The following is a 67,848-nucleotide window of genomic DNA, read 5'->3' as shown; positions in this document are numbered from 1 at the left end:
AGAGAGAGAGAGAGAGAGGAGAGAGAGAGGGAAAAAGAGGGCAGAGAAAAAGAAGGAGTGTATAAACACAGATGACACCCCGACAGAACGGACGAGCGCTGGCTTAGGAACGCGCGAGTGAGTGAGGCCTCGCTCTGTTCACTTTGACCTTCGCCTAACAAAACTTAAACGCACCTCAGTTTGCTAATCGTGTACATTTCCTCTATAGAACGAATGTGGAGTTCAGATCGTCTGTAAGTGTGCGTGGCGGCGAATGGAAGGATATGTGAGGTGGAACGGCGTGGGTGTGTGTGTGTGTGTGTGTGTGTGTGTGTGTGTGTGTGTGTGTGTGTGTGTGTGTGTGTGTGTGTGTGTGTGTGTGTGTGTGATAAAAGGGGGAGGAGGGGGGGCGTTTCACATTTTAATGGAAGGACAAGAACAGACTTTTGTGCAACAACATAGAAATGATGAGGCGGTTAAAATGTGGGTTCCATGACAACGACTGGAGAAGGTGCTTCGCTTGATGAGTCACTGTGGTCGTGGTGGAGGAGAACAAAAAGAAAAAAAAAGAAGAAAAAACTAGTCAGAAAACACAGATTATAGTATGCAAGAGGAGAGTGACGTGAGGATGACATGGCATGAGGCAAGAATCAGCTGAGAGCCGGATGGGAGGGGAGCCATGGTGAAGCTAGATTGTAGGCCAGTGCATGTGTGTTTGTCATGTATGTGTGTTTGTGCATGTGTGTGTGCGTGTGTGTCAAGGTGTGCTTAATAAATGAGCACCCCACACACACAAAAAAACAAAACACCTTGCATACACAGAAAAGGAAACAAGACTTTGAGACAGACACTAAACACTAAATAGACCTACCTATGGTTAGAATTAAGAATCGCCCAAAAAAGATGCATAGGATGGAAGGAGGAAAAAAGAGAAGGGGGGAAAATAGGAAAAGGTACAAAAGTGAAAAAGGCATAAATAGAAAATACAAGCAAGCCAATTAAAATGACTCTATTAGAGCTTCTTTAAACGTAAAGGTAATTAAAACACAGGTGGATTCAAAAAGTAGCCAAAGTACGGGTGGACAGTGAGTGGAGCGGTAGGGAGGAGGAGGCGGAGGAGGAGGAGGAGGAGGAGGGAGGCGGTGAAGGGAGGAGGAGGGAGCGTGGCTGCAACAGGGATAGAAAGGGCTGAAGTGATAGCGATGGGGGAGAGGGAAGAAAGAAGATGAAGGGAGGGAGGGGGGGTAAAATAAAGAGGATAGAAAGGGGCAAAAAAAAAAAAAAATCCCCCTCCTCTTTCTATTTCTCTTTTTCTCTGTCTCTCTGCCTCTCTCTCCCCTCCTTGTCTGGCTCATAAATAGAAGAAATTGTTGACCAGGTAAATGGCGAAATAGATGAGAAGACAGAGGACCGAGGAGAGCAAGCAAATGAAAAGGTAAAGCACCTCCCAGCAGCGCAATGAGGAAAAAAAAGAACAAAAAACGAAAGATAAAAGCAAATACTCCAGTGGCCTCCGTTGTCTCCAGTCTATATGTGGAAGGGGGGATTGGCTTTTGCCAGTAGTTCCCCTTCCCCGGCTGCCTTCTGCTTTCTTCTTCCTCTCCTCCCAAAAAAGACTTCCCATCCAGATGACAAAAAGCAGGCACAGATGTCCTTCCCTCTCTCTCTCTCTCTCTCAACTCTGGTCTGATATCTCGTGCAACTCACACAGGTTAGACATTGTTGCAGCAGCAACACACAGTATCACCAATATTGCTCAGTGGGAGAAAAAAAAGGCATTGGGGCTGCTGCTAGTCAAGCACTGCCTGCCTCATGAGGAAGGATACTGAGCTGGAATTGCTCTGTCTCCCCTCTCCCGCCCATCCCTGCGAAAAATATGGGGAGGATGGGAGGTGGGCCCCACTCACAGCATTAGTATTCATTGAAAGAGTGTGTGTGTGTGTGTGTGTGTGTGTGTGTGTGTGTTGTGTGTGTGTGTGTGTGTGTGTGTGAGAGAGAGAGAGAGTGAGAGAGAGTGAGAGAGAGAGAGAGAGAGAGAGAGAGAGAGAGAGAGAGAGGAGAGATGAGAGAGAGAGAGAGAGAGAGAGAGAGAGAGAGAGAGAGGGAGAGAGATACAGAGAGAGAGAGGGAGAGAGAGAGAGATGAGGAGGAGGAGGAAGAGAGGGGTGCCAACAAATGTCTAGGAACCAAACCGGTGTGTGAAACTGATAAGAGAGTGGCTCCCCCTAGAGTCAATCATCAATACACAAGCTCAAAATGACTGGAAATACTGGGAATACAGTGTCAGAGCATCCAGTCTGATGATCTGTGACCTGCCTTCAGGGCCTCCAGACCTGATGTTTGAACCCTCTGAGGACAAACTCGCTACTTCAACATGTCATTCCATCTGCGCGATATTAGTCAAAGCCACTAGAGGATAATTCATTTAAATTTGACAGGTTAAACATAAACGCCTGAGCTTTGCTTTTCACTGAAAACAGTGTTTATCACCTCAGTGCGATAAGGCGCTGTTGTGTCTTATAATACAAACTCCCCATTTGGCGAATGTATCAGACAAAGCTTTCTTCTGCATTTCGCCCCAAGCCAAACTCAGTGTTGCTATGGCGACAGATGACCGCTTTCAAGTGTCCCATTCAAAGCTACTAAAATAGCTAAAAAAGAGTGCGAGGTAAACCACAGCGTTTTGTTTTATTCTCCTATTAGTTGTAAGTCGATTACTCATTTATTTCAACAGCCAAGACTGTTGTGTATGAATGTATTTTTGTTCTACTGTGTCTGTAGTTAAGCTGTTATTTATAGTAAAGGAAGGGAGAGATAGAGGCAGACAGAGAGATGCTGACACATCCTGGGAGGAAATATGATTACAAATCTCCACAGTCTCTTCTGTCTCCTCTGCTGACCCGTCTATCAGACAGTAATTATTTAACTCCACGTCAAACTCAAACCCTCTTTTATTAACGACGACAGGTTTGTGGGACTGTAAAGAGCCAACATTTTATGGAAGTTTTGCTCTTTTTTAGAAAAATACATAAGCTTGTTGAGAAATTACCTTAGAATGAAGCTGAGGGTGTAAACCATGTGAATGAGGTTCCAAATGTTGCAGAGGACAAACTGTTACTGCAGCTTTCCTCTCAGGCTATACAGGCAGCAGCTGAATGGTTCCTTGAAGCGTCCAACAATCTCTGCTTGACCTTTCGCTCTGTTTCAGTCGTCTGTCATCTTGATCAAATCAATGGAGAAAAATCAATTACTGGACAATTAATACAATAAATGTCACAGTTAACATAGTTTTTCTTCTATCCTGAATCTATCAGGGATAAATCTGTACATGTTCTTAAGTATTTCCATTTTAATGCAACTTCTGCTCCTCTACATTTATTTGACAATTGGTTACAGAATGGTGAAGGAGATGTTAATGAAGCACAGTTTGTACATGTTTGTACAGCCCTGAGAAGAGATCTGATTAGACAGCATAAGTGAAAAAACCTGTGTGGGTGGAGTATGGGTGTGCAACAGAATGATAATATATCAAACAGTATAATAAACATTCAGAGTTTGCTCCAACACACACAGGGTCGCTCTGCATGATTACTTTTGATACTTAAAGTCAGTGATGGAAAGTAAGTACATTTACTCCATTTACTGTACTTAAGTACAATGTTGAGGTACTTGTACTTTACTTGAGTATTTCCATTTGGTGTTACTTTATACTTCCACTCCAGCTTTTCAGAGAGAAATATTGTACTTTCTACTCCACTATTTATTTGACAGCTAAAGTTACTTTTCAGATGGAATGCATAATTTAACAAGCTTTTACAATACATCACATTGTTAAAGATGAAACCAGTGTCATTTCAGATATCTATGAGTTGTTAAAAGCTCCACCAAATGGTGATTTTTTTTCCCTCAAAACTTCTTACATGGTTTCAAATAAATAACTGAAAGAGACAATACTGCAACATTTCTCAAAAACACAAAGATGTTTTGAACAAATTATCAGAACAGTGTTCCTCTTTCTTACCCAATCTATGATCTCAACAAACCTCAGATATATCTGGTAACACTTATAAAGTACTTCAAACTAGCTCCACCTCTAGCAGTCACAGCAATAACATGCTGCTTTAATTTATATATCTGTCACAATCCAGTTTTCTGCAAAATGAATCATTTTATTTGAGTACTTACAGTGTATTTAGCTTTTGTAATTTTACTTTAGTATTTTTCATGCAGGACTTTTAATTGTAATGGAGTATGTTTGCATTGAGTACTTTTTAGTAAGTAAAGGATCTGAATACCTTTCCACGAGTATATTTCTGTGATTTTGGTATGAACTTTTACTAAAATGATCATTTCAAGGCAAGATTTTTACCTATAGTACCAGGAGCTGTATGCTACTTCAGTCAGGCATCTGTGTATATCTTCCACCAGGGGCCACAAACCAGAGCTCTGCTGCAGGAGGTTGATGAGGCAGGTGAATTAATGGTAACACTGGATGACACAGGAGCTGAACATACGGTAAGCACTTCATTATTTCTGCGTACATTTTTACATTAAATCCTTACACCACTGCTGGGAAAAAGTAAGTTGGAGAAGAAGCTACACGTGTCATGCACTTACTAGCGTGACATAGCGCCGCCCTGTGGTGGATGTAATGAGCTCGACTGTGCCGTGTTGGGTTGAGTAGGTCTGTCTTCATGATCGTGTGGAGCAGCACCATCACAACACGGTGCAGAGATGGCAGGGCTGTCATCACCTCTACGAGTATGTCGAGGAATACTCAAAGAATTACGAGCCGTCCAGGGACCAAGTTACAAACGGTCACTGGCCTACAACTACGTTATGGATCAGTTCCGTAAAAATCAGGCGAGTTTTCTTCACTTACTGCGTGTCCGCTGGCGGTTGCTAAGTTAGCCGAGTATTAGCTAGTCTGACAGCTGCTTAATGATACCGTTTTACTACTAAGGTGAAAGTTATTTCTGCGCTTCTGCCGTTCACGAAACGTGGGAATAGAACGAATACCCAGCATGACACTGGACTGTTGTGTTTGCCAAACTTTGTAACATGTACGAGCCACAGTTCAACGCAAGGTGAAGCAGAAGGACATGCTAACACGAGCCAGCGGCTAACAAACTTAGCTCCGTAATGAGACACAGGTGGTAAAAACAACTCTACCTGAAAACGAATAAATGAGCATTGAGACAGTTCAGCCTGCTATCTGCATTTGTCATTAATTATGTTAAAATCTTCTTGTATATAAATATTGACCTAACTTTAATTGAACACTGACTAATTGAACACAAACTTATTGTTTGGTAAATGGCTGTGGAGGAATCGTCAAAAGATTGTAAATAGTCAAGATATATGTCTACATCCGCGAGGGAAAATAGATACCTTTAACTATCTTTAAAATGAGTTTATCTGTAATTGGCACAAGATTGATTCATTCTATTGCATGACTATATTAATCTTCATAGAAGCAATACAGCAGAAACTATTCTTTGTTATTGTGAGTTTGTTTTTAATCAGCTTGGCAGCAACTAAATTCTACTACATACAGTACCAGTCATAAGTAAGTGGGAAGATATGTCCAAATGTTTTACTGGTGCTGTATTTACTTTAATTAATATGTATATCTACTTTCATTAAACAGTCTGTCTATAACGTGTCCATTTTCTCTCTCGGTTTACCCAAAACACAGTACAACTGCCTGTTGAAATAAAGCGTTCAGATTTTTAAGCACATAGGCTCAAAGCTTTTGTTATTTATGCTTGGAAGAACATGGCTCACCAGGGTGATTGAACGCATGTGCGGTCACTGGAGCAAAACAGCTCGGAGGAACTCTTGCTTGTCAGTGTGTATTTGTCCTAGATCACAAAAGACCCAAAGGCATTATAATGTATAGTGTATTTGAAATTCTATAGGGACTTGACCAAATGCTTACTGTCCATATAGCTGTTATGGCTGATGAAGGGATAACAACATTGAAGCAGAAAAGCCTGTGATCCGTGCACATTTGTTTATGTTGGAGTCTGAGTTAGTGGAGTCTTCGCTTACTCCATGTTGTCCACCAACTAGACCTCGAGGCCTTTTCTTAATCATCTTGATTTCCTTATCATTTTATGACATTTGTCACATTTACTGGGCAAAGACAAACATTTTTATGAGCCAAATATTTAAAGAAACTTGACATTCTCTCTTGACTCATGTTTTCTTTTCTTTCCTCTCTCACAGGTGACAGGAGAAAGGTACTGCCGCGCCCAGCAGGAGGCACTCCATGCCTCACATACATACCTGTGTTTGCTGACTTCTACCAGGAACCACCTGGCCCTGCACAACATTTACCATGGCAAGGGAGAGCGCAGCCCGGAAGAAGCGGCTGGCCTAGTGGGACTCAGGATGCCCACACAGCCAGGAGGCAAAGGCTGGGAGAAGTGAGGACATGGCAGAGGGAAGGGGGGCGGGCAACATTAGAAGAAAATCTTCAAAGTCTTCAGAAATGACTTGCCTGTCTACTTAAGGCTTCATACAATTCGCTTCATGTAAAATAAACTCCAATGGGAATTTTATCTGACTGGAGTGTGGCAGGTTGGAGATTGCGCCATCATGGACTGCGTTGAGGGAACTCAGCTTTTTCCTGTTGTTTTCTTCTACCTTTCTCAAAGGGAGAAAATGGGATCATCTTATCAGTGTGTGTTTGAAGCAACTGTGAAAAAAACATAATCTATGGAGAAAAAAGCTGTTGTTATGCTGTAATTATACTGTACTGTACAGCTTATCTGCACCTGCTTTGTTTGTTTTCCTGAATGTTCAAAAGCAATAGCAACTTTTAAAAAAGGACTAAGTACATTTTCATTTAGATTCATTTGTCCTATTAAAATATGAATAACTGTTGAACTTATGTGATTTTTTTATTAACACAAATCAAATCAAACATCCTACTCCTGCATGAATTTAACAGGTAATTAAATCTATTAAGGTGTCTGCAAGCCAGGTAAAAGTAAACATGTCTCACACTGGATGAACAGGAAGCATCAATAATACTTAACATATATATATATAGCATCTGTAAAGTGTGTCCCATTAGACTAACTACCCTGTTTCCTGCTGTCTTCTCATGCTTTTACATGAGTTTACGTCAGGATGCACATCAAACATGAACACGTGTACAGTCTAATACAGAACAATACAGAAGCCCTGCAGGTAGTACCAGCTTCATGAAACTAACAGTGGACAACCTTTGCTGAGACTTTAATTCGCTTGAGTGGATGTTACTGAAGCAGCAGTTTGTAGTGTAGTTAAACAAATATCCCATTGAGAGTCTTTCAGTCTTTGTTGCTGAGTCTCAGAGTATATTACGACTTGTGCAGCTGCCTGTATAAAAGACTTGGCTCTTTAAAAGCTACATCCTTTTTATGTTTTGTTTGCTTTTAAATCACTATTACGGGGACAGCTACAAAACAAGCGATTAAGTTAGGCAGCTTTAATAGAGCTCTGGCAGTCATTCTTTATCTCAGTGAGGTTTCTTGGCAACATAAGGCTGTTTACGGAGGTACAAAAGAGGCAAGATTGTTGCTGTCCAAATGTCACGGGCATCAATAGTGGACAGTGCAACATTATGTAATGGGACGAGAGGAAACGTCGGAAAAGTCATCACTGTCCTTGATAAATAGGAAGATAGCAGTGGACGATTCAATTGTTTGTTTAACTGCAGTCTCAAGTTTGAACAACTGGGGGAGCTCTGTGACAGTCTCAACAAAAAATGCATTAAAATTCAATCAGGTATTGTATTGTTTTATATTATATATTTGTATATTTATATTTATATCTTTGTTATTCTGTCCACCCCTGGATATTATGATGTACGTCAAATATGTTGCATCCTCTCTCTCTCCTCTCTCTTTCTCTGCTGCCGTTTCCCTCTGTCGACAGCTCCCTCAAACAACACCTCAGAGTTTCTGGCTCACTGTTATCCCTTCCAAGGGTAGATTTTCATTAAATCTACCCTTCCTGTTTCCCCCCCTGCTCTGCACCAATGACTAACATGCCTTCAGTGTGAATTTAAATAGACTCACCCTAAAGCTAAGCAACGCACAGTGACACAAGGCACCCATGCACTGCCCCAAACTAACACACGCACACAGCCCTGGAAAGTCCAATGCATACTGACAAACCAACGGCTTGTGTCAAAATTTATATTGCACAAAATAGCAGGATGTAAATGTACTTCATCACACCCCGCTGTTTTATGTTTCCAAGAACAGACAGCCATGACAAACAGAATGAGATAGAAGCACTAACAAAAGCTGAGTGGCACTCAGGGGTTACTCCGCTGCTGTGTATTTCAGGAGGTGATTAGGAGGTGGTGGTGGTGGGGGGGGGGGGGGGGGGGGGGGGGGGGGGTGACCTCTTTCAGACCAAGATGCTGCATCTCATACCAAGATAAATTATGCAAGTCAATTTGTTTTTAATGTCAGCAAACTCATCTGGGGGTAATAAGCCGTTGAAAATTTGCCATATGTTGTCAACTTGATGCCCCACTTGAAAGTGGCATTAAACGTTTATGGGTGAAAGATGATGATATAAGTGAGCGTCAGGCTGGTGAGAGGAAAAACTTGGAGCGGAGGAGGAGGAGGAGGAGGAGGAGGAGGGCGGAGACACTCCAGCAGTCAGAGTGGAGGTTGATTTCTTCAGTCGTTGGTTCGGCAAAGGGAGTGAGAAGTCAGCATATCTTAACTTCTGTCTCCCTAAGGAAGGAGGAGAGAAAACATCTGCTGGGGAGACATCTGTGTGGGGGGGGGGGAAGAAAAAAAACGCACGCTCTTCTCAGTAGGAGAATTTGCGCTTTGGAACATCTGGATACTGCTGTAAGTTACATCTTGTTTCTAAAGGTTTTTCCAGGAGTCGGACGAAAGGGGGTACAAACAAATAAAACAAAGGAGCTGGAGCGAGGAGAGGTGACCTGGCTGAAGCGACATGTTTGGCATGCTCAAGAATTCGCTCTTCGGAAACACCGAGGAGACGGAATATAAACTGCTCAGTAGTGAGACGAAGGTAAGCAGTGTGGGAACACCTCAGAAAAAACTCGCTCCGATATCTTTACAGCTTCTGTAAATTCGTTATATGCGCGATTGCGAGCAATCCTATTGTACTGTAAAGGTGTAAGGATTCCATTCTGCTTGCTTAAATATTTTTCCCAGCACTTAACTCTAAGTAGATTATGTTATGGCAGTTATGATCATAATGGCCGTGTGGAGTTGGAAGTGTTTTTCTTGCTGCGGTCACAACATCTGTAACCTTGACTGACAGCCCGATAGTTAATTGCCTGTGACCTATACAGATGCCTGCTGAGCATCCTCACAACCCAGCCAGAGGTCCTTTCTGTCAATCAACAGGGCAGAGATGATTAGGCATGGTGATGTTGCTTTTTGTGTAACGTTAAAACAGAAACACACTAGACTAAAGTAAGAACGCTTTCAAGGTTTCCCATTTACTGTTGCGCGCAAGAGGGTGTTCTACTGCTTTCTTTTTTTTTTGGGTGGGGGGGCTTTGGCATAAGCTGCTTTCCTATGTCAGACTTAAGACCAGTTGAGTTGTTGACAAAAAACATTTCTCCAATTGGTAAAACACTGGTTCTCTGGTCCTTGGTTATGGTTGTGGTTATAGTTAGGGTTAGGGTAAGTCTCCTGGAAATGAATGTAAGCCTATGTAATGTCCCCAAAAGTGACCTAGGAGAACAATGTGTGTGTATGTGTTGTATGACTGAAGTCAATTTTAGGGACGAACACCAGACTTAAGACCAGTTGATTGGAGAAGTTAGGGTTAGATTTAGGCAAGTAATAATGATGGTAAGGGTTAGATTCAGTCCCACGGAAATGAATGTAAATCCATTTAAATTTAAAAACCCCAAAAGTTACTTCAGTAAATATGTGTGTCATTGGGACATTTTCCAGTATAAACACTGACCTCATCAGGACCAGTAGGCCTCATGGGGACCAAAGTCTGGTCCTAATGAGGCAAAGCATCATTTCTGATGTCCTGGTTAGAGGGTTTGGGGTAAGATGTTCACAATGAATGGAGGTCAGTGCAATGCCCTAACAAGGATAGCTATGCAAACGTGTGTGTGTGTGTGTGTGTGTGTGTGTGTGTGTGTGTGTGTGTGTGTGTGTGTGTGTGTGTGTGTGTGTGTGTGCTTGTGTCCGTGCATCTGTGCATGTGTGTGAAACCACAGGGTACAAGCTAACTGACCCTGACCTGGTAGAGGATACAGATCAGTTTGCAGTTAACCCAGGAGCTCAGATATGGTTTGGGTGTGTATACTGATACACTGACCATCGCTGATTAGCACAGTGACGTGCAAAACTGATGTCACAGAGGAGGAAGGGCATGCCCTTTCCATGTCAACAACCCACCCCACCTAGCCCTTGTTATGTTTGTTTCTATATTGTGTTTTCCTATATATATATATATATATATATATATATGTATATGTATGCACACACATTGGAAAGATTCCAGTAAACCCAGTGATGCGTGTCCTTAGCTGAACCAATGCTCAACAGCCATTTTTTCTCTTGTCCTGTTGACCCACAGTGCACTACTGTAAATGTGCATGTAACCATGTAATGTCACAGTGGCTTTGTGTGTTTCTCTGTTGAATAACAGCTAACTTTTTACAGAGAGACAAAGGCAGGCAGACTGAGACAAAGAGGATTTCCAGCCTGAATGACCAGACAGGCGGCTAATCAAATGACCCAAACTGACACATTTACCCACACGAACACAGGAAGGCAGATCTGTTCTGACACTGCACACTAACATCTATTGTCAGGAGCTGCAATTCAAAAACAAACTGTTGAATGACTGTTTTAATAATTTGTTGTCGATCACGTTTGAATTGAAACCGAATGGATTTCACTGCCTAGAAGTCTAAGAAAAAGTAACATTTCACTGAGACTTGTTGAAAAGTCTAGAAAGAGCGACTTATATGGGTGGGAGAGCAGGAGCCTCACAGCAAGAAGCAGTCTTGCTCACAGTGATGTTTGCTGGCTTCGTTCAAATGTCCGAGGTCACCGCGGTGTCATCGCTTCCTCTCAGTGTTCGTTAAAGAACCATGAAAAGTCAGAGCTGGAGGTTAATCAAATCTGTGGACTTGACTGATGTTTAAACAGCAGGTATTGAAATCAGAGCTTGTCACCTGATCTCTGGAGGAGAACCCGCCTGACTCTGACACGCAACACTCTTAATTAAAACCGACACAGAATCCAGAGGAGCAGTCTGCAGGGCGTACGCGCATTCTCAGCACAGCGGCGGCAGCATACTGTATAGGGGACATTTTATCAGAAGTTTGCTAATGAATTTAAAAATGTATTTGACAGAAAATGCAACAGCAAGGCAGTTACTAGTGACAGTGTTGATAATACCTTTTGCGAGCACTTGTTCATGCGCAGAGTAATTAAAGCATAAAGCATAAGACAGCAGCTAAACACACACACACACACACATAACAACCAAAGACACATGACAGACAAATTAATTGCACCACTTCACTGAAGTCAGGCTCTGCTTTCTTGCTATGTCACCCGTACACAATGTTAATGGTGGTCCCACTGACAGGCCATACAGAGCAGAAGCCATGTAATTACTATGCAGGAGCCTGGGTACCTGTCACAAGTTAGACCTTCATGATAATACAGTGTTATCTATTTCAGGGACAAGATGGTAAGCATTATAAGGAGAACAGATTACACTGAAATGTACTTCCAATGATTGAACCCATTATAAAAACAAAAACAGAGCCATAGGTTAGAAAATGCAGCTCTGTTAGTGGAATGAGGAGCTGTATTTTAAAACCTGCATCACAGTCTTTGCGCTGACCAGATTCCTTCCAAACCTATTAATGTTATTGCTCAGCAGCACAGTTGAGTGACTGTACTCCACATTAACCCTACTTAATCATATTTAATGCAAAACTGTTGCATCATATTAATGCTGCGTGTCTGAGAGTGTGTGTGTGTGTGTGTGTGTGTGTGTGTGTGTGGGGGGGGGGGGTTGCGTGTGTGTGTGTGTTTGCCTGCACCCTGTTACGTAAGACCGTGCATCTCCGGCCCATTATTCTCTGTAGGCTGACTGAGCCCCGCAGAGCAGAAAAAGAAATTAAATCGCATCAGTGTAAAATATGTTTCATCTGCATCTTATTATCAAGCAGCCCACGCTGGTTTCACACACCCACATGTGTGCATAACAAACGTACACAAACACACACACACACAGAACGCTCCGAGTGTCGGCTCCGAGAGTTGAAGGCTTTTTGTCCTTATAGGAGCAGATCTCAACGTTAGTGTGTCAGAGGTGAATCATATCTGGGTTTAATGTCTCTCCTGCACAGACAATATCTGTGTTTGTGTGTATCTGTGTGTGTGTGCGTGTGTGTGTGTGTGTGTGTGTGTATTCGGGGGGTCATTTGCTGCACTTGTGCATTTGTGCATGCCACAATGCGCAGCTGTGGCTGGCCTCCTGATGCCTAAACCAACCCTGATTTCCCTTTCTTCCCCAGGATGGGATAAGCTTTGAGGTGCGGCGGTATGAAGGTGCCAAATACGCTGTTGTCTCCTCTGAGGGACGGAGCTTTGACCAAGTGACAGGAGAGCTGGTGAGGAAGCTGCTCATGTACATCGGTGGGAGCAATGAGCAAGGTAAGCAGATCAGAAAACAACAAACTTCCAATTGGATCAGTGTGCTGAGATATGTTCACTTACATTATAAGACCTGTCTGTCATGTTCCTCTCCCAAATGAATAGTCTCCATAGAATCATTCCTAAAAATCTAGCACATCAGAGAAATATGAGCCAAGAGTACTTCAAATGATATCAAATCATAATTGTAATAAAACGAGTTTTATAATCTGATGAAGACCACAGGAGGTAAGTCATTAAAATTCAGTTTGTTTTTACTAATCTCAGACTCATCTCTTTCTCTTGATTAATCATGACTCATTCAATCCCCAGGATAAAAAATATTGCAATCTCCTATCAGTTTTTCTAATTCTGTTCATGCAGTTATATTATCTACATAATTTAGGATTATTTCTTTCTTTGTCATGTGTTTCCATTTGAGGTTTTGAGTATGCTTATTTTGTTTCTTCCTTAATATTCCCATTCATTTTAATAAATACAGTGGCCAGTCTTATGATGCTCCAAAGCTGAGTGAATGAACATAAAGATGGGACCAACATATGTCAGATTTTGGACAAAACCAGACCTCATTATGAAAATTGTTACAGTTTTACATTGATCAACTAAGATTTATTGGGAGATACATTTAAATACTGCAATGCTCAGACACTATTGTGCTTTGAGTTCATTTTTCAGCCCTGAAGGTGCAATCTGAAACGAGGTCTCAATACATCATCATGTCATTCATTTTTTTATTTATAGAGCTGCGATTTATAAGGTTTGTGTTGGTTGCGTGTGTCTACTTTCTATGTCACACTTCTAAGGTGAGGCCATGGGTACGGCAGCGCCCATCATCTTCACAGTGTTCCCACGGAACGACGGTGTCCTGTCTCGCCGTTTGATAGTCGCCATCCGCATCCCCACCGTCTACCAGCAAAGCCCCCCGACTCCCACCGACAGTGCCATCAAGGTTGAGGAGCGGCCCGGCATGACTGTCTACTCTCTGTAGGTGTCATGTAAAGAGATTCATTTGAAACTGTTGTTTTTAATGCAGAAATGTATATACATAAAGGAAACAGTATCTCCCATATGAGAGAGAGTATTATGATATAAAATGCTGTGTGTTGGCATTATTCATTTTGTGATTTGAAAAAAAATTACACATGCATACATAGAGTTACCCCAGCCGAACCAAAAGCACAAGTAGCTATTTTATTTTTGGAAACCTAAGCTGATATGTGTTCAGTCCCCTGCAGGGCCATAGTGTTAGAGTTGGCCTCGGTTGACCTGTCTTGTGCATGATGTTTTAAATATCAGTGTGCATGTTTGCCTTTTGGCTTCTTTCTGCCTGTTTGTGCTCCGGCGAGACAGCACATTCACAGAATACGAGACAGCGCATTCACAGACAAAATCCACATAATTCAACTAATGAAACTAAGATGAATTATCCAGCTCATTTTCATTTTCATCCTTTTTTCCCCTTTGTGTGGTGTGTGTGTGTGTGTGCGTTCACAGGCAGTTCGGAGGCTTTGCGGGGGAGACTGAGTACCGAGCAGAGGCCTTGCGTTTGACGCGCACCCTGGGTGAAACGGCGCCCTTCCAGCGCAAGCAGTACTTCTGCTGCAGCTACGACCCACCGCTCAAGCCTTACGGACGACGCAACGAGGTGTGGTTTCTACAAGAGGAGCCGTAAGACCCGTTCAGAGTCAGATCAGAGTCCAATCGCAAGCTGAATTCTTTTTTCAACCTTATTTACCCTTTCACTACTGACAGTCCTGTAGCTCTAACAGTATTTGATCAGTAAGAGCAATTTGGTGGCTTGATTAGAGCTTTGAACCCAGATGGACAGATAGAGATAACCCATGTTGCCTTTACCCATCTGATCTCATGCTTGTCACACACACAGCAGCCACACTGAAGTAAAGTGTTCAAGCAACAGGACAATAACATAGAAAGGTCATTTGATTTGGCGTTTAGGATTGGAGCTCTTTATAGAGCAACTCAATGAATAATCTAATATTAATCTGTCATCGATTTTCATTCATTTTAGAATCACGTGTTTATCTTTACAGGTAGATAAAGTCCATGTAGAGCTGTCCTCTCCGCGAGAAACACAATGTAAGGCTTTGCACATCTTTAATCTAGTTTACGGTATAGTACTGCTACAGAATCATGTATAGTTAGCCTACATGTTAGAAAAAAAGCACACTTCCTCTTCCTGAGTAAGGAACTGGAGAGAAATGGGAGTCGAGCCATAAAGTAGAACTAGTCTTTATGAATTATTGGGTGGGCAGCCGAGTGGTCGTTAGCTAGCTAGCTAGTGGTGTTGTAATAAACATTGTCATATTATAAACTATGTGATTCTGTGTTGAAACCGACAGCTTTTGTGCGTGTGTGGTGAATCTTTTGTGTTTTTGTGCATGACGACGCTATCTTTATTTATTTAGACTCCTGAAACTGCTTTATGTGATACATCTGTACAGTGTGATTTACTGTGATAAGAGTGGATATGGTGTGATAGTGTTTCATAAAATAATAAAAATGTTATTTAGTTAGTCTGGATAATTCTGATTGTCTTATTTCTTTGGTGAAACACTGTCAGGAGATAGTAAAAAGTAAAAAGTCAAAACTACTACAGAAGACGTGAATCTGTCTGTTTCCATTGTGTTCATTTCTGCGTTTGACAAGCAAGTAAAAATGGACCTGTGTAGACCTGACACACACTCTATGTGGTTTTACAAGTCGAAAAAGGATAACCTTACATACCTGAATTAGTCAACTTGAAGCTTTTACCTTTATTACCAGTACTGGTAGAGAGCAATAAGCAGTAAATTCAGCAAGGTAATAAATGATAAACAGATCAGTGACAAATAAGAGTTGGCAAGATGAACAATTCAAAAATATCTTTAAAAATTGTCTTAAAAGCAGCATCAGGTTTGTTAAAATACAACGTTTTTATACTTACATCACTTAGAGATTTTTGCTATAATTCTCTAATATATTCTCTCAAAATGAATTTTAAGCAGAAATGTTATGCTGGGTCCTCAAAAAAAGAATGTGTGTAAGGTATTCATAAGTTTATTTTAAACCACATGGACACAAAAAAACACTATTGACCCAAACATCGGCATAATTGCCCAAATGCAAGCCAGAGATCATAAATCAATTAATCGACAACAAAATGTGAAATTCAATAAATGACAAATTTATTAGATTTTAATTGACAGACAAAATTCAGCAAAAGGAATAAGAACTGCAAAAGAGATATTATTTTACAGACATTTGATTAATTAGAGCAAACTAAAACCCCCAAAACCCCCGAAAAAAATCCTTTGTCCACTTCAACTGTGTGCAAAATAGTCCTTCAAACAGGTGTTAACTGATGCACATTGAGTGGAGGATGCAATTACACGGCCTGTTGGCCGCTCGCCACAGTTTAATCAGGAATAAATGGTTCGCATTCAGAAAGTTCAAAACAGCAGGCAAAAACACTGATGGGCCCTTAATATAATGGTGTGGCCCTGTAACCCTATACTGGTGTAATAACACAAAGAGTAGAGTTCTGGTTGCAGCTTGGCTTTGCATACATGAATACAATAGAAGCTAGGACTAGAGCACAGGATCACTTAGGTAACCCCAGCTTGTCACTTGTAACCTTGTTATGTGAAGGTAAAATATTGCACATACGAAGACTTGTTATGTAAGAAACCTTTCTGATCCACTTTCTGAAATAATACACTACTTCTGTTTATAACTAAAACCTTGAATACAAACATTAAAATATGATGGAGACTGTGAGATCTGGGTTCTACAATGAATGGAGTTACTTTGCGGACTGTCATGTAACTGACGTACAGTAGTACAAGATCATCTTGGTCATAGATAAAGGAAACATTTACTCTTTTTTTTTACTGTTTTACTAGCCATACTATGAGAATCAGTGAGTGAGTGTACAGGAAATTACATTATAATATTGTACTAAACTCTACTCAACCCAGTTCTGCTACTTTCACTGTATGTGGACAACAAATACTCAAAAACTGTATAGGAAACACATACCATTCTTTCACCGATACTGCAAAAGTACTTCATAGTTTTTAATATGGTTTGCTATTGTTAATAACTACAGGAACTGCAATCAATAAATTCCTACAAAGTGTTTTGGTAATAAATCTGTCTTAAAAAATACATTCCCCATACTGCCTCCTCCTTTCGGCTCTTAGTAGGGACAGCTCAGGTGCCCCTTCACCTAGGTGCTAGAAAATTAGACCGAAATATAATAAATCCCATCACTGAGAATTTTAATAATGATTAGTCTCAGAAAAGTGTGAGTTAGAAGTTATCGATCATTTAAATTAACCAAAGTAAAAGAGGATAATGTTATTCAAAAGATGTGATTGCATCAAAAGATATTCCAGTATCCAAAATATCATTAATTTATTGGTGATTTATCACTGACATCTTTGAGCCCTCTATTACTTGCGTTTTCTTTTCTGTTTCCTTCTATCTCAAGTAGGTATCCGTCAACATTTCTCCTTGCTTTAGAATGTATTTTAGCTAAAGAGGAAGACAGAAGAGCGTCACTGTGGCTCAGATGTTTTTCTTGTCAGGAGAGTTTGGGAAAGGTGCATACGGTGGAGGTCGCTCCTGCGTGGAGAGACAGGTAGGACAAAATATTGTACAAGTGCTAGAAAAAGGAGAACTCACATGTCACTTTCATACGAATGTTTCTGGGGAGATAAGAAAAGCAGCTTACCATGGGCATGTAGACATTGTGTGGATTGCTGGGATTGTAATATGCGCTGCCTGCTGCTTCAGCCGCCTTGGAGTTACCTGCTCATAAAATTGAGACAAAGCAATTCAGAGGTAAACACAGACAGTAATGAACTGCTGAACTTATTTAGGAACAGATGCTACAGCTCCCCACGCTGTGGAGAACTGATGCGAGGAGCGCAGTATTAGTCATATGAGGCACAACTGACAACTCTAGGACTCCTCAAGACAAAATCTACTGACACACCCAGAAGATGCACAGAGGCAAAAGTCCTGCTCGGGCTCTTCCTAGAATAGAGATATGGCAAACATGACATTTCAGCACAGTGTACCAACTTCACCCCATGTGCTGATTGAGACTGTTTTCACCAAAATCCACAAGGATAGAAAATAGTTTGAAGAAGAAGAGGGAAGACTGTTTATCCCTTTTGTAATTTTGATGTGTAGCCGATGAGACATCAGCACCCCTTTTTTTTGTGGCGTGCATTGAAGTGATTCACTTTGAGGGAGACAAATCAGATCTGACGGGTGCAGTGACACAGACATACAGAGAGAGAGAGAGAGAGAGAGAGAGAGAGAGAGAGAGAGAGAGAGAGAGGAGAGAGAGAGAGAGAGAAACAGACCTTGGGGTGGTGGTGCTGCTGTCCAGTTCTGGGGGGTTGCAGTCCAATTCGGGGGTGGCCCAGGGTATGGAGGAGGTGGGGCCATGTAGTCCAAGCCAGATGGGTACATACCTTAAACACGGGAAAGGGAGAGATGAAAGAGAGATGGAGTTTCGAGGTCAAATGAGGTTATTGTCTGTGAGGGCAATGAGTTACACAGCAAAGACAAAAAAAGACAAACAAAAGAAGAAAAAAAACTAAATGCGGACAGAGAGACGGAGTTAGAGATACCACAGCATTATGTGTGCCTCAAGGGTAGACATTTTTACTACTGTGAAATGAGGACAAAAAGGTGTATATAAAAATATGTGTGCACTGCATACACACAAATACATGTGCAGAGAAACATAACCTAAAGGCTAAATACTATGAAACTGACTTTTTTTTCTCTATCATATGTATTGAGCATGAAAGTCAAAGAGAAAAAAAGTAAGTGGGCCTCGAGTTAAGATTATTTTAATAGAATTACACTTCGTGCTACACTAGTAATTTCTTTACCTGCAGCAGCTGTTGGATAAGGGTAGCCCATGTTACCAGCAGCAGGAGTAGGGGCCTGGTAGAATCCATTCTGCTGGGGAGGGGGTGCATAGGGATAGCCATGTTGGTTGGGTGGAGCTGGGCCATAGCCATTCATCATTCCAGGTGAAGGATAGCCATAAGAGGCAGCGCCATTCTGGGCAGGAGCAGCACGAGAAGCTGAAACACAGAGAAAGAGAAATAAACAAACTGGACTCTCTGAACATTATAGATCAGAGTTTTCTTCAACTGCATATGTCATACTTAAACCAGTGGTGCTGTTCCTTAAAAGGCTTTTTTTTGGGACAGACAAACCTTCAGTACAGGTCTTATACTTTTTACAACTTATGGAGGATTTAAATACCACTGCATAAAAGAAATAGTCTATCGATATTATGCATTGTCAAGAGTGAAATACATTAATAAAGCATATATACCATTTGTTGCCAGTTTGAAGAGATGCTGTCCCACTTCTATGGCTCCACCACTGGGGAATGACATCTTGAAATGGGCCTGGCCCTCCCAGCCACCTGATGAGAGAACCAACCACATTTAGAGCAATTACACAAAGCTACACTTGTGGGTTTTGTGCATAAACTAACATCATGCACCTAATAGCTATTGCATTTAGCTACATGAATGTGAAACCAACATTTCAGCTATTATTAAAAGACACAAAATCAAACCTTAAGGGTTAAAAGTAAAAGTAGTCCACCTACCACCAGGCTCGGCTGACACTGTCCCTTTAATGTAGTTGGCTGCAAAGACTGGCTGCTCAATGCTGCATCCCTTCATAAGATAGAAGGGGAACATGGCTGAACCCAGGCAATCCTTGGTATTACTGGACACAAACAGCAACTAAGCCCACGAAAGAGAGAAAAGACAGAGAGTTAAGGGGGGAGAGTTACAACAGGATATATTACAATATAAACATGATCAACTTTCCAATCAAGAGGACAGCAGCAGTAATGGCTTGTTAAATATGTTGTGTACAATATGGGCTGTACCCTGTATGGTGTGAGGTAAACAGTGCCCTTCTTGGTTCCCCTCAGCAGGTCTGTCTTGCTGGAGACATCGCTGAAGGACAGCTCCACATTCTTGCATTCCCTTAAAATACTGCCAGAGAAGAAAACAACCTGTTATAGCTGTAAAACACGTATTGATACTATAATATACTATAGAATGATAATAGACACGTGAGCATTGTTAGCAGCTATTGTATTCTCAAAGTGCAGCTAACCCACTTTACACATAATTACATAAGATGACATTTTTTGTTTTGTCAACATCCAATCCAACTGCCGATACTTCCTGTTTAGACAGTGGGCTAACGGTATAAGCTAGCTTTGTCAAGATACACGCCCGCTGTAAAGTAATGACTTAACGATATTACTTTAGTTCTATAGGATATAAACCATTTTCATTCCCATGAGATGAACAATGAGCTAAACGGTGGCACGAATGCGTTAACTATGCTAAAAGCAGGCCACTAGCGGGAGGCTAGCAGCTAGGTAGCTTCTGACTGCGCACTGGAAAGAAGGAGGTAAACAAGCCGAGGGGAGAGGCGACAGTTGGCAGGAGAATAACATGAACCACACTTACACGGTGCAATACACATACCTTTCTCCGTTGTTGATCAAAACGCCGCCGTTTTGTGAATGATTTCGATTCAAAGCCATGATTAGCAGAAGTCTTGTTTTCCCTGCTGCCTGATGTAAAGTCTGACCGTCAGTCCGACGGGGAAGCCCAGGAGACGTCACGGGTGTTACGTCAGCACGCCATCTGACAACCCGTGACCCGCCGTGAGACTGTCAACATCATCATCATCATTATCATCAACAACATCACCATCATCACCAGCACACAGACTGCTGTGTCCTACTTAAACCTGCAGCTGCTGGAAATGTGATTAGGTGTGAATAGCTGTTGTTAAGTTTCTATAAACTTAAGGGAGGCAACAAAATGTCACTGTGTGCTGCTGGAATGTTTTTAGGACAACTGGCATACTTTTATTTAAGCCATTTGAAATATCCAATCCAAATAAAGTGATATAATTTATCAAGGTGAAAGCCTGTTTAAGTGGGTTTACTTATACTCAGCTGACAACCAGATACAGTAGTTCCAATAAGCCTCACCTTTTGAAGGATTAATGAACTTTTCATAGTAATCAGAGATGTATCAGGGCAGCATGAGGTGGAACTCATTTTAAACCCCAACAGCTAGGATCCGGCAGTAATTGAAGGTTTAAGATTGCTTATGTAATAATTAGATGGGGTACAAGCATTGCCATTGGGCTATGGTGAGGTTGGCAAGGCATTCGAGTTACGCAATTGTATCATTTAATGGCTCCCCGAGGATACGTTGGACCATGCATGCACTCAGCATGATATGTTTTATTTAAACGTTGACCTTTTTATTAATTATCTGAATATTCTGTCCTACTTTTCATATCAGCATAAGCCGGGAAGTTCAGTGCGCACCGGTGGATACTGCTGCGTAAATCTGGGACTTTATTTTAAGTCTTAATTACAAGGGTGACAATTAGCACACGAGTGAAGCTCCAGTCATGCTGTGACGATTGGCGCAGCAAGCTTCAAACTCATTAACGCTAATTAACGGGTGTCACGTGACCCTCTTCCGAGCGTCAAAGAAAGGATCGGATATTTCTGGGGTCAAAACCACAATAGCCAAAAAAAAAAAAACTATAAGGACATGAATTATCATACTGCAAAACTTTGTTTGATTTCTTTAATTTTTGCCTTCGATTTCTGTTTCTCAACTGCCACGAAGGATACAAAAACACCTGAGCAGAGTTCACATCTCGCCCTGCCGAGAGTCACCTGCTCTCCTCGGAGGATAAAAGCTGCTTTTGGTCCACAGGTCAAAAGTAATATACGTGTAAAAGGTAAGATTATTTGATGCTGTATTTCCAAAATCCTGAGAAGAATGATCAAAATAGTTGGAGATGTTTTCAAAGAACTAACCTGTTTTAAAATAGGTTATCCACATTTGCACCGAATTCATCAGTATTGCATGTGCTGTGTTGTTTTCTCAGACCTAACGGGGGCTACGATCACAGTGGCTGAATCTGAGGGGTCCTGTGGTGTGATACTGGACAGAGAGAAGGACCAGACCATCTCCTTCATCAGCAGATATGACAGCTGCTATACTCAGGTTGAGGTAAATTAAAAGAAGGGGGGAAAAAGAAAATCTTATACAATAAAAGGGTGAACATTTGAGTTAAAATGTAAAGTTCTGGAACCACTAGAATGCTAAAATGTATGGATTTGATTACAGTAAGCACTTAAAGATGTATGATTTGAGTTGTAATTTTTATTTCTTACTATGAATCACTAAAATGGGTGTGTAAGAATCAAAAGAGTACTTAAAAGCAACTACTGTTCATATATTTGACACAAAGAGGCTTACATTGGCACATGAGGATATAAATTGTATTATTGTTATTTATACAGTATGAAATGAAGTCTTAATGGAGCTGTAAATATAAATGTGTCAAACTATGGTACCAGACAGTTTGCTGCCCCAAACTCAATATGAAAAATTCACAAGTTAATTGATGGGTGTGCTTATGTATGAAAGGGTGTGTGTGTGTGTGTCCTCTCAACATCCGTGCTGTGATGACCTTTAATCCTCAGGGCAGCAAAGTGGTCATCCCTCTGCAGGTCCAGGTGACAGGAGAGGATCGATGGTTCAGGGTAAATATCAGCTGCCCTCTGATAAAGAGATCCAGAGAGAGGACTCATCTTATCCCAACACGTGAGTGGAGAAAAGCCGATTGAGCGTCACAAGATCATTGTTGCTGCTTTGTGCTCTGTATCTGAGGTGTTCCTCTTTCATCAGTTCCCTGTCTGTACTCTTAATTTCCTTTTTTAATTGGTACATTTTCTTTGTTTTTTCCAGCATCACCTGGAAATTGTAACACCGAAAAAGCCCTAAGAGTGGATTGTGGCCACCGAAGGATTTCCAGTGACGCGTGCCACAAACTTGGGTGTTGCTATGATTCTCGTGATTTAACGTGCTACTACAGACTTAATGGTAAAATGAGCTTTTGTCTTTTACATGGAAGTCATTTGTGCTGAGGTCATATAAACACCAAACATCCTCTCTGGCCTTTCCTTTTTAAACAATACGTGGTTAACTGTAAAACTGTGTCGGTCCCTCCCTCCAGCCTGCTCTCTGGATGGACACTTTGTGTTCTCAGTGAAGACCACAGAGACCGACCCGCCTATTGATCCGGGCAGTCTCATAGTCAAGGATCAGCCACACTGTGTCCCTGTGGTCACCACCCAAGACACGGCTGTCTTCAAGATTGGAGTCATGGACTGTGGTGCAAAAAAGAAGGTGAAGAATGGATTCCAAAACATGACATCTACTTTTTAGATAAATAACACTTCATGACATATTGAAATATTTTACCAAATTCAACCAGAGTCACTACTTGCAAAATATACTGTGTAGCACTTCAGCTGTTTCACTGTAATGATGTTTGTTCCACCTTAGCTTTTCCTTGCATATGGCTTGAATATCATTTAATAGTTGACATACTTTATCTTAAATCTGAATCCTGTCTTCACTGTCTGACTTTTAGGTAGACAGAGATGTGATGATCTATGAGGTAGAGGTGGAGGAGCTGCATGCTAAAAATATGAACCAACATTCTACATTTAGGTATGTTTATACATCTCCTGCACATCACTGTACAGTTGTAGGACAGAGTGATCACAGATGAGAGGTATACATTAGTGACAAATATAGTGAGTTGTTTTTGTTTTGTATTTAGTCCACCAGTCCTCCAGGTCCAGTGTGAATATGAACCATCAGATCTAAAGCGTGCAGCAGACTTGCGGTCCTTATACGCAGTGACCAATCCACCACCTGTGGTTGCACTGGGAACCATCAAAGTGCAGATGAGAATAGCCACAGGTATGAAAATGGAGAGAAGTGCAGCTGTTTTTAAAAATCATTTTGCTTGGTGACTACATCCTTTATTATTTGTTCCTCCTAGATGCCTCTTTCAACTCTTTCTTTCCTGAGGACCAGCTTCCACTCACCTTGCCCCTGCGTAAATCTGCATATATGGAGGTCTCCATCGCCCAGCCATCCCCAGACCCTTCGCTTTCCCTGCGTGTACGGGACTGCTTTGCCTACCCGGCATCTAGACACTCTGTGTGGACGCTTCTTTATGATGGGTAAGGTTGGCAACGATTATAGTGGCAACCAGGAGAGTGCGTAACTGCTGACAATCTATTCTCCTCCTGGATAGATGTCCCAACCCTGTGGATAACATGAAAAGCTCTTTCCCTGTGGACGACAAGGGGAAAACCAACTCCCACTCCCAAGTCAGGAGGTTTGACGTCAAGACCTTCGCCTTTTTGGACCCTCATACAGGCCATCCTAGTGTGGAGGAAGTAAGGTTACCACATCCAGAAATTCATACTAAAGTAACACACCTTCTTTGACAACTTCTCAACTATAACATCTCACTTAGATGTACTTCTACTGTTGGGTGGAAATCTGCACAGAGGATGTTGACTGTGCACAGCATTGCGCCATCATATGTGAGTATTATCTTTCATATTGCACGCTGTGTGTACTGTGTGTGTATGTGTTCACTGTCTGCCTCTCCTTTCGCAGCATCTGAGGGCGAGAGACAGAAAAGAGAGACCATGTTCGAGTCTGACGAGGTCCAGCTGGTCACTTTAGGGCCTCTGCTGCTGGGACAGAATAACACTGAGCTGGAGGTCAATCCATGTTTTGAAAAGAGCAAAAGTAAGTACTGAGCAGCCAAAAACTAGTCACCATGTGATGAACCTAATCTAATGTCTCTCTTCCTAAGTGTTTCAGGTGACGGTGTATATTCTGGCTGCTGTTGGTGCTGCCCTGCTGTTGATCGTGATGTTTACTGTATGGTCAAGCATCAAGAAGTGTCAGAAACCAGAGGCACAACAAGCTTGTGATGCACAAGTCGACAGTGAACAGCCTAAATAAAACATTTTCTGTAAATATGCACTCCATTTTTTGTCTTTGTACTTCCATTTCATTCATCTTTTCTGAGGTGCTGGTGATTTAAGAAAGATGAAAATTAGTATTGGTAAATCAGAATAGTTTATTAACAGAAAAATGCTCAGGTTTGTAATGTAGCTAAAACACACAAAAGCAGTGAAATTATCAAAGAAAAATGCAGGTGGATAAAAGGTATATGATTCAGTAAGGTCTGAACTTTCGCTGTGCTCTCAGCAGAGATATTTTCTGTTTGTCCTCTTCAAACTTTTTCCTTAGCTCAGCAATATCTGAAACAAAAACAAGATAATTACGATCTCAAAGTATCAATCAAAGGGTAAATTCTAGCTTCCAGATGGAGAAAATAAATGCACAATAATCCTAATTGTTTCCATCGGCTCTGTAATTCTGAAATATTAGCAACTTACGTTCTTTCTGTGTGTTTCTGTGCTGCCAGGTGTAGAAGTTCATGAGTTCCTTCCTCTGCTTCTTCCTCATCTCTCTCTGTATAGCCTTCTGGTTGGCTGCCTCGCTGTGAGGGCGGGCCTTGGTGCTCTTGTTTCCCTTAGTGACTTTCACCCAGCCCTCTTCATCCTCCTGTTGCTGCTCAGCCTCCTGCTTCTGCCGCTCCGACTCCTGCGACGAAGAAAACAAATACAAGTTAACATCACGTGGACTTGATGGGGTGAGCGATGTCGGAGGAAGAGCTGCAGAATCCTCACCTCTTCTTTACGTTTGTCGTAGTCTTCCATGAACGAGTCGACTATTTTTTGCAGTTTGTCTGATTCGGTGAAAGACTGTGTGTACTGCTGAATCCATTCTGGTATGGAGAAAATAAATCATGCATCCATCATAAAACTTATTTGTTGCATGTCTGAAAGTGCTTGACAAGGACCCCGAAATCACTGAAATTCTTGATTAATATTTAAAAGAGTAAATACAAAGTAATACAGCAAAAGTAAATGTCTCTCTGTATTCTGATTCGCTCACTGTGTACTCCTGTCTTCACTGGATGCTCCCCTGTGCTGACGATCAAAGGCACATTATTGGGATGTGATTTAGCTTCTGTCACACCGGAAGAGTTTTGGAACACGACGTAGCCAACTTTGAAACCCTGGAAGAGACGGAGAGGAAAGAAAAATAATGACCTGACACAATAAAAATAATTATATTAACTTTATTTATATAGCACGTTTCAAAACAGGGTTAAAAGGCTTTACAAATAATATAAAATAAAGAAACACAAACAACTTAAAGTGAATCCAAAGAAGCTAGTTCATAAAATAAAAGGATTTTAAAGGTGCAGTGTGTAGAATTTAGTGACATCTAGAGGAACAAAAGTGGCAGAAATATAATATAATATAAGTATGTCTTGATTACTGTACACAGGTCCTTTAAAAAAAGTGGGCGAGGCTACAAAATGAATCTTAACAGGAAAAGCACAGTTTCCTTTAGTTTTAAAGACCTGTAAGATCTGAGGTGGCGTTCAGGTAAAAAAGCGGAACAAAAGCTCACAAATGTATATTGGAGCTCAACCGTGTAGTGCATTATAAGTAAAAGCTAACCTGCTTTTCTGCTGGTCTGAAGACCCTGGACAGTCTGGGTCCAGACTGTTGAAATGAACCCGGGTGGTCTCCCAGCTCCACTGACTGAACGGAGCCAAACTGTGAGAACAACTCTTTGATGACATCCTGAAACATAGACAGCAGAGCAGGAGTGAGCTACAGGCTGGACTGTATTCATATGATGACATGACTGATGAGTATAACTGCTTAGATGATGAACACATCCACCACATTTGACAGTTAACTACTCATTGAGACATAAATGGTACCTGTGAGCAGTACGGAGGGATGTTAAGGACAAATAAAGTCCTATCCAGAGGTCTGTGTGAACTCCTCTCTGCTCGTACTTTGTGCTCTTTCACATACAGCTTGTGTTGAGCCTCGCTGTCGGAGTTAAACTGTAAGGAAAGCACTGTAGGGAGACAAGAAAAACAAGCGTAAAGCCACAGAGCATATCACTCACGTTTACCTCCTGCTTCATAGGAACAGGAGGAGCAACGAGGTGAAGCTAACCACCACCACCGTGTTAAATGACGATACAAACACTTCAGTCCGAGGATAAATGTGTATTCTAGCGAAATGCTGAAGATAACATTGAAAAATGTGTCTCCGTTAATACCTGTAAAGCCTCCAGGAATAACACAAGCCTCTGTGGTTTTGGCATGTTTCTTCTTGGACGGCGCCATTTTGTCGTGACCTATAACACCGGATGTACAACTGTGAAGCGGAAGTATCTGTTTTTATTTATTTATTATTTTAAATATACGAATAGAAACAAGCCAGATAAAATTAAAACATAATACATACAAGTCTTTATTTATTTTTTTTATTTTTTTAGCAATGGTATGTTTTAATATTACCCCCCCGCCCCCATTATATTACTATATTTCCATTTTCTCAGCACTAACTTAAATAGAGTGTACCAAAAAAAAGAAGTAGGGGTGCTATATTCCTCATTACATGGGCCGTTTATTAAAGATTCAACTATTTAGTTTTTTACTTTTTGCATGTTTGTTATAAAGTTACCCTGCTTCAAAGTTTTCATATTACTTTTGTTAGGTTTGGCCGTTAAATACATAATATTCTGCGTTACCATGCCCAAAAGATAAAAAAATAATGGTTAAGGTCAATTCATAGAGGCAGGCTTCTGAAAATAAGGCAAACTGTGATAGTACTAGTAGTAGAAAGATATGAGGACTTAGTGAATACTTTTTCACAGGCGCCACAAAGACATGATGACTGTGTGGATTTTTTATACAGCCAATTTGTTTTGCCAGTATTAAAAGAAACAATACAAATGTTTTATGGATACCTGTTACTAAATGCTTTATATCTAAACACATTTTGGGGTGCAGCTATCTTTTTTTTGTTACTTATTTTTAACAATATGACATTCAGGAAATAGAAATGAATGAATGAAATTGTTCTGGTCATCTTATTAACCCACTTGTCCATCCCAGATAAGTAGTCTTCTGGATTTAACACGGCAGGTAAAATAGTGTATTTTGGTTTTGGTTTTCAGTTTCTGTAACCATGACAACAGAACTACACCATGCAGCTAAAATTGGAAATGAACTGTATCTTGTGGCTCAGAGGAAAAACAAGTCTCAGACAAGCTCTACAAAGCTAAATATTTAATGGTGACATTTTACAGACAGATCTGACCTCTCCAGTCTCTTATTGAATGACATACCAAGAAAGCAAAGTCATTTACAGTTTTTGAACATAAATGGTTTGTAATCTATAATAGAAAGAATCAATCGTTTTGCTGCTTCCAAACAGGACAACCGAGTAAACCCAGTCACAAACATAGCACAAAAGAATCTGGATGCAACACGAATGGTAAAACCAAACTAAACATCAGCGTAATCTGACTGCTTGAGAACTGCGTTACTGTAATTCAAGTTATGGTTTCTGCCAATTTGTGATACACTCACACAGGTAAGTTATATTGATTAGTAAGATTTCATCACCCTGCCTAATCAGTTATATTGACTGTGAACTCTTGTTTCTTCTTTTTTTGTATTGTGTATATTCCGTTTTATTTGACAGTATTAGGGATTGGAATTGAGAATCGGTTCCAAATTATCCAATTTATCGCAATTATACAAATCCGAATTTATCAATTCCTTTTATTAATGCGGCCATGTTTTTCCTGATAGTTACACACTGAAAAACACTGATGTCAAACTCCTGCATCAACACTGCTGGAAACTTGCAATATGAAAGAGTCTGGGTGATAAGAACGCTGCAGCAAATGAACACCCAGAATAATCTTGAAGACCTGGTATTGTGACCAGGCTGGGCTGCAGGGAGAGCCACTGTTCTGTGGAGTTAAGGGTGCTAACTAACAGACAGTGGACCATCAGCTGTTACCAACCGGAGCTAATGGGCTAGCTGACGGCCCATTGGCTCAACACGCTGCAGGGCTGTACAGTAATACTGAGGGAAATTGGTGATGATCTCCAAACATTCTTTCCTCTGAGTAGAATCACTTGCTCCAGCCTTTTTTACCTTTTCTACTTTTTTCACAGAAAATAGATCAGGAATCAATAAAGGAATTGATAGAGAACTGGACCTACAGCAGAATTGATAACAGTATTGGGATTTTAAAAATCATATCAATTCCCATCCCTAGTTTGACAACAGCAGAATAATCTTTAATGAGTTATAGACAATATAACAACACAGCTGTGCGAGTGTACAGAACATCTATTGGTGAAGAAAACGTTGCTAACGGTTTGTCAATCTTTTCTGTTCAGTTTTCTCCTTTTTTGGGGACATGTAAAGTTAACCTGGAATATAAAAAAAACCCAAAACTCATCACATCCAAATAGATTTGCACTGAATTGACACAAAAAAGGGGGAAAAAAACAAACAAAAAAAACCCTACACATCCAGCGTGATTTGGCATCCCCCACCACATTGGATTAAAACAATGAATCACATCACACTTCTTTCAGTTGGTCCATCAGGAACAAACAGGCGACATTTGAATACCACGAAATCAAAACAAAGATGTTGTGTATCCATGTACTTCACGTTCAGAGTAGTCGTTTATATCAAATGTGTAAAAATCAGCTTCATATGAGAGAGTGTGCAGGCTGCCTGCTGGGCGAGATGAAAACCATAGTTTGTATGTGAACATTGAGAACGCAGTAATATGTTTATGAACTGACAGTGTATTCATACTAGACAGGAACTATATCTTGATGCGAAAGGCGGTGGCCTGTGAGCTGGGAGGCTCAGTGGTGGAGGTGGACTGTGTGGTGGACTTGAACAGAGCTTTGAGGATGGTTTGGGGGTCCACCTCTGGAGTGGGCTGAGAGGAGGCTCGCTGACCGGCGGGGCGAGACAGGGAGGGGGGCAGGCCGTCTTTCTTTGTACCGCTGCCGGTGCCTGGAGTGTCACTGAGCCTCCTGTAAGAAGCAAGAGATAGAAAGATGTTACATTTCTTCAAGAATACAGATGGATACACACAGTCCCACCAAATCCATGACTGCTGCATATTTAAAAAACATGGATAGTTGTCATTGAAACAATCCAGTAAAAAGCTTTAGATTTGTTAGACTCCAGCTGATAGTTAACACATTTAAATATCAAGCTAAACTTGATTAAATCAATTTTGATCAAAACCTATTGTGATTGTGATTACCCAATCACAAAATCTGTTATCTGAGTAACTTAATCAAAAGGCAACTCAATGTGCCACTAAATAGCTTGTTACAATAATGAACTCTGTCTTGTTAGTCACTGTTCTGGTGTTTACGGGTCATTACTTGCTCATTTAAAAAGAGACAACGTCATTGCTCTTTGTACTAAAAGGTTGACATGCGTTGACATACAGTAACTACGTTTTGGAACAAATTACAGCTCAATGCAAATATGCAAAATTAAGTATGTGCACATAATCAAAGTCAACTCTTCATTAATTAGAAATGAAGGAATGAAGCCCGGTGGGCTCACTTACAATAGAATGGGCTGATCAGAAGTGATGACATTTCCCTGAATATGAAGGTTACACTTCATTGGTTGACCTGAGGGTGGATGAGGAGAAGAGAAAAAAATAAAAAGGAAAAGATTATGTTAAACAGGAACACACTGATCATTCAGTCGATCTAACTGGGATATCCTTTATTTCAGCAAAAACACACTCAGAAAACTGGTCCTCAGCACTTTGAAATGCAGATTAAAAAAAACCCAGAGAACCATCTGATGTGTGCGTCCTTGCTACTAGCACTCACCGTCCAGGCAGCGGTTGTTGTACTTCCTGTATGCGCTCACGGCGTCCTCCTTGCGGACAAACACCACTTCAGCAACGCCCACCTTCACCAGCCGCGCTCGCTTCAAGGCACCGCACACACAGAACAGCTCCTGTGGACGAATGGATGCAGAGTACAAACCCACACTGAATGAGTCATCGCAGGCACAACAGCCCAAAGAGCATCGTCTAAACACAAAATATCACAAAAATGTTACTGGCAAAATGTGTGTTTTACTCACAACTATGTCTTCCTCAGTGACCCGGGGATGCAGGTTGTTCACGGTTATTTTCGTCCCCTCCAAAGGACTGAACGCAGGCTAGAAAGAAATATGACAACACCACAAAATCAAGAATATGCGATGCAAATGGCTGACGTAACATTGCTCTATTACAATGCAGTGGTCACAACACACACCCAGTTTGGGCTTTAGATGCACCGAGTGCAATGCAATTTTATTGGTTTTTCTTTAATGGAAGTTCACTGAAATCAACTCAAACTCAAATACTGATAAAATATTTGTCAGTGGTGCAGTTAAATTTGTCATTTGTCATCTATAATATTTGGTAAACCTCTATCACAAAATGTATTTTCAATAAAACATTAATGGGAGACCTTTCCTTAGTTTTTTTAAATTTAGAAATTGGAAATGAATGTATAAACAAGCTTTAAAAAAGTGCAGCAGACCAGACGTGCCTTAATATTACCAGTCGATGGTGAGTATCTGCTTCATTTCATATCATTTAGTTAGTGAGTGTGTGTGTGTCAGTGACGCTACTGTCCGTGTTGCTGAATGCTCGACGTGAACCACTGTGGCAAGTGTGTGAATTATGAGTAAATATATGAGACTGATCAGGGCCCAGTTATTTTTTTTAAATAATGAAACACCTCAATAACCATTTAAAAGCTAAAATAAACTTCAAATTTTCCCTTGAACACAGACAAAGAGTTAATCTGTATTAAATCTTAAATGTAGTTATTATGGTAAACACCAAATAGCAACAGGACATAAGCAACTAGATCAGCTATTAGAAAGCATAATGGAAATATAAGTAGTAGAGTAAGGAACAAGGTGAAGATGAAAACATACTTAAAATAGAAGCTCATCTACAAAATGTTTGAAACAGCAATTTCTATTGCTCATAAGATTTATAAATCTTAGTACTACCACTCAACAATTTGTAAGGACAAACAACGTAAATAAACATCACACTGAATAATAATATAAGGTGTTTACCTGAGGGGGAGCAGGAGGTGGTTTGCTGGTTTCTGCTGTGCTTTGCTGAAGGGTCCTGGAGACTGGCTGCAAGGCTGCAGCTGAGGACCGGCTGGCGGTCATGCTGGGGTTGGGCCGAGTAGGAGCCACGGGGACAGGAGGACGTGGAGCTGTGTAAGCATCGTTTTTAAACACCTTGGTAATCGGGGCTGACATGGAGAAAGGGGTACCCACTGTACCCGGCTGTAGGAGATAAAGTGATGGAAGGAAGAGTTTAATTTCATACAGGAAACATACTGGACATGTAACTACCTAAAGTGTGTATGTGAGTCTCTGTTGATTTAGTCAGTATGTTAGGTCCGGTTAGCTGTCATGAAGTGGCTCTTACCCGTGATTGTAGCACACTGTTATCAGTATTTATCTTTATTTGTTTACTGGGCGTGCCATCGTGATCATTGGAGACAGGCTGTAGGAGACAACGTCATCTGTTTAGTCACATATGTTTCGCTCTAAAAAATAACAAGAATTTCATTTATCCATCATGTTTAAACCTACCTGTGAAGCTGCACGTATTCCACCGGACATTCCCATTGGATGTTGCTGTAAAAAGAAGCACCGTACATCAGAGTGCAGAAGGTGTGATTATTTTATTGTTTAGTCTGGAAGTTGTCGGAGAGTATTGACAACATTTTAATTTCCCACAGCACAAGGAGATGTATTAAAGTGTCTTGTTTTGTCCGACCGCCAGTCCCAAACCCAAAGACATTCAGTTCGCTGTCATGTATAACACATAAAAGTGACAGAACGTCAAATCTGGGAAGCTGGGACTGGATTATTTTTTAAACATACATACATACAGGCTGTGTAACTGATCTTTCAAAAAGGACAAAACTACTTATTTTAACCTCACCTGGATGGTCTTGGTTATTTTAAATGGATTTAAACCGGCTGCCTGTGTCTGTATCCCTCCGATGCTCCTCTTGAGGCTCAGTCTGTCGCGAGCGTCCATCATTCTCTTGTTGTTATTGCTCAGCTGTGGTGTCGTGCTACCCCTCACATTCAGTCCTTGTACATTGGGGGTAAACTGCCTCATATTCACGCCGGCGAAATTATTGACGGCGTGTATCTGTATCTGTGGCACAAGTGTCTGGCTCTGTACTTGGTGCGTTACTGCTGTCTTTAGCGTGGTCTGTGCAGGGACGGTGAACTGACTCTGCCCCTGTTTGCGTGAGTTGATCATCTGACGAGCATCCTGCACTCCTCCTCCTCCTGCTGCTGCTCCTCCCCTGCCGCGGATTTTGAAGCGAGCATCCTTCTGACCCAGCTTTTCTCTGGCATCCTTAACTTGAAACCCTGAGCGGAGACAGGAGGAAGATTGAGGGTGAACTGCATATTAATATCATAACATACATACACATAACACTCTATAGCCAAGCTGATTTTCACAGCATATAAGGCATAAGTAAGTAGAAGATTTTTTAATGCTGGGTTCATAGCCAGTTCAGTGGTCTCTCCGCTAAACCTGATCACCAACATGGATTACTGGTTTCTACCATTGGAGGTGTTGAAGCTGGTGGTCTGGGCCAGTTAGTGAGTGGCCTGTGGACTGGTCGTACTGGTGCTAAGCCACGATTTCCTTTCAACAAAACACTATCCAATTGTATTTGCATAAGCAATAATAGTGGACCTTACCCGTTCCTCCTCCAAGTCTCTGTCTGACATCACCGACCCCGATCTTCTGCCGGGCATCAAAACTCTTGCCTGTCCCTCCTGCACCCCGTCCAAACATTGGTCTGAGAGAGAGAACAAAGTATGTTTGTCACTTTTATAAAAAAAAAAAAAAAAATCAAATGTTACATATATTGAAAGTAACACTGGCAAAAACATAATTGATCTTTGTACACAATTATTTGTATTACTAAGTTAGTAGATACATAAGCTGCGCTACTTGTTTACATACAGTACAAAGGGCATGCATTTAAGATATTGGCTGTAGTTCTTGGCTCTAACATATGCAGAGAAAATAATAGAACATTTTAAGCATGAAGCCTTCATCCCTATTGGACCCAGTGCTCCCAGCGACCATATTTGTCCAGTGAGTGAGAGCCAAAAACCTGCCTACATTAAAAGATGCTAACGAGCTACACCAGACGAGTGAAGCTACAAACAAGAAAGCTAGGAAAATTGGTTGAAGCTTTCCAACTGAATGCGTTATGTTGACCATAAAAAATAAGTTTGGTTCAAAACAAAACAGATGTTAGTTTAATTACGAGCCAATATTGTGCTAAATTTAACGATGAATGGCTTCGTTATCTACGTTATGGCCTACAGCTAATGTTAACAAGTTAGCTTCGCGTTTCCGAAGAACTCGCTGCCAACAGCACTGAACTCTCATTGTGCTCTTTAAACATGTTAGTATGGCTTATAGCTAACTTAATACACGTGCATATATCAGTAAAGTCGTAGTTTACGTACCGTTTGGCGGGCACCTTGGTATTAATACCGCGCTGTCGTATCACTTCATCCAAAGAGACGTCTGCCATTTTCTCACACTGGCTCACTGCGCAAGCGTTCATCTGAAGCTATTTAGCTCTGGGTACGGGAGCCGAATTGGACCAGACAGTAAAATGGCTGCGAGGAGCTGACAACTTAATAGATATTTTTATTTTTAATTGTTGTTCTTAACATGCTTTATGATTTAAAAACTAATGGCGATATACTGTTGGAACTCATACATGCACCCATGAAGAATTAAATCCGCTGTGCCCTTTTAAAAAGATGAATCTGTGATCGATTGCTTTGGACGAATGCAAATGACGTAACGTGGCTCTGCACCCATGAGCCTTTGCGGCATATGATCATAACTGAGCTGTGGTTTTATTACACAAATACACTTTTTAAATTTAATTTAATTTTCAAAAACTATTCTTTTAAACATAGACAACTGTTGTAGAAAATAAAACACAATGTTAAAAGTGGGTCACAGTTTGCACCAGGATAGAGGAGCTCTGCACGCTGTTACTAGCCTGGATTTCGGTGATTGATAGGTTATGCCTTAAACTGATGAGTAAGGAAAATAACGATGCGGGGTGACGCCCGCGTCCTCGTACATTTAACGAGATCAATTTTTGAAAGGGGATAGGTCTGCTTTCTAAGGTGACTCACCTACTTTGTGAGATGCCTTGAAGGACTAGGACCTTCCCTGAACTCTCTCTATGTTCAAAGTAAAGTAACCAAAACAGCGAAGGAATAACTTCAGCTCTCAACCTGATAAACTTCAGTAAATAACTGTAACTAAAATAATGGCAGAACAGCAAGATGTCACAGTAACGTTAATGATAGTAATACATTTAATTTGTACCTGACTTTACATTAATAGTTAAACTGAAACTGTTGTAGTATTAATAACATAAAGAAAATAATATGAGTGAAAATGAAAAGGTCTTCTTGAATAGAAAGGATTGTTGTCATGTGTAATACAATGTAATGCAGTATAACCATACCTGATACTGATACCAAGCAATCACCAACTAAAACATTTAAAATGTTTCTTGCATCAATCAAACTTTATTTGTATAGCACTTTTCATACACCATAATGTAATTTAAAGTGCTTTACATAGTCAAAAACAAAAAAACACACCAAAAAGACTAAATAAAAACAGGAACTGAGGAAACGCTATCATAACTCTGATCAATCTACAGTGAGGAAACACCAGAGTTGGGATTAAAAAAAAAGATCTGAAAGTAAGTATTAAAGATTTGTTGTAAATATTAAGGTACATATTGGGTAAGTATTAAGATTAGAAATAAGATAATTAAATTTAAAGTAAAGATTTCAGATTGAATTGTCAGGTTGGTCATGTGTAGTGCACAATGGGCTGTTGCATGAGTGGGCATATCCCTCATAGAAGACTGGGCCACGATCAAGCTCCTTCTGCCCCAGACCACCACACCCTGCGTGCTGTTTATAGAGTCAGACCGGGGTCAAGGAGGGACCAGGGCCAGCTGTGATACACACTGCCTCCCTGTCCCCCGGGAAACCCAGATGTCTCCCTCAGTAATAACCAGGACCAGCCACGTCAGAGCAGTGCCTTCCCAGCTATCCCAAGGGGAGGAAGGACCGGGGCCAGCTGGGATCAAGCACCGCCTCCCTCATCCCCCAAGACATCCTTGGCATCCGGTTTTTTTAAAGCATTCTCCTGTGTCCAATACACCACACAGCCCCAGGAAATGCCATTATACTCACCGTAAAGCCTTTATGGCCCAGTCTCAGGGCTATAGCGGCTTGGTCTTAGGGGATTCTATTGGGCTGTATACTCTGCCTCCTCCTTTAACTGTTATACAGTTAAATTGGTAATGTTTATGTACTCACATGTGGCACAGGTGAAAATAACTGCACACAAGCTGCTCCTCATTATGGTTCCACAGCGTAGACACCGAAAAAAAGAGATCTGATGAATAAATCACAGATCACTCAAAATTGGAGTCAGTTAAAGAAGGGAAAGAATCAGACAGGGCTAATTACCAAAGAACACAATGCGCTGCAATAAAACAGTGAGGGAAGAAACAGTGGGAGGACAAATGAGGAAGAGATGGATAGAGGAGGGGGAAAAAAAGGACACAAACAAAAAAGAAACCACACATAACAGCAAACATGTTTTCAATGTATAAATAGTATAAATTTCCAATGCTGCAAATACAAGTTATCGGTTCTCAGTGAAATGATGCTAAAGACAAAGAACTAAATATTCTTTGGGTTGAGAAACCAAAAACAAAATAATCAGTTCTAACACTTACATAACTTTTCAACCAATCAATCAATCTTTATTTATAAAGCGCCAAATCACAACAAAAGTCATCTCAAGGCACTTTACACTTAGAGCAGGTCTAGAACTTACTCTTTAATTTAAATTAAACACACCCAACATTCCCACATGATCAAGCACTTGGCGACAGTGGCAAGGAAAAACTCCCCTTAGGCACAACCAGCCTCCAAGTGGGCGGCCATCTGCTTCGACCGGTTGGGGTTGAGAGCAAAAGGGAGATAGAGGGAGAAAAAGGGAGAAATGAAGAGCACATTGAAAATCAACATTAAAAATAATAGGTCCAGGACAGGAACCGGTCATCCTGAAGTCCCCAGGCTACCTGTGAGACAAGAGAGCACCGATAACTCTGGGGAAGAAGTTTAAGTTAGTGAATGCATAATAGCACATGAATGTAACTGGACAGAGAGAGAGGGAGGAGGAGAGAGGAGCTCAGTGCATCATGGGAAGTCCCCCGGCAGTCTAAGCCTATAGCAGCATAAACTAGGAGCTGGTCCAAGGCAAGCCTGGCCAGCCCTAACTATAAGCTTTATCAAAAAGAAAAGTTTGAAGCCTACTGTTAAACATAGAGAGGGAGTCTACCCCACAGGAGAGGGGCCTGATAACTGAAGGCTCCGCCTCTCATTCTGCTTTTAGAGATACTAGGAACCACAAGTAGGTCTGAATGCTGGGAGCACAGTGTTCTTGGTGTACTTGAAAACAAGTACACCAACCTCACTCACCTCTCCCAAATGGTAGACTCCAGCTCCATTATATAGGCCCTATACACAATAGCACCATCAGTTTAATCAGAACCATATCTCTCTCAGGGGTGTGTCAGAAATATAGGGTAGATTAGGGTAATGTGGAACACTTTGTGCAATTCTGACTTGTTTACCTTATTTACATATGAATCCAATACATTATATCAACACTTAATATCATTATGAAATCCCTGAGATGTTTGCTTGTTAAATCAGAAGACAATTTTTGGATATTGTACTCAAAAGGAACATGGCACTTATATTAATATTCCTCATGCCATGCGTTTCAGAATTTGTAGATTTTGTAATCTGGGACGCTATTTTTTAGGCTTAGAAATACTTTGATTTACACAAAGCAGCCTTATCTGCCAAAACTTTCTGAAATGCGTGCACCCATATTTGGTCATTTCATTTAGTAGGCCTACAGATTTTAGGTTAAAAAACTAGTAGGCTGTATGTACACATGTCATTTTAAATAATACAATTTACACAGTATACTGGCATATAGTTATATTTAAAATAATTGAATAGAAAAAGAGAGAAATGTACTGAAGCTTAGTTGTCCCACATTAGTCAATGTCCCATATTACCCTAATCCAGCCTAACAAGTGAATGACAAAGTCTCTTGTATGAGTTAACACTGTATCTGTACAAACATGGTTTTAAATATTCCTCTCCTACTTGCCAAGATATCATAAATATAAAAGTTAATGAAAACCCTGCAGATCAGTATTTTTAAAAAAACATATATGGCCCTTAATACGCCGTCGTTACATCACATCTAAGCCTCCAACAAAAAATAAACATTTTCTAAAAAGGCATGACCGCAAACTCCAAATCCCAGGATGCAGTTGGGCAGGCGCAGCTCCAACCTGCTGGGCAATTGGACCCGCTCATCAGCGCTGCCTCACGTCGCCGTGTAGCGGATCAATCGAGGATCAATCCAGGATCAATCAGAGGAGAAATGGCAGCAGCTCTGTCCCGTGCCCTCAAACTGCCCGGTAAGACCCGCTTCACGTCTTTCATCCTCACAGAAAGAAACGATGTAACAAGTAACGAGTCCGTCATCAGTCCAAGCTGGTGACTGACAGTCCTCTCCTGCATCACGGCTCTTTAGATGCAGTTGATTCATTTTGTATCCTCTGACATGTCACACAGTTAGCATATCTCCGTTATCGCCTTAAATTGACGCACATGTTTTCCACCCTCTGTTATATAAGATGGATGTATATTATAGTGTGTGTGCAGATCATCCTTATTTAAAAAACGTGTGTGCTGTACGTGCTGCGTGTTAGCGAGCCGCTAGCTAATGTTAACCCAGCACACACACTGACCGCTACTGGACTGTAAACAAGCAAAGCGTGATAATAAACAGTGCGCCAGGCCCAGCGCCACTGTTTATACATGAAACTACCAGTGATCGGCCTCTCTCTTGGCATTCATTGCAATTTTGGCAGCTTAACAATTAAAAGGCTACAGCATTTATTTAATTATTTACCTGCTTCTTTGTTTTTTGTTTTTTTAACTATGTTCAACCATAATAACAGTTATTATTGTAATTCGTAGGGGTAGAAACAGTGTTGCACAAGTTAACGTATATGGGCAACTCAGAGATATTACAGATACTAACTGTATTCTTATTATTTGGTCTCATTTGCACGTATATTGTGTTTTTTTTTTTGTGCCAAAACCATTAAGTAAAATGCAGTATTGGCTCTTGAGGCCCTTATCTAGGCCATGTAATGAGTGCTGTCATTGAGATGTGAAAAAGCCATAAACTAGAAACATAAAACTACTTATGAGAAGCACTTAAGAGTGAAAATGCTCAGATTAAAGGCAGGATGGATCTATAATGTACCAATAATGTAATGCAAGGGAATATATTTGTAATTAAGTATCAATAATATATCAGCAGAGTCATAACACAACAAGGGCCTGACCGATACTGGATTTTTTGGCGCTGATACTGATATTAGGGAGTAAACAAAATCCAATATTGATATATCAGCCAATATGCTTATAGAATATTTCTATATAAACACATTTTTTGCAGTTATCCCTCAAATATGGTTATCTAAGACTGATAAAGATATGTAATGGAGGCATGATATTTTACAGTTTAACAATAACAAAACAGTAAACTCCACTGAGAATGTAATAATTAGAAATAACTATAAATAAAAACACATTGAACAAAAAAACGTGTATGTATATATTAAACATTGATTAATAAAAAAGGATCAGATATACATAAAATGCTGCTTATATAACTACAGCTTAGTAACTACACAGGACAGCTGATCCTCATGAACAGCCTCTGTGTCTCTACAGGGAAGAAGGGCTCGGAGCTCGGGGAGTACGACCCTCTCACCCAAGCAGACAGCGAGGATGAGAGCGAAGAGGACGACCTCGTGCTCAACTACCCCCGCAACGGCCTCGGCAGGGACGGCTGCCTCGGCACCGGCTCCTCCAAGATGCGGGGCGGCAGATCCGGAAGGCTCGTCGGGGCCGAAGACGAAGCGCAGGAGGACGAGGATGAAGAGGAGGACGAATGGAGAGAGCGACTCCCCAGCAAATCCAGGCAGGGCAGAGATGAAATGAAAGGAGTGCAGTACTGGAACCACAGGGACTCGGGGAGGGACAGGATGGGGGACGACAGAGGGGGGCCTGGGTCATTGGGAAGCGCTGGACTGGGGGTTTGTAGTAGTGACGTGGAAGAGAAGAGAATGAGGACGAAGAACATCATCCGAACTGCTTTTTTTCTGGTGCCTGTGGTCTGTGCCACATTGCTCGTGCTGCTTTGTGCTTTCCTGATTCCTTGCCAGAAGGGAGGACTGGGAAACAGGCCGCAGTGGGAGAGAGAACTGGGAGATTTAGGAGGTAAACAGAATAATAGTCGTGATACGTCACTGTAGATACATTTTCAGTACGAACATGACTGATGAGTTTGAGGTCTTCTGCTACATGTAGACAAACACTTACTAGAAGTTAAAGTCAATCAGTAACAAAGTGGAAGAGTTACACCAGACTGTGATCTATTAAAGATAAACTGGCCTTAACCTATGATGCACAATAGGCGCTCACACTCTTTTGACGATATGTAAAGCGAGCAGTGCCACCATTAATAATGCCGGCTTTATATAAACGTGGGAGTCTCTGTGGCTAGACAATGCAGGCTCACCCTTTAATTAGACAGCTGTAATTACATAGGATTGTGAGGATCACTCTACTGCACCCACCACATGTTCTGTTTCAGCTTGTGCTAAGAAAGTATTGTAGCGTGGCAGTAAATACAAACTCTGCAGTATTGTGTGACTTTAATGTCAGATTATGTTTGTTTGTTTTTTTTACCAGTATTGTAGGAAACAGACATGAAACTCAACCAAGGCATGTTTTTTCATGTCTTTTAATGACTCACACCAATTCAAATTTTTCTCTATTTAACAATGCCTATCTCTACAGCTCAGTTTCAAAATGAATAATAATCGTGTGTGTTGTTAAAGCAGCTGGTGGACTTATAACACCGGTGGGTGGTGTTCATTCTGTTCTGATTTCTCTGTTCAGGTGTCACTCCGCCTGCACTGGCGTTGTGGGATGTCGACGGCGATTCATTGGAGGATGTCTTCCTGGGTGTCACTGAATGCAGCAATGACACCCATTGCACACAAGGGAACAAAAGTATGTGAGGAACTCTTCAAGAAGGCCGTATATTAAAATTGGAGGAATTTTAGATCATAAGAGATGGAGCAAAAAGGGATGTGTTTCAATAGTGCCTCTGTGCTACTTTGTGTACTATACATAAAATTAGTCTAATCTTGCTAGTCCTGCTAAGCTGCTGAGCCGAGCCATTGAACCCTAAATCCATTTGAAAATCTCATCCTCTTTGTGATTTGTTTAAATGCTGCGTAAATGCTTTATAATGTGCTTTCTTCATCCCAGTTTACAGTGCGGTGGCCTTGTCCGCAGCTAGCGGTCAGGTGCTGTGGAAGAAAGTCACGCGGGAGTCTGTGATGTACATCCAGTGCGGTCTCCAGTTCAGCTCCCAGTCCTCGCCCGTGTGTCTCCTCATCGGCAAATCTGTCCTCATGGCCGTCGACGGCACAACAGGTTAGAAGAAACAGGGTTTTTTTAAAGCTGCTGTATTCAAAGCATTTTAAAACTGGGTCAAATTAGTTTTCCTTTCGCTCCCCAGGGGAGGACTTGTGGTCGGTCCTGCTTAAGAACATCGAAATGCAGACGGTGTTACTTCCAGACCTCCAAGGCGACTCGGTCCCAGATCTGCTGGTAGCCACCCTGCCTGCAGATGAGGTATATCTATGTCAGCCACACGCTTCTCCTCTTACACACACGAAAATGAAGTGAGACATTTAACATATCATTTGTTCAGCGCTGTGACTTGGGCTTTTTACCTTTATAACATTGGGGTTAGGGTTGCCTGCGTCGATCCTATTTCAGCTTCTTTTCAAAGGTCTTTCAGTTAAATACATTTAACTGTTTCCAGGCCTTTGTTTTCTACATAGCTTTTTCTGGTGTGTTCATTTTTTAGGCTCTGGATCTCTCCCTGACCCTGATCTCTGGGCAAACCGGGGCCAAGCTCGGCCATCCCGTGCCTTTCAATCTCACCGGACAGGGAAAGCTGATTGGTCCTATGCTGCATGAGACGCAACAAGGGGCTTACTACATCCTGTTTGGACTAGGTAGAGAAATCAGTCAGTTTAAAGCATTACCGCAGCTATGAATCCTTGAAATTGTTATTTTATCTGCAGGATTAAAACACTGTGTCCGTGTCTTTCTCCTCAGGTAACGTGGAGGCCATCTCTCTGAGCGATATCTATGTTCGTGCTACTGGAGAATTGCCCATAACTCAGCCTCTTAGAAAGAATGATTCAACTTGGGAAGCACTCAAGAAAACCAATACCTCCTCCTTCATACAAATTTACAGGTACGCCTCAGTGACTGGCACGTAGCTCTGGTTACACAGTACAGACGCTTCTTTGTCTGTTAATCATAAACCTTTAATCTGTTAGTATGAAGTAGACACAGATAAAAAACTACAGATTCACACATTAAGACGTTATAAACAACGTACTAGCTGTAATAAAGTAAGTGGTGTCACATTGTTTTGGCATCTCTACCCTTCTACAGTAACATGACAGCCTCTTATCTGAATAAGAAACCTGGTTACATTTTTATGCGGAGTCAGGATGACACTATTAATGGAAAAAAAGAAAAAGCAATATTTTTGATATTGTCACTTTTAAGGAGGATAATGATTAAATAATCAGTAGATTTAGTAGATATACTAGAGGATACTAATAATACTCTTACATAATATTATTACCAAGTTACAAAGTATGAACTCATTAATATACATGCAATTTTGTAAGCGTGTTATTCCATGTATTACTAAGGAAACCTAATCCTGAGATGATGAAATGGCAAACAGTTTTTTAAATTTTTTTTATAGCGACTAACCACTGAAATCACACCTCTTGTTAATGTCTTCTTAGGGGATCTGAGCGTGTGGAGTTCTTGCTCCCTCTTGTGGCTGGTTTTGGCAACAACCACAACAGCTTGGACACCGCTTCCAATCTCAACAACACCAAATGCGAGTGGGTGTTGGTGTACGGCTCCAGCAAGCTCTCCGTGCTCAGACAGTCGGACATGCACAAAAAATGGACTTTTAAGTCACCTCCCATTCACAGGTACAGAGCAGTCCATACTCACTGAATTAATATCATTATATTACATTTCTGCTGCCAATATTATTATATGAAATCATCTTTTTTAAGCTTTCTCAACAAAGTAAGTTATATGTCAAAATTTAGCAAAATGTCCCTAAAATATTTCTATGCCTGTTACAGACAACCAACCCTTGGACACTTCAATAATGATGGAGTGCTTGATCTCTTCTTTCAGCACTCAGCAAACGGCATCATGACGGTAAAACAAACAGTTCATTTGCTTTTTTAAAGGCTGAATTTAATGCAAGGCACAAAAGTGTGAGCGGTTGTCAATTTGTCACAGAAATAAAGGTTTAGATTAAGATTTGAATTGTGTTCTAATACTCTCCTGCTCTCCCTCTTTCTCTCCGTCAGGCGCAGGTCATTGACGGAGCAGACGGTCTCCTCCTCTGGACCGCAGAGTTCGCGTGCCCTCGTCCTCTTGTGGAAGCATCGTCCATCTCCACCTCCAACGGCCTATCGGCGTTCGTCTTCTGGGCCGGCGAGCCAATCAAAGCACAGAAAAACGTCACCAAGGCAACCGTGAGTCTGCCTAGAGAACAAGCTTATTGAGGCAAAGCAATTCTGCTCTATGAATAAAAACTGGGCTCTAAACCATCCGCATTAACTGTGTAGGTGGCACCGGGTGCTGCTGCAGCCGAGCCGCTCATCAGAAAGCTTTTCCTGCTTCACCCTGTGTATCTCACAATCCTGCTGGAGCTCACCAGCACCACACATACAACAGTCACTTCTTCAGGTAAACGTCACCATAATTCAAATCTACTACAGCTGCAGAATACTGTAGAAAAATACAGAGCAATACCTGTATTTATGGTTTCTCATAAAACAATATGTAGAATGGTTTTTCTATCATTCCCTATCCAGATGTCTGACTTCCAAGCTGTTCCAAGTGATTTAAAAAAATGTCCCATATTCTCCTTCTTCCTCTCTGACAGTGAGTTACCAGGAGAATCAGAAAGACGCCTCCTACATCACCGTATCCTCCCGGCCCACGCCGTATTCGGAGCCCGGTGCTCGGATAGTTAAGAGCATGAGCCTCAGAGCTGCTATCTCCAAAGGCCAGATCATCAGACTAGGGGAGAGCAGCAAGACCCTGGAGCCCATTAAACCGAGCGTATTTGAGCTCAACAGATTCTTCAGGCATCTGTCCTTCAAAAATCAGGTGAGAAAGACCGAAAGTGTGATAATCATCTTTTATATTTGACCTAAAGTTGGTCGGTTTGATTGATAACGCTCACTTTAACTGCGTTGCTTTGTTTTAGTGATGGGCCACCACTGCTACCATACCGTGTCACAAGAAGAGGTACGATAAAGGGACTCACGCGAGGCTGAACGGGACAAAAGCTGTGAATAGCTCTGCACCGAGGACACGCTAAGAATTCATTTGAAGCCGTTTACCTCTCGTTAGGTTCACTAAGTATGAATTTAAACTTCTGTTACTTGAGATTTTTCTTCTTTTTATTTTAATATAAAAATGCTCATTTGCTGGTAGTAGGGGATTTTGCTTGTGTTTAGTTCCTCCTGTTGTTTTATATCACATCCATACAATGAAAATACGCTTATTTAAATGATTTAACTTGCATTTAGGGATGTCTTTCAAATTGAATTGAATGTTTTCTGACTGTTTGGACTTGATGGCATCGGGGTAACTTTATACTGTCGTTGATTAGTGACAGTGAAGCACAATAATAATGCTGATGAAAGAACATGTACATGTGTTTACAGTATGCATCACTCATACAAACCTTCCATTGCCAGTATACTCACGTGGTGTCATCCTCATCCTCACGTCGCAATCTATCATAAAGCCACTTATCTTATCATTTCCGCTCATCAATGAGTTAAGTAGCATCAGGAGTGTGTAAATATTGAATGCTGTACAGTATTTATTGATTTGTTTTATCGTTTGGATTGTTTTTATTGTTACATAACCAACCACTGTTTGAGCTCTCAGAATATGTGGCTGCTAAATGGTTATGGCATTTAAATGTAAGCTGCAACTTCACACATTGCAAGAGAAAATGTGAAAATGAACAAAACGTGTATCATGTGTCGTTTATTTGAATGTTTAGAGACGTTATATCTTTGTATTGGTTGAAATTATGAAGAGAACCAGGTTCTGAGAGTTTATTTGGGGGGTGAGAGTGAGTGAGAGTGGCGCAGGGGGGCGCTGTTGCACACATCCACATCCAAAAACAATATAAACTTCTTATTCCGCATTGCTGCTGCATCATCGCTTGCTGTTGACATGGCGTCGGCCCTCGGTAGTCTGGCCAGGAGGCTGTCGGGCCTTACAAACGGCCGCTGCTCGCCGCTGTGCACCGGCAGGACCGTGACACCGTGCCGCACCGCCGTGAGCACGTCATCCGGCGCCATTCTGCCCAAAACCCAGGAAGGTGAGTGCTGATTAGAGGCGTCAGAGTAGTGTGTGGAAATTACAGCTGTGTTGTGACAGAACGCTCAGGAGAATAGGGAGTGTCGCTAAAGTGACAGTAGACACTAGACGCGTGAATGGAAAAATAGATCCATGGATGTTTATCTGGGGGTTTCTCTGTGTGTACTCCCCCAAAAAATGTGTTGGCTTTAAGAAACAGTTCTACATTCTTTCTCACAAATATAGTCAACCTTGGACAAGTTGTTTGATATGAACTAACTTAGTTTTTTTTAATGGTGGGGTGTGCAACACTGGGGAGCAGACCCCCTTCGGCCTTATCCGGATTGGTCTGGTAGTGGTGCCCTTCTTGTATGTGGGGACTCTGATCAGCAAGAACTTTGCAGCGCTGCTGGAGGAGCACGACATCTTTGTCCCTGAGGACGACGACGACGATGACTGAGGGGTCTGTAGGCCTTCTGGTTATCAGGTATCACTTTGGCTGATAGTATGGGCTTCATTGTGAATTGTGGCACACTTGCTCAGTCTGTGTTATGTGCATGTCATGTTCTTTGGCAGCAGCGGTGGGGGACATTCGCTCAAGGGGCGCCAAGCAAGAGGGGTCTACTCAACCAGGCCAGACGATATAATGATACTGCATTTGAGTACATGCTGAGTCAGGATCCCTTCTAGACCAAAAAATACTGTACCACAGCCCTTTAATTTCACTGTTTTCCCCAGTTCACAACATATCTAATGAATGTGAAAATGAGAAATATTGCTTTAAGAAAACGATACGCATTCAAAAACCTACCACGAAAATCAGACATTAAAAAGCATGTTTTCCCACATCACCAGCTCGGATGCACCAGTACCTTTGTATGATTTTTGCCGTATATATTTTAGTCAGAATTAATGCTGTCAGTGTTTGGAGTGTAGGCTAGTATATAATACCATTTTAAATAGGATAAAGACATACATTTTCAAAAAGGCACCACTCGGACTCTTTTCTTTTCTCCACAGATTATCATATCAAAACCCCTGGGACGAGTCTGAGCCTCAAAGCACGTGAATGCCTTCCTCAAGTTCCCTCTGCTGTTTTTAAATGGTCTTCGCCGACACTGGATTCAGGGTTTTTACCGTTATCGCCGCGGCAATAGGGCTGTCCCAGGTTTATCATATACTATATTTGCATGCACTGTCTTCTTAAATGGAATGAGGATTTTAAAATGCAATATATTATCAGTGGAGTTTGTTGTGAGTTGGTGGCTTTTGTTCACATATAAAACAGCAGTCATATAAAGTGTATACTGGTGTTTGTTCAGGTAATGTTCTATTTTCTCTATGTACTGTATACAACTGACCAATTTATTCTGAATAAAAAAAAGACACAAACATGTATGTGAGAGTTATGTTTGTATTTACAGTTAAGGGGAACATCTGTCACACTGGACACAAGGAAAGTGGGGTCAAAGGTAAGCAAACATCTACACTGTTCATGGGTCATGACCCCGGTAGAATTTGGACAGGAAGTCAGTGGGACGAGGTTCCTCAGTCTCGTGGAAATAGCGCATAATGTGAGTCTTCTGCTTCCAGACGTGGATCGTTTCCTGCAGTTCCATTTTCCCCTGAGGATTAAATAAAATGCGCATAGAAAAACTCTTGAGCACACATGAAAAGAAACGGGATGTTATTTGTCGTGTAATAGCCTACATCTACATTTATTTGACTGTGATGCAGCCTGTGGCACATTGTCTTTAAAAAAAACAAAGCAAGGACCAAATTACTAGTTGCTTCAAATAAGAAGTTGAAAGGTTTTTACCTTAATGACTAACATATCAATCACACGGGGGTCGGTGATGTGCTTGTTTATGTCAAACTTCTCCCTCACTTTGTCTCTTCCCTGTCGTGCTGTTATGTCCAGCTGAAACAGCGCCACTGAAAAGGAAGAATTACAAGCAAAAAAAAAATCACCACATCAACTTCACCAAATAACTAATATTAATTATATTTATTTAAAACGATAAGAATGGTTTCATTTCTGTTATTCTGTTTGTCAACTAAATCCCTTAAGATATAAAAAACAACTACATGTATCACATCCGTTCAATGATGAGGCTTATAATTGTGTTTTTGATTTTTTACTAATAGCACGGACGAATTAAATACAACAGGTTTTGGATAAACAGGACATATTTGATGTAAGGATCAATTCATTTTTGGTGTTGAGAATTACAAAATACTGAAACCAGACTCATTTTTTTATGATGGAAAAGAACATTAGTCTCCTATACCCAGTCATTAAGGGAGTGAAAAGGAGAAATTAAGGTGGAAAACCAGACTGCGCCTCTGATGAATTAACGAGGGCTAAAATGTAAACACAGGTTCTACCTAAGCTCTCAGAGGTGCCAAACTAGGGAAAAAAAAGACTACAATCATAACCTTTTAACCCGAGGCTATCCAATATCAAAGTGTTAACTATAAATGCCTCATTTGGAAGATTTTCCTTTGCAACATTGTAAAAAAAAAAAGAAGAAAAAAAGACGGGGCATCCTGAAATATGGGCCCACAGAACATATGATAAGCATGGAGGTGAGCAGCGTTGTTCTTTAAACCACTCTTAAGTGTAACACTCAGAAGCTGTAATGAAAGTACAGTGTTTTAAATATTTATTTAAATGAAACACATGTTACAGTTGCTTTTCAGAGCCTGTAAAATAAGTGAAGGAGTAAACTGCAAGGTATGAACGCTATCACTCCGTAGATGCTAATTATTCCGTTTAGCTAAGCAATAGGTGAATATCACACATGAAGAGGCACATAACAGCTAGCTTTATGTATAACGTTATATGTTTTAGGTTAGGTTGCAGCTTATGCTAGTTATTATGCTGGACCTCCACATAGACACGACCTTGACGCTCCCGCTGCTCTTTTAACACGTTTTACCGACACAGCGGACCCACATACCTGTATTAGGGACTTCACGGTACCAGGCCCGGTACAGCTCCCGGACCCTGCGCTTGGCTTCATCCAGGTCCCGGCTAAATATTGGTTTGACAACTTTGGAGGCACCAGCCGCCGCTCGGGTCGCCGCGGAGGACGCCATTACTGCTGCCTGAGTGTCGTTTTTTCTTTTCTTCTAAACTTTATTGACAACAGCCAAACTCAAACAACGGTAACATGTAAACCAGTCTATGATGTAAACACATTTAAATAGCAAAAATATGAAATATTGATAACAAATAAGTAACTAAATAATTTACGTTAGTCGACAATTTTATGTTTCAAATATAAGTATTTACATATTATATTTCCTTTGTATCATTCCCCCTTTTACGTACTCGATATTGACAAAGTGGTGCCCCCTAGAGGACTGGCTGATCAAGACAGCAGGCAGTCAGTCTGCTATTATCGACACTCAGCTCCAAGGCATTATGTATTTATTTATGTTATGTTATACTTATTATTAAACCATATTACACATCATTATACTTGAGGTAATTGCTTTGTAATATTCAAAATATTACTGAGGTTGACAAAATATTAGAAATACCTCCAAAGAAGTAGACATTGCAGGGTTTCTTGTACATTTCTGACACATTAAGCTTTCATACAGTAATAATAATCTGTGAACAGATTTGTACTGTATGTGTGGCAATATTCTATTAGTTTAAAATGAAATGAACAGATATAAGCATGTATTTGCTTCTAGTCAGCAGTAGATGTACAGCATCATTGAATTCAGTACAAACATGTTTCTATTAACCTTATTTTATTGATTGCAAAAAGTGTATAATTTACAAAGATGATACAGGCTCTACAGAACATTAAATATATAGATATTTTTTCAAAAGGTAGGTAGATAAGTCTTTTTTATCACAATACATACTGTCAATAAAAAAATTGGCTCATCAATGCAACACTTGTCATTCATTGTGGTGACAGCACCATAAAGGCCAGTAATGATTAGGGGGGACTGGAAGCTTGATTTTTATATAGTTCCTGCTTCTCACAGTCATGGTTAAAAAAAAAAAAAAAAAAAAAAATTGTGACACGGGACAACATTCATTCAACAGCTTTCACTAGCATCCCCAAAGAAAGTTGAGCCTGAATTTGCTTTCACACAATCACAGCTCAACTTCCGATTCAGCCCGCCGGGAATTAGAAACATTTGCCGTCTTGTCCTGTATTATTCCCAATATGTTTTTTCTGCATTCCATATTCACAAAAATAACCCAGCACAGGTTAAAAAAAACAAAACAAAACAAAACAGCAAATGATAGGCTCCCATTTCTGAAGAACCGTGTGCCCTTCTCACGGAGTAAACATGACTCAAAAGCTGTAATACATACTAAAACTGAGATGACACTAGCTCTTACATGTAACTGTTGACGCCTGCTGTCTCAAACAGTAGACACAGACGCAATGAGAAGATTATCCAATAAAAAAGAAGCTGAAACCGTATGAACTCTATCTACAATACCTGATAATAAAAAAAAATGTCTTTCAACAAATATTCCAGTTTTCAGACCAAATGCGCACTCATACATGCTTGCACTCACAAAAGCAAAAGCTACAATAAAAAAATGAAAAGTGCAGGTTTACAAATCATGTGTGGCCCAGTGTAATGAAACCAGCTAATAGCTACTCTATTACTGCTCATTGGCAGAATAATTGAAAACTAAGGCACTATCATGGTCCCCACACAGCCAGAATTGTACAAGTCTGACAATCATCTCTTCTGCTTTTTTGTATCTCTCTTTGATTCAGTCAATGTGGTGTAGACACACCTGGAAAACAAAATACACAGAGAATGAAAAAAAAATTGAACTCAAATACAAATTCCAACCAATGTCTGGCTCTGAAAATCTCCATGGGGACAGTTGCTGAGTTGATGGCTTTTCATGCCATTTCGTCGCCTGTTTTACATCAGTCCACACCTGTAACTGTGTCTGCCAGAGCATTAGTACCAGCAGCAGGCTCTCAGTGGTCCAGGCTGTTACCCAGCTTTTGCCCCTCCTGCAGAGCAGCCATAGCCAGCCTCAAGTGCTCCTTTAGACTTTGGATCTCCCGCTCGCTCCGGCCCTTCATCCCACTCAGCTCCTCATTCACTTCTGTATATCGCTCACAGGCCAGCCGTTTCTCCTGTGAAGAGAAGAGAGCAGTGGAAATGCTTCAAGAGATTCATATCATTAGTTTCTGAGAAAAGCAACATGATCCATATCATATAATCTGCCAGATCTAGGAACTGTGCCAAATAATGAAGGGGCAAAAGTGAAGTATTTCTCTAAGTGTTTTTGTCTATCTAAGTGAACTATACAGATCAGATACCTGGAAAATAAACTTTGTGTGTATTATTTTACTGTTTTACATAGACCTTGTGAATTTGCTGCTCTGCATTTTCTGAAAGCTTCCAGGCTATAAGACACTTAACCAATACCTTATTCAAAAATGTTAGGATTAACATTCCATGCTATTTATCTAATAGTGGAGGGTTCAGACTGACTTAAGTCATAACACACACCAAAAACAAAGTTCTGATAAACAAATCTGTTTTCAGTGTTCTGACTTTTTCTCTTATCTTTGATTTTTGCTGAAATATTGGATCATTTGAACATTTATTGAAATGAAACCATGTGAAAAGTTTAGGGGGGAAAAGCACTATTTGGTGGAACTGTCAACAACTCAGACATCTGAAATGTGAAATGTGTATTTAGTTACTTTCCACCACTGACACACACACACACACACACACACACACACACACACACACACACACACACACACACACACACACACACACACACACACACACACACACACACACACACACACACACACACACACACACACACACACAGTACCGTGTTAAGAAACTGCAGTTCGTTCCTTAAACAGCTGATCTCCTTGTGTAAGTACTCTATCTCGTTTTCTTTCACCCTGAGAAGGACCTGGGAGAAAAACAACAGTGTGGTTATCATTTGTTGCCAAAAAGAAAGGAAAAAAACAGACACATACAACATCTTTTTATGACCCTAAATCCTTATAATTATGATTTGAGTCCACCAAAAACACAGTAATTGTGTTCTGGCTGATTTATGATAGACACAGTGGGCGTTCTCTGTAATTTTCACAGTAAATAAAAGTAACTTAGGCTTTTGGCCAATTATTGTTTATCATGTCATGACACTCCCTTTGTATTCTGAAAAATACAACATCAGCTTGGTAACCAGGAAGAGCATAAATTAAATGAAAAACACTTGAGGCCCATTTCCCGGACAGGGATTAAGTCTAGTCCAAGACCAGAGTTGTTTCTCAATGGATATTTCCATAGCATCTTGTCCTTATTGTAGGACTAGTCTTAATCTGTCTCAGAAAGTAGACCTTGATGTTACATTTTACATAACATGGTAGCTGTTCAGTTTCAGATTAACATATCTAAATACCTTAAAGACTGTAGGGGTTATTTCAACTAAATTGCAAATAACTAACAAAAAACCCCAAAACACTTTCTCTGCTGGTCTAATTAGTCCAGGTTTTGAGTTTTGCTGCCAATTCAATTCAATGAAACCAAATGAGATTTTGAATTCAGTGATTTTTTTTTCTGTGGTAGCAGTGAACAACAGGAAAATATGTCCCTGTAATTGGGCTAACTAACGACTACACTACTATGTTTCAGATTGCATGTTTTAAGCACCGATTTAAATCAAATGTACACAGCATCAGATGAGCTGCACACAGGTACATCTGTACAATCACAGACTAACCTTAATCTGACACTTTCTTTTATCCAACTTTCAGGTGAGATGAGTATCCAAATCAGCACACGGAATTTGGTTTTTGGTTAATTGGAGGCAGTCAGAGAGAGCTGGTTGCATGTTCAGGCAACTCCACGATTATAAATGCTGACTAGAGTTGGAGTCTGAGCAGATTTGACAGAATAAGAACCTTTACCTCTAATTCACAGGGCGTCCTGACTTTGTTGTCCTCTGAGCTCTGATCTGTGATGGTAGATCGTCTACGGCTGATCTCTTCCGCCAAACGGGCCTTTAAATCCTGCAGAGGAAAATATTTTGTCTCCTTAATTTGGAATAATGAACACTGATTGGCATACATTTGCAGACAATAGTTTGCTGGTCTAGATTCCACTCTTCATTTTTGATTTTTGATTCGTGTGAAAAATCTGCTGATAACTCACCTGGTTCTCTTTCTTCAGCTGCTCCATGTCCCTCTCCTTGCGGCTGATCTCCCTCTCTCTCTCAGCGTTGTTTTGCTCAGCTCGGTTTAGCTCCAGACACTTCTGAGAGTAGCGCTCAGACAGTCCGGCCAGCTCTCTCTGTAAGGACTGACTCTCTGTCCTGCAAAAACAAATAAAACCGTGTTCATGTTGGCTCCTCAGTGAACTAAACAGAAGACATAACTGCAGTGCTGCACTCTGCCTGATGACAGGTCACATCATCTTCTTACTTTTGCAACAGAAACAGCAAAGATTACATATCACCAGGAAACAACTATAAAATTCATTCAACATACATTTAACATACAAAAGCTCAGAATTAGAGAACTGTCACAGCAATGCTCTGGTGAGAAAATCTCTTCTTGTTTGTACATCATGAACAGACAACCGAAGCTAACATGCTAGCTTCTTTATTCTGCTCTACACTTACTGCATACTTTTAAAGCATTTAAAGTGAAATATTATATAGCACGTATCATATTTAAGTATGTATTGTGTTTAATAACAGCAACACGCTGTAGAAAAGGATATGGGTGTTTTTCCATTTTCATGAGGCAACTATTTCCAACTGTGGTTTTAAACCATCTAACTGCTCGCAACCAATAACCACAAAAATAAGGAAGAGCATGCTAAGAGTGAAAAACGCAGAGTAGGCAACACAGATAAGCTCTAAAATGCAGGTTCCAGTAGCAGCCACTGAGACAGCGTTGTGTCAAAGGCCTTGTGAAGCTTACAAAGGAAAACTAATCCATGACCAAATTCTTCTACATTCCTTAAGTGCCTGACAGGACCCAGTGGCCACTGTGGTAATGGCCTTGCTTAGACAAGGAACTCTGGATTGCCTGGAGTCTGCAAATTCCACCTTTTATTTCACAGAAAATCTGCTTGTGGGCAACTAGCTCCTACTTAAAAGCACAAGAGAGCTATTTATATAAATTACCAATACTGGCCTGCAGTGACTCACTAGGCTACATTTATTTTCAAGGCAATATATTGTGGGGCTTCTAACAACAGGCTAGGAGGCTAGGACAGAAGTTCTTATTCCAAGTGGAAGAACTCCAGCATGCATTTTTGTTATTTTAATTTTTTAGATTATCACTCAAACAAATCAATATAGTTGGTTATTTTTTTCTAAACTGATGGTGATATTAAGGTGTTTCATGGTCGCAGATATACAGACTGCTTTATTGTGTTGCTGGTTAGTTTCATGTGCCCACAAGTATCTGGGCAGACAGTGTTCGTTCTCTATATAAAAAATTATTTGATGTTACTTACTGTTGTTGGGCTTGCAAAGTCTGTGAGTCTAGCACTCCGCTGCTTAGCCTCTTGACTTTCTCAACCTCTCTCTCCAGTTCTTCTTTGTGTTTTTTCTTCAAAGCTTCCATCACTGAAAAACAAGTGTGACAAAAATTCAGTGTGATCTTCTGGTGACTGACTGGCACAAACATTTTTCCGGATTGGAGGAGCTCAGGGACACTTAGGATGGTAAAAGAAATCAAGACCAACTGAGAAAGTGTGATTTATGTGTATTCTATTGTTAAATGCCAAATTATATGAATCACATGCATTCAACACCCAAATATGAAAGTGGAATACAGAAGAGAGTAAAGGTCCTGTCGGCCATGCTTTTACATGATTTGATCACAATGTAGTTCAACAAAAATAACCAGAAGACGACAATAACATATATACCTATTGTTGAGTTTTGTTTGTTCTTACATTGATTGATTTTGCCTAATTGCTGAAATGGGAGGAGTTGCACACAGGTGACGCAAATCACAAAAAAAGGACCGCAGCTTGCTCTGGTGAGCTAATGCATGCCAGTCAGAGAAACTCAAGACTGTGTGTCTGATCATTCATTGTTCCTCCGTTATGTAGGGCCATCAGTGTTCCAAGTCCTTTTATGATGGTAGTGTCAACACCTATAACACTGAAAGTTAAAAGTAAACTCTATTTGACCTTTGCCCCTAACCCAGATCCAACTAATTATCCTTATCACCCTTTAATGACTGCTCTGACTAAGTAAACATTACATTTCACACACAACACTGCTAAAATGATCCTCTCAGTTGAGAAATGACACAATCATTCTGGTCTTGAGACACTTTTCTACACTGTGTGGCCTGCTGACCTCGTGCTGTGTCCTGGGTCTCCTCCAGCAGCAGCCTGCCCTTCTCCTTCTCCAGCTCCTTGATCTGACGCTCGTGCTGCCTCTGCAGCTCCTCCAGCGCTTGTCGGTGAGCGCGTTCCATGGCTGCCAGGCTGCGGCCGCAGGGGGCCTCGGGACCACAGCCGCCCCGCACTCCCCCTCCTCCTCTCCCTCCCACTCCCACTCTCCCCCCTTGTTGAAGTTGCTCCAGCTGCTGCCTCAGTGACGCCACCTGAGAAAAGACAAAGACGGAGGTAAAGCCCACTGAGAGACAGAAGCCGACTAAGTTAACATTTAAATGTGATGAGCATGTTTACGGAAGCAGGTGTTGGCAGTGAGAGACGAGCAGTGACAGAAATAAACGTTTTTTTGGATGACCAACAGTGAGGTACGACTCTATGCTTAACCATCAGCATTCTCACTGACTTGCACACAGAATAAACTAAATGAATACTTTAGTCCTACTGTCAACACAAGATCAACATATGATTATAGACAGAACCACTACACACCAGCTGGAGCCTTTGTTTTGTTATGGACAGCTGGCTGATGCTAACGTTCACTCGCACTTCACTGTGCGGCGTTTGAGTTTTATAGCTGTTCCTACGCACAAAGTTCAAACTATTCACTTCTGACCTTTCAAAGCCTGTCCAATCATATTCGATCTATAGATGAATCTTAAACATCAAGGAGGAATCTTGCACTGTAAAAATATTAATGTAAAAAAAGAAGCATAAAGGCTTCTCTCTAACATAAAGCAGTTGTCTTTATAAATCATAAGAACTATTGAACTACACATCACAGGCTGCAGCTCAGCCTGTGTATCATGTGTAGACAGCCTTATAGTCAGACACAGCAAACACACAGGTGCAAACCAAAGATTCACATCACTACACACAGAGAGAACAGACAGGAGTTTCAACAGTATTTCCCATATCACTATTTGTATTCTTTCTATTTTTATTAATTTGTATATTAGATGGAAAACACTGTTGAAGAGCAGAAGCGAGAAAGAAGAACTTGAGTGTTAAAAGGGCAGAAACAGGAAATGTTTACTTCATCCAGACAGATGAAGGGTTAATTTGCATTTTATATAATTTGCAAATTGGAAAATCAACTCCATGCACTACCTCCCTCTGCAGCGCCTCATCGGCTGGCTGTCTTGACCGCATCCCCAGTGATGATAAGGAGCTCGTCTCTTTTATATTCATGCGTTCGATTTCGCCCCACTTTCTCTCTATTTCCTCGTCCAGGCGTGACTTGAGGTTCATTCCTACGCCGGTGCCCTTCCTGGACAGCAAAGCCTCCCACTGGCTGTTCGTGGTGTCTCTGGTCCTCTCCTCCTGCCACTGGCTCTGCTCCCTCCCCTGCCCCTCTCCTGCTTCTCTCTGACTGGCTGGAAGTGTGCCGGAGGAGGCGGGAACAGGGGACAGCTCAACATAGTCGAACGTACGATGAGAAGGAGGGGCGGAGGTCGGCGCTTCTGACTGAACTTCGCCGTGACGAGATGATGGGCGACGTGAAGACAGTGGAAAGCGAGCATGGGAGTTTTCTTTGTCGCTGCTGCTGTCGGGCAACCTAGAGCCAAAAGAAATATACACATTCAGGACAATTAAAAAAGAAAGAAAGAAAAACAACTAATTCTAATAAAATAAAGACGTGATTAATAGATCACAAATTCATCAGGGCGGATAAAACAAGTAACATCACAGCACAGCTGGTGGTGAGTCATGATGGGGAAAAAAGTAATCAATCAAACTCTTCAAGAGGCAAAATATACAGAGACTGATACTCCTCGGGGGAAAAGGTTGCCTGGTGCATGTGAGTCACGGAGCCTCTTATCTGACTGTATATAGTCACGGCCGAGCTGCGGCAAGACCTGAAATGTGCAATTTCAAGAATGCTGAGTCAGCAAATCTCGAAACAATATGCAGCAAGCACTTCAAAGGCATGAAGAATAAAGCATATAACTTCACTAAGTGTTGCGTTTCGGGGGCAAGAAGTTGCAAGTTACAGTTACTGTTGTATCGAGTCATTAGTTTTTTTTTTTTTTTTTAAATCAATCAATTCTTACATTGTTACATTTTCCACTCTAAAACTGCCTTCCTTCAGCACTCAGCCATCATTCCTTGGAAGTACTTTCCAGAATAAATTGGATAATATACATCCCACACAATCAAGAAATAATGTCCATATATGATAAAATATACCAATTTTACCTGTAAACCACTATGTCAGATATATAATGGGTGAAAGGTTGCATATTGCTTTATGCCACTCTAAGACTGATGATGGCTTATTTGAAATGCATTTTAGCAATATGCTTTTACATGCACTCAGCTATTTTGTTCCCGCAAGTCTAAGAGCACAAGATTAGCATCAGCCACCAGCTGGTAAAATATGTAGCTGTAGTGGCTAGTAGATTTGCTGCACTCATCAGCCAAAAACAACAACGGTAATCTATAGAGCTGCTGGTAAAATATAAACATTCACTTTTTTTATCCATCAGCCATTTGGCCAGTGGACAAAAAAAGTTAATTTTGCACCCTGGCAAGTCCCCTTGATTTGTAGGTGTGGCATTCCTAACAGAAGGCACGCTGCATCCAAATCCAATTCCTTATTGAAAACCAAATTTAGCTTTGAAACTACTTTCACCAAGAAACATTGAATGTGTACACAGGTCCATATAGTGTGTATTAAACTACAAACCTCCTAACTGCACTTAATACACCAAGCCCACTTCTTATTTCTGAGTTGAGGCAATATCTGAAGGTGATGCAGAAACCTCAATTATAGTTCCTTTGCTCTTTTACATATGAATATGTGTTTAGCTTACTCCCATTTACCTGCCCCCGTAGCTTCATCTATCTCCACCCTTAGATCTTGAGCACACATTTGCAAGACTGCATTGTTTACCTCTTGGGCTTGTAAAGAGTCTCATGAGAGCACCCTGCTATAAACCTATTACTACATATTCTACTCATTTTGTGATATTTTCAGATTAAATATTATCACAATTTTTGAATACCAATAATAGTGTAAACTGTCTATCACAAGCTATCCAAGCCCAAGTGACATTTAAACAAAGTCAACATACCTCAAAGGGAAATGTGGAGGTAAAAAAATCATCTCTTTGGTTCTGTTTGAGCTACATTTTAAAGGAGCACCCTGCCTCTAAATTGGTTGTTTTGGTTGAAAACTGCATTTGAACTTCAGCATTTTGTTCATGTGGGACAACCTCGCCTCTTGCCACAACAGTTTCACACTAACTGGCCCTCTTATCACCGTGATTACACAAAACACTGCAGTCCACCACTGTTTACACAACACCAATGGAAACCACAAAGGTAAGCTGTGACGCTGAGCCACTAAATTTTGCTAAATCTTATTGTGCCTACTTTAGATTAGGACCGCCATGGAAGGAAAATGTCATGTCATGATCAAAGTTGGTAATCAATACCGAAAAATGCAAATACAAACAACTATGTGAAGCTAACTAACAGAAAAAGAGAAAACCAAGTAAATCCTCAACTTTATAAAGGCGTTTTTACATCATAAGTGTTCAAAATGATCAGTTGTAAAATCATCATTTGTTTATTTTCCGTCAATAAGGCAGCATAAGACTGACTGCCCTCCAATACACGTTTCTCAAAAATGGATGGATCTCATATATTAGCATATTCAACTTTTTAACCTTTGATTAACTCTTTGCTAACAATTCTGATGTCACTTACTGTGTGAGGTCTGGCGAGCTGCTGGGCCGGATGCACTTCTTTAAAACCTCTATCCAGTTCCTCCTGATCCCCGCTGTCATGGCAGACAGCGTGAACACAATCTCCCGTGTCTGGATAACAAAAGAGAAAAGCAGGTTAAGGAGACACAGGGATGTGACAGAATTGGGGTGAGATGAAGATGATAAAAGGAAAACGGAGAGAGGAAGTATTGAGAGAAAGAGAGAGGTGGAGGAGAAACGGACAGAGATGTGAGTCATGATAGCAGAGTATTAAGAAAACTGAGAGTGGGTGTGGTTGACGCTGATAAGAAAAGAAGGGATGAATATAGAGAAGAAAAGCAGTCACACACACACATTATGTGAAAGAGTGTGAAACTCACCTGTATCTGAAAGCCATAATTCTTCCCCACATCAAACTCAGACACTTTCACACAGGATTTTAGGTCAATCTCCCCGTCCAAGTCATCTTTCTGCACAGAAAACACAACAAAACCTTCACACTGTGTGTCTTTTGTCTTTTTGTGTGTCTGTTGTCATAAATAACACAATGCGTTTGTTTATGCTTGAAATGCTCAGATGCCCAATTAAAAAAATACCTCCTCTGCACTCGAGTCTCTGTAGTACTTCAGGCCAGCATCAGTCAAAACAAACCAGTGCTTCTTCCACTAAAGAAAAACAGATGTCAGTTCATCAAACACCGAAGTGGAACTGTGACAAAAATCACAACCAAACAACGACAATATTTAAGATCGTAAGAGCAAATAGATGATTATTGACATTTGAGGCTTCGTGTTTAAACAGCAGACCTACAGGATGTGTGAAGCGAGAAGCACGCTCACTCAAGCGTTTCATTCAAAGAGAGGAGACACCTGTTGTGCCTCCAGCCACCACGCAATTACTGTGATAACAAGGATAATCTTCCGCTATCGCCTTACACACAACCTTTCTCATTAAGAACGGGGGGGGGGGGGGGGGTGGGGGGGGTGGAGGGAAGACTTGGGGTAATAAAGAAGGAAGGAGGGAGAAGGACAAGGAGGAGGAGGAGGAGTACTGTACTTTACCTCTCCGCATTCGTCTAGTTTTGACATCCATCCCTTCTTGAAGTTCAGGAGGTCGGGCTGCGAGACAGAGAGCAGACAGCTTCATCATTCACTGACCTTCAACTGAATGCTTGACACAACTGTTACAAATACAAAAACTGAAAAGAGGAACTCTTTTTTTAGAGCCTTTTACCGCAAACAGAGAAGGAAAAGAATGTGACTTGACACAAATCAAACTGTAAACACTAAGACATTAAGGGGTGCGACTCACAATACTCAACATGATATCTCTCAAGAACTACGCAGTAACCGCAGGTTTATTTTTTATCATTGTACAACAGATACAATACTGCTGACTTCTTTCACCACAAAGGCCATCAACCAGTTTCTATTGTGGACACACTGCATCAGACACTAATACAGTTGGTACTGATGTATTTAATCACAGGACAAATATTTATACTTTAAATATGTTTTGGAACACATGCATATGTTTAGATCACCCTCTATCTAATGCTTTAGTCCAATTTTATCACTTTAATATTTAAGGATATTTGATGATAATATCCAACAAAGTCCTTTGTTATTAATGTTTGCATAACAGAATGCACTGCAGCATACCAGATGCATGAAGAAAAAAGGGGCAAGGGTTGCACAGACAGAAACATATGAGGTGTGAAAAAGGAACAGGAAACAAGAGTGACTGTAAAGAATGAGAACAAAAAAAAGAAAAAGAAGATGACAGTCAGGCAGGAAGATGAGGATTTGGAGCAGCTCATTCTTAGCGATGGGAGGAAAGATATGTAAACTGAAGAAATTTGCAGTGGGAACTGGCGTGTCTACAGTAACTCCTCTGTTCATATTTTGCACATCTGTTGCTCCAGCAGTGCGGTAGAAGAAGATACATTATTAAACATGCCCAAAGACATTTCCAGGATCCGGCCTATGGTTTTTTTTGTTTTTTTAAAGCTTTTGACACGATGACAGGAAGAGGAAAACATGCACTAGGTACCTCAAAAGGAGGTGATTCCAGATTAAAAATTAGGCAACTTTTTCCACCGTACATACATTCCTCACTTTGTTTATCTCTCATTCACTGGCATGTACATTCCTCACTTTCAAACCACTTTTGCAATCGTCATCTCGTCTCCCACTCGCTTCTAATTACCCTAGCTTCTTTTTTTCCTCTTCTCTCTGCTGCAGCAACTCCTTCACTCTCATTTGATTGTGTTTCTTCACTTTTTCGTTCTGTATGTTCTCTCTGTCTGTTCTGTGATCTTTAAACCAGCCCTTTTTCTGTAGTTATACTCCCTCTTCCTGGCTTCAGTTGTATTCTTGAAAGCCACAGCAACACCCACATTTTCTCTGTATATGCCAGTTCATCTTTGCTTCTGATCATTCTCCTTTAATCTCACCGATTATACAGTCTGATGACTGCCAATACACCGTGTAAAAGGGTCGCTGTACTGAGCAGCACCATGTTAAGAAGATAACACAAAATGTCATAAGCTCAGTGTGCCCATCAAGATTCCTCTTATTATTCATAAACTATGTGGCAGCTATTTAAAAGACTTTTGATGTATTGTTTTGCATACACGAGCTAATCCTAATCACAACTAATGACTGGATCACCAATTGTCGGATAAGAATACAATAGGAAACTTGTTTTAGAGGCTGACGGCTGCATTTTCTGAGATGAAAGGGAAGAAGATGACGAATCATCGTGGACTGTTATTTCTGTCCACTTTCCTTCCTCTCCCAATAAGCTGCGCCTGCGAAGGTGAACTGCTGGAGCAAGTTATGATCTGTCAAACACCATCATAAATCAAACCCACCTAGTCAATACATGCCCATAAGCGGGGTCAGGGAGTGATCAAAGATAGAAGAGAGAGAAGAGAAGAGAAGAGAAGAGAAGAGAGGAGGGGGAAAAGGGGGCAAAGGAAAAAGAAAAAAGGCAGCATCTGTTAGGAATAACCCTAATGCCACAGTGCATCTCCTTGTCATGTGCCCTCTGATCGGTGACCATGCTATGAAAGGTCAGAGACAGAAGGAAGAAGGGTCAACCACTGGCGACAGTTTGGGACAACTTCCACTCTTCCTGCCTCCTGTCTCCCATCACAGAGGAGTATTGTGTGTGTGTGTGTGGGGGGGGGGGGGCTTCAGGCCTATTTAAAGCATGTACAGTCATCCTCCACTTCACTAGTTTAGTTAAATAAGATTACCTCTGTGCACAATATGAACAGCAGTGTGCCTGACTCACTGTTGTTTTCGCATTTCAATAAAACATTTTTTTAAATGCTTTAAAAAGAGCCTCTGAGCTGCTCTTTGCAAACCTTTGCACGGTTTTCTTCGTCTGTGCAAACATGGACTGTGTGTCACAGCTGGCTGTAAAAACTGACACATACTGTACAAGCTGCTGCTACTGTAAACAACACACAGATAAAGCTCCAACACACCTGGAGAGCAGCTTTTTTTCTTTTTCAAGATTTGTCAGAGGGGTAAAAATTTTCAAATTCTAGCTGTATGGCCACAGAAACATGAGAATATGTCGTGTTTTTTTAAGCTAACTTAAGTTAACACGCACACGCCCCTCGACTCAAACTGACCAGGAAAGTCCATTAAAAAGTGCTCTACATTAACCCTGAGTTAGAAATATTTAAATATATAAATAAACCAAACTGAAAGAGGTGAACGGCTGAGTTTGTGGGTCAGAGTTCAGTACAGTTTAGATATATTTACTTCAGGAAGACGTTAAGCAAAACATAACACAAACCAACAAACAAAAAAAACGCGTTTAGGCTTCAACTTACCGTCATGATAATATCCAGAAAGGGTGAAATGAAGACAAAAGAAAAGCACCAAAAACCTCCTCTTGCTCTCAGGCTCACTGCTCGAGCTTAAGCTAAATCCCTCGGGCAAAAAACCTTACTTTCTCGTAGGACACAGGCGTTAGGTGAAATGAGATAAAACCCCGCCATTCATGCGCAGGTTGACTTCATCCAGCGAGCCGCCACAGCCCACAGCAGACACCTCTATCCGGGCTCAGGGGGAGAAAAAAAAGCCGCACTAGGCGACACCGCCGGAGCTTCAAATTAATAAATTCACAACTTTCTGACTAAGTAGCTGTGAGGTTAACTCTTATGCAGCTGTGCCTTTACTCGCCTGCTCTCGCTCTCTTTCTCTCTCTCTCTCTGCTCTGTCAGCCACTTCCTGCTGGGCGGATCCGCTCAGGATCGGTTGAGAAATCGAGCGTACCCTACCTAACCGCACGGTGACGTCCGGGGGCCTCCAGGGGCCTCCAGGGGAATCCAGTGGGGGCCCCCAGCATTGGATCTCGAAGACATGTATTTGCAGCAATCACGCCACTCTATACCCATTGTATACATTCAGTTACTTTTAATCATGGTATTAAATAGTCAGTGTTAACATTTTGAACATGATGACTATAAATCACTGAATGCACTGTAAACTAAGGCTAATGATTCTATATGATACATTTCACATACATGAATGCAATAAAACAAAAGTTACCCCCAATATCACAGGATTTTCAAATGGATTTAAAGAATATACTCTGAAACCTAAAAACATATATTTTTAAAGTATCAATCAATCAATCAATCAATCAATCAATCAATCAATCAAAAAGTAATAAAACTGTCAAATTGTGCAGTAAACTTTTAAAATCAGAATAATGTATGCTTTTGAAATCATAACATGATATTCATTAAGTTTATTTACCCCAATTCTTCTTATTGGTTATTTTGTTCATTAAACTTCATATCATGTTGAGCACATGTCTGTGCAGTTTGTATATTTGAATGTTTTCTCAATAAAGGTTGAAACAAAAACAAAAAATCCACTGTGGCCCCCACCACCAGCATGATTAAATGATTAAATCCTTATTAACTGCAACCACAACAGTTATCACAACCAGAAAATGTATCAAAATGTTCAATCTGAGGTATCACTCCCAACATCTCCCTGCTACTAATCCTCTCTAAAAACTTGCAGGTCCTTGACATGTAAACGTATAACAATCTCCACCTTTCCAAACACACAGAACAAATTTACAAGCTATATTTTCCTCACTGAAAATCTTTTGGGCTTCAAACAAAGTGGCACTCCCCCCTCCAAAATCCTCTCTTGGTAGCTATTGGTTTCAGTTCAGGAATTTCAACACATGCCCCAGCAGACCACAATTGACAAAGCTCAGTCAGTCTTATGAAATGCCTGTAGGGTGTAGGTGAAGTCTATAGACAGACAGCAGCCAGATGCTAAAAGAGAATTTAGAAAGTGCAGATATACAAGCAGATATGCTGCCAGGTTCAGGTGCCACGTATATAAAAGCCTTGCAATTATAGACAGGATATGTGTGAACACTGGGCAAACTGCCAGTATGTCTAGTAAATATGTAACAAGAGATACTGTAAATTGATATTGACCAAACAGCAATAAAACTGTATGTTTGCTGCAGGTTTAATAGGTTTTACTTCGCCCCCCATATGGCAGAATGGGAGAGAGGTTGTTCACACACACACACACACACACACACACACACACACACACACACACACACACACACACACACACACACACACACACACACACACACACACACACACACACACACACACACACAGAGTAAGAATACACAGATATACTGTAATCAGGCCTGCTGTATCACATACCTGCATTTGCTCAGATCTGTGATGATTACCTTTCCAAGAACTGCCCTCATCTGCTGTGGGACTGCCGGACCTCTGAAAAGGGACAGCTTGTAGTTATGAAAATCATTTATGCCTGACTGAGCAAACACAGAAACCTCAAGAGAGTCACATCCACAGACTTTTCCAGATCTGATGTATGATATGTAAAAGATGTGGTTAGGGATTAACATATTATGCAGGTGAAAAAACCCCAGAGCACAAGCTGCAGTTTCACTGTTATGGCGTCCATGGTATAGGAGGGAAGGGTGTTTAATGTAGTGCAAATACCAGTGTGTGATTTCCCAATTTCAAGCTCCTACTATTGTTCACAGTCCAGTCTCTCTATACTTTCAATTCAAAAATTCAATTAGTTTCTTATTGATCAGTGTATCACTTGTGCTAAATGTAGTATTCTTCCATGAATGTTTAGTTTTTTTTAACATTACTTCAATAAAACAATAATGAAACCTTCCTTCATTGCTTCCAGCCTACCTGCAATGAGGTGGAGGAGTGAGCTCGAGATAGATACCCACTGCCACCGTAGTGCCATTCTCTCTCAGTGTCCCCTGTATCTTCCCACTCTCTGGAGGGATGCTTGGTCAGGGAATGGCTGAAATGGCACAAACAGGTCATCAGTGTGTCTGATTTGGTCAATAGTTTTGTCTTAATTGGATAGCGGGTAGTGAAAAGGGAGACAGAAAACAAGGACAGTTATGCGTTAAGCAGTTATGTGGTAGGTGCAGTAACCATTTAGCTACCAGGGTGCTCCAAATGTATTCAAATTGGATGGTAGAGAAGCAAACCTGACTGCAGGATGTCTTAAAAATGTACCACCCAGAGTTTGTGATATACAGTATGAAATACCATGAAAACATCACAGCAAAATGCTGTTAATGCTCAGTTAAGTAAAAAATGTTATAGCTTTCATCAAATGAGTTAATGTGCTAACACTAGTTCTTCCATTCTCTGTGTAATATAGTCTAACCTTGCTGGTTTAAAGAGTTCCTGCCTCCGAGAGGGCTGGTTATTCTGAGACCGATCCATGTGGCCCGGTCCATCTCTTTGATGGATCTTTTTGACCTTTGGCAGGTCAGCCATCATGACATACTCCTCCCTGTTCCGTCCCGTGGACCCCACTGACAGCTGGCCTGACTCTGAGGACTCCATAGAGCTTTGGGAAGAGGTATGCCTCCTCATTTGAATCTGAGGTGAAAGTGAAGGAGAAGGGCTCCGTGTGCGGTGAGAGGACCTCTTGTCATTAGGGGAGGTGCAGCGACCTTCAAGGCCAAGTCTACCAACTCCAGATCTGATGCTGCCAGGGCTCCTAGATGTTTCCAAGGTGACGAAAGCTGTTCTGTTGCTATTTGTGGTCTGTCTGGAGGGTGAAGCAGCACGAGACAATGAGGAGCTGCGGAGGGAATAAGTTGATTCCCGCCAGGAACGTGGTGAGTGAGATTCAGATTTTGAGTCATTGTAAGTGTTTTTTCTCTGAAAGGAATGGCTGGAGTCTCCATTTGTGGCATTTCTGAGGACTGAGTAGCCTGGCAGGTCACTATTGCCTTTTCTAGAAGGGGAAGCGGTGCGGCTGTTGTGATTCTTGCTGTTTAGGGAGCTACCGACTTCTGTTTTCCGCAGTGAGTGTTGATCAGGGGCATTATAGCTTTTCCTTGAAGGCAATAAACTGTGGCTGTCACGACCCCTGACAGAAGTGTTTACTTCAGACTTGCGTAGCAGAGACTGAGTAGGAGCTTCATAGCTTCTCCTTGAAGGGGAGGAATTACGACTTTCATGACCTCGGCCATTTAATGAAACACTGGTGGCTGTTTTTCTAGGTTGATACTGAGACTGAGTTTCATAGCCCCTCCTTCCAGGAGAGGAACAGCGGCTGTCACCCCGACTGCTATGAGCAATGCTTGATTCAGTCTTACGTAGTATGGACTGACTCGGTGTATCATAACTTCGTCTGGTTGGAGACGTGGTGGGGTTTTCATATTCTTGATCATTTAGTCCATTTCTAGCTGTTGGGTTACGCAGCAGAGCTTGGCTTTCAATATCATAGCCTTCTCTTATGGGGGAGCCACAGCGTCCATGGTGACTTCGTCCATACAGAGATGTAATTGATTCAGATTTACGGAGGGGGGATTGGCTAGACAAACTGTAATTTCTCCTTGGTGGTGAGGGACTGTGACTGTCACGCAGACTGTCAGAGGTTCTCCTAGATGGAGAGGAAGTACGACTGTCACGTCCACGTCCACGTCCATGTGATAAACTGCTGGTGATTTCAGTTTTGCGGAGAGACATTTGGCCTGGAGTGTTACAGTCCCTCTTTGAGGGAGATGAGCTTCTGCTGTCCCGACCCCGACCACTCATAGACCCACTTAGTTCTGTTTTTCGCAAGGCGCCCCTAAAATCAGAAACCGTGCTGGATTGGGATTTGCCTGAACCAGCAAATGATTTGAAGTTCCTTGGCAGAGTTCCTGATTCGAGACGGCGCCCATATGTGCCTTGCAAGGAGTTTCTGGATCCTGGCTCCATCCCTTGAGACCACCCTCCACCATCAAAGTTATGCCTGCTGAGGGAAGCAGTGGACTCACTGCGTCTGAATGTTAAGTTTCCACGCGAGGGAGAAGAAAAGCGAGATTGTAGAGCTGAGCTTTGTCTCGAGGAATCAAAACGGCCTGATTGTTGGTAGGAAGAGGTGTGAGAAGAGGGGTTTCCCCGATTGTATGAACTGCTGATACCTTTTCTCCCAGTTGACGCCAGCGACTCAGCTATTTTAAAAGGAGTAGGACTTGGAGAGCGAGGGCCAACTTGTGCTTCAACCTCAACCGCAATTTCATATGGGTCAGGAGGAGGAATTTCAACCGCCAGGTCCTCATTTACCACTGGCATCTGCCTTTCAGAGGCCACGCCGAGATTAGGGTTTCTGAAGGGGATAATATCTTTGGGCTCAATATTTGTACTGTAGATGGGATGTCCTTTCTCAAAATGGCGGAAAGGGCCAGACGGGCTGTTATCACGGAGCGAACGGGCCTGTGAACCTGCTGCCCTTCCCAGGGAGAAGTAGCCACTTTCTCGATTCTCCCTGTCTTCTTTTAACCCTGGAAGAAAAGAGGAGTCAGACAGTGTGACAGAAATAAAAAGAAGGAGATGCAAACATAAAAGTTCGACTACTGAACAAGTACCAAAGGTTTCCTGACACAAATCGAGCTATATTGTATTACTGATAATTGCTCTGGGACACCTCAGCTGGTAACATCAAACAGTATTACCAGTAAAGAACACCTTTGGCTGTAACTGGATATGGATTGGTCAAGTGCAGTAAGTCATAGGTTTACTGAAGGCTTAGTCTACTGGTGCACATGACTGATACTTGGAACTGCATATGTTCAAATAAAAGATCAGGAGATGCTGTTACATTTCTCCATCTCCATACTTTGGTTTTTACTAGATACCGTGTAGAACCACCTAACTACATTTTAATTTGCACAGTTCTAAAACCAGGTTGGAAGCTTTCCCAACACCTTTTCATATCTGCCAAGGAATTAAAGAATAGACTGGTTTCATGTACCTGAGCGCCGACTGAAGCTGTCTCTGCTCCGAGCTTCGTCCATCCAGGCTCGAGGGTTGGGG

The 67,848-nt window shown here is 41.2% G+C and overlaps 9 protein-coding genes and 1 non-coding gene across 12 annotated transcripts; 5 read left to right on the top strand and 5 right to left on the bottom strand.

Annotated features, from left to right (window-relative positions):
* The first annotated feature begins 4,660 nt into the window (after positions 1–4,660).
* Positions 4,661–6,873, top strand: fmc1 (formation of mitochondrial complex V assembly factor 1 homolog). Its single transcript, XM_062438951.1, has 2 exons — positions 4,661–4,842; positions 6,211–6,873. The coding sequence occupies exons 1-2, from the start codon at positions 4,714–4,716 to the stop codon at positions 6,412–6,414; spliced, it is 333 nt and encodes a 110-aa protein (XP_062294935.1). The 5' UTR covers positions 4,661–4,713; the 3' UTR covers positions 6,415–6,873.
* Positions 6,874–8,952: 2,079 nt separating this feature from the next.
* LOC134000186 (heme-binding protein 1-like) lies at positions 8,953–14,369 on the top strand. Its single transcript, XM_062439523.1, has 4 exons — positions 8,953–9,030; positions 12,533–12,671; positions 13,475–13,655; positions 14,166–14,369. The coding sequence occupies exons 1-4, from the start codon at positions 8,953–8,955 to the stop codon at positions 14,341–14,343; spliced, it is 576 nt and encodes a 191-aa protein (XP_062295507.1). The 3' UTR covers positions 14,344–14,369.
* Positions 14,370–15,834: 1,465 nt separating this feature from the next.
* On the bottom strand, positions 15,835–20,364 carry wbp2nl (WBP2 N-terminal like). The gene is made up of 8 exons (XM_062438499.1): positions 20,222–20,364; positions 19,609–19,717; positions 19,321–19,459; positions 19,039–19,131; positions 18,584–18,781; positions 18,047–18,157; positions 17,407–17,483; positions 15,835–17,297 (listed from the first exon to the last, which is right to left on the bottom strand). The coding sequence occupies exons 1-8, from the start codon at positions 20,278–20,280 to the stop codon at positions 17,241–17,243; spliced, it is 843 nt and encodes a 280-aa protein (XP_062294483.1). The 5' UTR covers positions 20,281–20,364; the 3' UTR covers positions 15,835–17,240.
* Positions 20,365–20,870: 506 nt separating this feature from the next.
* LOC134000037 (zona pellucida sperm-binding protein 4-like) lies at positions 20,871–24,610 on the top strand. Its single transcript, XM_062439345.1, has 13 exons — positions 20,871–20,900; positions 21,392–21,506; positions 21,657–21,781; positions 22,258–22,366; positions 22,502–22,657; positions 22,791–22,963; positions 23,211–23,290; positions 23,403–23,545; positions 23,628–23,811; positions 23,886–24,030; positions 24,111–24,180; positions 24,257–24,391; positions 24,459–24,610. Exons 1-13 carry the CDS (start codon positions 20,871–20,873, stop codon positions 24,608–24,610), a joined length of 1,617 nt encoding a protein of 538 aa, XP_062295329.1.
* A 98-nt stretch (positions 24,611–24,708) lies between these two features.
* Positions 24,709–26,873, bottom strand: rrp7a (ribosomal RNA processing 7 homolog A). Its single transcript, XM_062438498.1, has 7 exons — positions 26,807–26,873; positions 26,457–26,599; positions 26,188–26,313; positions 25,613–25,736; positions 25,345–25,442; positions 25,051–25,258; positions 24,709–24,912 (listed from the first exon to the last, which is right to left on the bottom strand). The coding sequence occupies exons 1-7, from the start codon at positions 26,871–26,873 to the stop codon at positions 24,827–24,829; spliced, it is 852 nt and encodes a 283-aa protein (XP_062294482.1). The 3' UTR covers positions 24,709–24,826.
* A 935-nt stretch (positions 26,874–27,808) lies between these two features.
* On the bottom strand, positions 27,809–34,218 carry poldip3 (polymerase (DNA-directed), delta interacting protein 3). Its single transcript, XM_062438497.1, has 10 exons — positions 34,141–34,218; positions 33,358–33,458; positions 32,576–33,018; positions 32,221–32,265; positions 32,054–32,131; positions 31,687–31,908; positions 30,691–30,768; positions 30,432–30,561; positions 30,158–30,224; positions 27,809–29,606 (listed from the first exon to the last, which is right to left on the bottom strand). The coding sequence occupies exons 1-10, from the start codon at positions 34,206–34,208 to the stop codon at positions 29,390–29,392; spliced, it is 1,449 nt and encodes a 482-aa protein (XP_062294481.1). The 5' UTR covers positions 34,209–34,218; the 3' UTR covers positions 27,809–29,389.
* A 497-nt stretch (positions 34,219–34,715) lies between these two features.
* LOC134000321 (U12 minor spliceosomal RNA) lies at positions 34,716–34,869 on the top strand. The gene has a single exon (XR_009927421.1). It is a non-coding gene; the product is annotated as a U12 minor spliceosomal RNA (small nuclear RNA).
* A 2,972-nt stretch (positions 34,870–37,841) lies between these two features.
* On the top strand, positions 37,842–46,706 carry fam234b (family with sequence similarity 234 member B). Of its 2 annotated transcripts, XR_009927377.1 has the most exons (14): positions 37,842–38,234; positions 39,565–40,113; positions 40,798–40,911; positions 41,173–41,340; positions 41,426–41,541; positions 41,780–41,930; positions 42,034–42,175; positions 42,744–42,938; positions 43,098–43,176; positions 43,332–43,499; positions 43,593–43,713; positions 43,913–44,139; positions 44,240–45,838; positions 46,372–46,706. XR_009927377.1 is itself a non-coding variant. In XM_062438492.1 (13 exons), the coding sequence occupies exons 1-13, from the start codon at positions 38,054–38,056 to the stop codon at positions 44,240–44,242; spliced, it is 2,214 nt and encodes a 737-aa protein (XP_062294476.1). In that variant the 5' UTR covers positions 37,842–38,053; the 3' UTR covers positions 44,243–46,706. The 2 variants fall into 2 exon arrangements, 1 of the variants encoding a protein (XP_062294476.1); XM_062438492.1 differs by having other exon boundaries at positions 44,240–46,706.
* A 45-nt stretch (positions 46,707–46,751) lies between these two features.
* Positions 46,752–48,471, bottom strand: ndufa6 (NADH:ubiquinone oxidoreductase subunit A6). The gene is made up of 3 exons (XM_062438949.1): positions 48,315–48,471; positions 47,171–47,286; positions 46,752–46,976 (listed from the first exon to the last, which is right to left on the bottom strand). Exons 1-3 carry the CDS (start codon positions 48,451–48,453, stop codon positions 46,845–46,847), a joined length of 387 nt encoding a protein of 128 aa, XP_062294933.1. The 5' UTR covers positions 48,454–48,471; the 3' UTR covers positions 46,752–46,844.
* A 656-nt stretch (positions 48,472–49,127) lies between these two features.
* On the bottom strand, positions 49,128–62,672 carry triobpb (TRIO and F-actin binding protein b). Of its 2 annotated transcripts, XM_062439482.1 has the most exons (13): positions 62,317–62,672; positions 59,528–59,584; positions 59,063–59,131; positions 58,847–58,936; positions 58,468–58,577; positions 55,864–56,311; positions 54,716–54,965; positions 53,860–53,971; positions 52,546–52,705; positions 52,302–52,403; positions 51,212–51,298; positions 50,288–50,492; positions 49,128–50,137 (listed from the first exon to the last, which is right to left on the bottom strand). In XM_062439482.1, the coding sequence occupies exons 1-12, from the start codon at positions 62,320–62,322 to the stop codon at positions 50,331–50,333; spliced, it is 1,653 nt and encodes a 550-aa protein (XP_062295466.1). In that variant the 5' UTR covers positions 62,323–62,672; the 3' UTR covers positions 49,128–50,137; positions 50,288–50,330. The 2 variants fall into 2 exon arrangements, with proteins under 2 accessions (XP_062295466.1, XP_062295465.1); XM_062439481.1 differs by having other exon boundaries at positions 49,128–50,492.
* Positions 62,673–67,848: the final 5,176 nt, after the last annotated feature.

This window comes from Scomber scombrus, chromosome 18 (assembly GCF_963691925.1).
Source record: "Scomber scombrus chromosome 18, fScoSco1.1, whole genome shotgun sequence".
Taxonomy (NCBI): Eukaryota; Metazoa; Chordata; class Actinopteri; order Scombriformes; family Scombridae; genus Scomber; species Scomber scombrus.
The sequence above is the reverse complement of the archived record's forward strand: the minus strand, read 5'-3'. Positions and strand labels throughout refer to the sequence as shown.

Bases quoted from the DNA above. Each gene is read 5' to 3' on its own strand.
- fmc1 (XM_062438951.1), top strand. From the start codon at position 4,714: ATGGCAGGGCTGTCATCACCTCTACGAGTATGTCGAGGAATACTCAAA. The intron at 4,843-6,210 runs GCGAGTTTTCTT...CCTCTCTCACAG, and splicing joins ATCAGTTCCGTAAAAATCAG to GTGACAGGAGAAAGGTACTG.
- LOC134000186 (XM_062439523.1), top strand. From the start codon at position 8,953: ATGTTTGGCATGCTCAAGAATTCGCTCTTCGGAAACACCGAGGAGACG. The intron at 9,031-12,532 runs GTAAGCAGTGTG...TTTCTTCCCCAG, and splicing joins TGCTCAGTAGTGAGACGAAG to GATGGGATAAGCTTTGAGGT. The intron at 12,672-13,474 runs GTAAGCAGATCA...CACACTTCTAAG, and splicing joins CGGTGGGAGCAATGAGCAAG to GTGAGGCCATGGGTACGGCA.
- wbp2nl (XM_062438499.1), bottom strand. From the start codon at position 20,280: ATGGCTTTGAATCGAAATCATTCACAAAACGGCGGCGTTTTGATCAAC. The intron at 19,132-19,320 runs GTAGGTGGACTA...TTCTCTCATCAG, and splicing joins AGTGTCAGCCGAGCCTGGTG to GTGGCTGGGAGGGCCAGGCC. The intron at 17,298-17,406 runs GTAAGCTGCTTT...CTCTCCACGCAG, and splicing joins ACAATGTCTACATGCCCATG to GAGCGACCTCCACCGTATGC.
- LOC134000037 (XM_062439345.1), top strand. From the start codon at position 20,871: ATGGGGTACAAGCATTGCCATTGGGCTATG. The intron at 21,782-22,257 runs GTAAATTAAAAG...TTTAATCCTCAG, and splicing joins GCTGCTATACTCAGGTTGAG to GGCAGCAAAGTGGTCATCCC. The intron at 24,031-24,110 runs GTAAGGTTACCA...CATCTCACTTAG, and splicing joins GCCATCCTAGTGTGGAGGAA to ATGTACTTCTACTGTTGGGT.
- rrp7a (XM_062438498.1), bottom strand. From the start codon at position 26,873: ATGGCGCCGTCCAAGAAGAAACATGCCAAAACCACAGAGGCTTGTGTT. The intron at 25,443-25,612 runs GTGAGCGAATCA...TCTCCATACCAG, and splicing joins AGTGAAGACAGGAGTACACA to AATGGATTCAGCAGTACACA. The intron at 24,913-25,050 runs GTAAGTTGCTAA...TTTTTGTTTCAG, and splicing joins CAGAAACACACAGAAAGAAC to ATATTGCTGAGCTAAGGAAA.
- poldip3 (XM_062438497.1), bottom strand. From the start codon at position 34,208: ATGGCAGACGTCTCTTTGGATGAAGTGATACGACAGCGCGGTATTAAT. The intron at 32,266-32,575 runs GTGAGGTTAAAA...TTCTTTTTACAG, and splicing joins AAATAACCAAGACCATCCAG to CAACATCCAATGGGAATGTC. The intron at 29,607-30,157 runs GTAAGTGAGCCC...TGCTTCTTACAG, and splicing joins TCTGATCAGCCCATTCTATT to GAGGCTCAGTGACACTCCAG.
- fam234b (XM_062438492.1), top strand. From the start codon at position 38,054: ATGACCGCAAACTCCAAATCCCAGGATGCAGTTGGGCAGGCGCAGCTC. The intron at 38,235-39,564 runs GTAAGACCCGCT...GTGTCTCTACAG, and splicing joins CCGTGCCCTCAAACTGCCCG to GGAAGAAGGGCTCGGAGCTC. The intron at 41,341-41,425 runs GTTAGAAGAAAC...TTCGCTCCCCAG, and splicing joins GGCCGTCGACGGCACAACAG to GGGAGGACTTGTGGTCGGTC.
- ndufa6 (XM_062438949.1), bottom strand. From the start codon at position 48,453: ATGGCGTCCTCCGCGGCGACCCGAGCGGCGGCTGGTGCCTCCAAAGTT. The intron at 47,287-48,314 runs GTATGTGGGTCC...CTTCCTTTTCAG, and splicing joins CCGTGAAGTCCCTAATACAG to TGGCGCTGTTTCAGCTGGAC. The intron at 46,977-47,170 runs GTAAAAACCTTT...TTTAATCCTCAG, and splicing joins TTGATATGTTAGTCATTAAG to GGGAAAATGGAACTGCAGGA.
- triobpb (XM_062439481.1), bottom strand. The intron at 59,132-59,527 runs GTAAAGTACAGT...GTTTTTCTTTAG, and splicing joins AACTAGACGAATGCGGAGAG to TGGAAGAAGCACTGGTTTGT. The intron at 54,966-55,863 runs GTAGTGCATGGA...GTCTTTTCTCAG, and splicing joins ATGAGGCGCTGCAGAGGGAG to GTGGCGTCACTGAGGCAGCA.